Here is a 72,089-nt window from a genome sequence, read left to right on the forward strand (position 1 = left end):
CACACTGATATCAGTCCCATGGATAACTATTAGACATGACCAGCTCTTCCACACTGGTATCATTACCACATAGATAACTATTAGACATGACAGCTCTTCCATACTGGTATCAGTTGCACATAGATAACTATTAGACATGACCAGCTCTTCCACACAGATATCAGTCCCACATAGATAACTATTAGACATGACCAGCTCTTCCACACTGGTATCAGTCCCAAAGATAACTATTAGACATGACCAGCTCTTCCACACTGGTATCAGTCCCAAAGATATAGCATAGGAGATTAGCTAGCGCCGTTAGCATTAGCTTGCTAGCAGAGCTAGAGATCAGACTATCTAGCAAGAATGTTGAGGTCAAAAACGAAAGAAACTATGTTAAGCCATGCTGATTTAGTCAAATAAGTCCAATAGGACTGAAATAATTAACAGGCTAAACACAAATGTATGAACAGTTTGGGTTTTTGACGGATATTCGCGATTTCACAGACTCCAAATATCTGTCATGATGTTGGAAAAATTGCACACAACATTGCACAGGACATTAATTCCCTTTCCAATTGTACGGACCAAGGCGATGTACGAGTTTACGTGAGTTTACGTTAGTCTGTGGACATTCTGAACCTTGTTTGAGTCAAGTGGTCACATGACCAAGGAGCTATTGAAATTCGAATGTAAAAAAAGTTTGTACTTTGTTTACGCTCCCTAACTAATTAAACTCGTAACACAAAATGCTGCTCCATTTCAACAATGTTGTATTCCTAGTTGAATTAGTTAGGAATCAATAACATGAGAATCAACATAATCAATAACATGAGCTCCACGCTGCCCGTTTCTGCATAATTCAAGCAGGCAATGAGCCCTTTTTGAAAAATGGCGGATGGGGAAGCGAAACTAATGCGTGATAGTGAGAAGGAGAGATGTCATGTGGTAAAATAGCTTTTTTTCACTCTATCTGTCCAACTTATCACCTTATCGCCTCTAAAATGTAAATACAACACTATAAAGAGTTTATATAATATGTAATTACATACCTATATGAAGGTTTGTGTCGAATTTGAATCGGGTTTTTAGGGCGGTGCTAAAGTGATCTTAGAAGTAAACAGCGGCTTTGAGAATGATGATAGCATGCAATGATGACGCAAAAAATGACTAGGTATCCCCCTTACCCCGTCACTGTCCATTTCTTGTTTTTAACCAGAAGGGGACTAGGGTTCCAATTTTGGAACACCCCCCACGTTCAGCTGGAAGGTGGCGCATGGAACGCAAAAATATTCCTAAAAATATTTAACCTCCACACATTAACAAGTCCAATGGCTCAAATGAAAGATAGACACCTTGTTTATCTACCCAGCAAGTCAGATTTCCAAAATGTTTTACGGCGAAAACATAGCACATATTTATGTCAAACCACCACCGAAGACACGGCTAATTTGCATAGCCAAGTTGAAAAAAATATGCAATCAACAAACGCAGGATTAAAAGAAAAATAATGCACTAACCTTTTGAAATCTTCATCAGATGACAGTAATATAACATGTTACACAGTACATTTATGTTTTTTTCAATAATATGCTATATATATCCATAAATCTCTGTTTACAATGATGCATCGTTCAAAAAATGCTACTCGAATGTCCTGAGAAATGACGATAGCTCCGGCAGATAACATCAGCTAACAAGGAATACACATCATAAACTTTGACTAAATATGCATGTTCTACATATATATAGTTAGATACACTTCTTCTGAATGCAATCGCTGTGTTACATTTATTTTTAACGTTACAGGTTTCGTTCACTAGGCTATACTATGAGTCGGCGCTCAAAAAGTAGCATTATGGCTCCTCTATCTTGGAGTCCACATAAACCCAAATTTACCACATAAATATTCCCTTACCTTTGCTGTTCTTCCATCAGAAGACCTGGAAGGAATTATACTTACCAAAAACAGCATTTAGTTTTGCAGTCTGTGTCTTTCGGTTCTCAAACACGACACATTTCGGTTTAAATGTAGCCAAAAGTCAAGTGGATGCGCACCAAAACGTCGAACTTACATATTATATGTCGATTAAACTTGTCAAACTAACTTCATAATCAAGCTTTAACATGTTATAAAGGTGTACAGCAATCGTGAGGACGAACAGAAACGCATGCATTGTATAATCGATCTTGGAAAAAAGACAGGACCTGAGCAGAGCGCGCATAAAAGTGACCTGTTTTTTCGCGTGACCGAAAGGTTTCGGCCCGCCAAAACTCTAGTGAGCACGCGATTCTCACAATGAGAAGCCCCATTGAAAGCTGAGATCGCGCTGAAGACAGAGAGAGACTGTTCCCAGACCTGTAACTGCTTGGGAAGGGTGGGGGCGATGACGTCAAAGTTGGGCCAACTTTTCTGATGACAAGAGAGAGTTTGGGAGAATGACTGCCCTGAGAGTTCTGCTTTACATACAGACATAATTTAAACGGTTTTAGAAGCTTTAGAGTGTTTTCTATTCAATAATATTTTTTATTTGCATATATTAGCAACTTTTGACAAAAATAAATTATGTTTACTATGGGCACGCAATTACTCCAGCGGGGGCAGTACACAGCCCTATCCCCAAGAGGTTTTAAAGGATGAGAGAAGTGCTACACCTGGTGGAGAGAGATTGTGAGACAGAAATAGTTGCTTCATGCTGTACGTTATGACACGCCACGATGCAATGAAGGGTCCGTTTTTTCAACTTTTAACCTCCAATACTATAGAGCCATTACCATGTCGATCAACGCTTGAATAGAAACCTAGTTCACACCCCTGATTTTGAAGTCAACACAGTCGTTACAGTCCCATTAGTTTTCTTTGTAGCCTCGTTTGAATGTTGCGGTTGCGCATATTTGTACAAAATGGGGTGAGTTTACGTTTACCCTTCTATATTGCACACTCTTGTTTGTGTACTGTAAAATCACGCAGTGTAAGATACATTTTTCATAGTTGGTCATGTCAATTACACACCTAAGAAGCATACAGTGGATATACACCCATATGGCATAACCTATAGTCATGTATCTTCTATATTGTTGTACATTATTATTATTAGTTTGACAATTAGGGGGTTCAGTCCAGTGTTGTGTTAACCCTTTTCTTTGATATTTATCGATAATAATTGGTAGTTCTAAGTACTTATTTTCCCTGTTTTTTTTATTTTGCCACAGTATTTGACAGCGGTACACAATAGTAGAGAGACAGATAATATCTAATTTCGTTGTTAATATCAACCATAAAGGGAAATGGTACGAGAGTCATGCTATTAATTGTCCAAAGCAGGGATGGAGAGTGAGCTGGTGAGGTAGGCTGCAGTGGGTTTGATGGACAATACATATACTGAACATGGATGGAGAGTGAGCTAGTGAGGTAGGCTGGACAATACATATACTGAACATGGATGGAGAGTGAGCTAGTGAGGTAGGCTGCAGTGGGTTTGATGGACAATACAAATACTGAACATGGATGGAGAGTGAGCTAGTGAGGTAGGCTGCAGTAGGTTTGATGGACAATACAAATACTGAACATGGATGGAGAGTGAGCTAGTGAGGTAGGCTGCAGTAGGTTTGATGGACAATACATATACTGAACATGGATGGAGAGTGAGCTAGTGAGGTAGGCTGGACAATACATATACTGAACATGGATGGAGAGTGAGCTAGTGAGGTAGGCTGCAGTAGGTTTGATGGACAATACAAATACTGAACATGGATGGAGAGTGAGCTAGTGAGGTAGACTGCAGTAGGTTTGATGGACAATACAAATACTGAACATGGATGGAGAGTGAGCTGGTGAGGTAGGCTGCAGTGGGTTTGCTGGACAATACATATACTGAACATGTAACCAAAGTAATGGTGGCCAGTAAATCAATTAATTAAAATTGAATATTGACAAATTAAACAAATTGTAGACCTTTAATCTTTTCCAACATGTCAACAGACACTTCAAATAAGTACAAAACATTTCACAGTGTTAACTTTCTCTTTATCCCTGGTTGATGTACATTTCAGAGCCTCTTCAGTGTGGATGGAGTATAGCATACATTTTCAACAACAAAGACAGCACTTCCAGTTTGTGTTCTTTACTCTGTTGAACTCTATTGTTTTCATTCCTAGGCACAGCACATGGAACCACCGTTGGCATGCAAAACATTCAATCAAACCAAAGCCTAACATGTTAGAAATAATAGCAAATATCAATGCAGTATTACAAATTAGCCATCCATTGTGTTATATCATAAATTGTCTGACATGCCGTCTCTGTTGTCAAAAGATTATAAACAGGTTAAATAAAGTTACTAACCCAGTCAGTCTTTGGGCTGCATTAAGGTTCTTTATCAGTGGCACACATGAAGCAGTTGTTGAACTCTGAACTCATAGGCATGAACTGAACATATGGCTGTCCCACACAACTGCATAAAAATAATGATTTGACATTTACTTTGAATTAAATGTCATTACATGCCAGACATTTTTTGTAAATCCTCAGCCATTTCTTTTTGCCGTTGCTGCATGTGTTTTTGTGAAGGTTCTATATCCATTTGGGATGGGACGTTGGGCAACTTCCTTCCTTGTCCATCTGCACCAAAAAATAAAATGGAGTTTTTGACCTAATTGTCACATTGTCACCATTCATTATTGAAAATATAACTATCAAACCTGCATTAAAAAGACCCCACAGCTGAAGGTGTCCTGCTGCATGGTGGGAGTTATTTCCCCTCCTTTACACTTGATGTCCAACCAGTCGTCTTTTCCATGGCAGGATCTTCTCATTTTGAAGTATTCTCTTTTTAATGGAAACATAATGGAATTCTGATTAATTATAGGCAAATGAATACAAGCCAAATTTGTATGCTGTTTTCCTTATAACTATAATCTGGTAGTAATTTAGTAGTAGAGGTAATTTCCTTTATTCATTCTACACACAGCCTAAATTATTGGCACTGAACCATTTACAGGAGAATAATAAAAGTAGCATATAGGATCAAATTCAATCAAATTTTATTTATATAGCCCTTCGCACATCAGCTGATATCTCAAAGTGCTGTACAGAAACCCAGCCTAAAACCCCAAACAGCAAGCAATAGAGGTGTAGAAGCACGGTGGCTAGGAAAAACTCCCTATAAAGGCCAAAACCTAGGAAGAAACCTAGAGAGGAACCAGGCTATGTGGGGTGGCCAGTCCTCTTCTGGCTGTGCCGGGTGGAGATTATAACAGAACATGGCCAAGATGTTCAAATGTTCATAAATGACCAGCATGGTCGAATAATAACAAGGCAGAACAGTTGAAACTGGAGCAGCAGCACAGTCAGGTGGACTGGGGACAGCAAGGAGTCATCATGTCAGGTCGTCCTGGGGCATGGTCCTAGGGCTCAGGTCAGTTGAAACTGGAGCAGCAGCATGGCCAGGTGGACTGGGGACAGCAAGGAGCCATCATGTCAGGTAGTCCTGGGGCATGGTCCTAGGGCTCAGGTCAGTTGAAACTGGAGCAGCAGCATGGCCAGGTGGACTGGGGACAGCAAGGAGCCATCATGTCAGGTAGTCCTGGGGCATGGTCCTAGGGCTCAGGTCCTCCGAGAGAGAGAAAGAAAGGAGAGAATTAGAGAACGCACACTTAGATTCACACAGGACACCGAATAGGACAGGAGAATTACTCCAGATATAACAAACTGACCCTAGCCCCCCGACACAAACTACTGCAGCATAAATACTGGAGGCAGAGACAGGAGGGGTCAGGAGACACTGTGGCCCCATCCGATGACAACCCGGACAAGGCCAAACAGGAAGGATATAACCCCACCCACTGCCAAAGCACAGCCCCCACACCACTAGAGGGATATCTTCAACCACCAACTTACCATCCTGAGACAAGGCCGAGTATAGCCCACAAAGATCTATGCCACAGCACAACCCAAGGGGGGGCAACCCAGACAGGAAGATCAGGTCAGTGACTCAACCCACTCAAGTGACGCACCCCTCCTAGGGACGGCATGAAAGAGTCTCTGGATGTCCTTGAGTGGCCGAGCCAGAGCCCAGACTTGAACCCGATCGAACATCTCTGAAGAAAGACCTGAAAATATCTGTGCAGCAACTCTCCCATCCAACCTGACAGAGCTTGAGAGGATCTGCAGAGAAGAATGGGAGAAACTCCTCAAATACATGTCTGCCAAAATTGTAGCGTCATACACAAGAAGACTCAATGCTGTAATTGCTACCAAAGGTGCTTTAACAAAGTACTGAGAAAAGAGTCTGAGCACTTAGTGGGGAAAACAAGTATTTGATACACTGGCGATTTTGCAGGTTTTCCTACTTACAAAGCATGAAGAGGTCTGTAATTTTTTTTTTTTTTATCATAGGTACACTTCAACTGTGAGAGACGGAATCTAAAGCAAAAATCCAGAAAATCACATTGTATGATTTTTAAGTAATTCATTTGCATTTTATTCCATGACATTAGTATTTGATACATCAGAAAAGCAGAACTTAATATTTGGTACAGAAACCTTTGTTTGCAATTACAGAGATCATACGTTTTCTGTAGTTCTTGACCAGGTTTGCACACACTGCAGCAGGGATTTTGGCCCACTCCTCCATACAGACCTTCTCCAGATCCTTCAGGTTTCGGGGCTGTCGCTGGGCAATACGGACTTTCAGCTACCTCCAAAGATTTTCTATTGGGTTCAGGTCTGGAGACTGACTAGGCCACTCCAGGACCATGAGATGCTTCTTACGGAGCCACTCCTTAGTTGCCCTGGCTGTGTGTTTCGGGTCGTTATCATGCTGTAAGACCCAGCTACGACCCATCTTCAATGCTCTTACTGAGGGAAGGAGGTTGTTGGCCAAGATCTCGTGATACATGGCCCCATCCATCCTCCCCTCAATACTGTGCAGTCGTCCTGTCCCCTTTGCAGAAAAGCATCCCCAAAGAATGATGTTTCCACCTCCATGCTTCACGGTTGGGATGGTGTTCTTGGGGTTGTACTCATCCTTCTTCTTCCTCCAAAGACGGTAAGTGTAGTTTAGACCAAAAAGCTCTATTTTTGTCTCATCAGACCACATGACCTTCTCCCATTCCTCCTCTGGATCATCCAGATGGTCATTGGCAAACTTCAGATGGGCCTCGACATGCGCTGGCTTGAGCAGAGGGACCTTGCGTGCGCTTTTAATCCATGAGTGTGTTACTAATGGTTTTCTTTGAGACGGTGGTCCCAGCTCTCTTCAGGTCATTGACCAGGTCCTGCCGTGTAGTTCTGAGCTGATTCCTCACCTTCCTCATTGATGCCACACGAGGTGAGATCTCGCATGGAGCCCCAGACCGAGGGTGATTGACTGTCATCTTGAACTTCTTGCATTTTCTAATAATTGCGCCAAAAGTTGTTGCCTTCTCACCAAGCTGCTTGCCTATTGGTCCTGTCGCCCATCCCAGCCTTGTGCAGGTCTACAATTTTATCCCTGATGTCCTTACACAGCTCTCTGGTCTTGGCCATTGTGGAGAGGATTGAGTGTGTGGACAGGTGTCTTTTATACAGGTAATGAGTTCAAACAGGTGCAGTTAATACAGGCAATGAGTGGAGAACAGGAGGGATTCTTAAATAAAAACTAACAGGTCTGTGAGAGCCGGAATTCTTACTGGTTGGTAGGTTATCAAATACTTATGTCATGCAATAAAATTAAATAATTACTTAAAAATCATACAATGTGATTTTCTGGATTTTTGTTTTAGATTATGTCTCTCACAGTTGAGGTGTACCTATGATAACAATTACAGACCTCTACATGCTTTGTATGTAGGAAAACCTGCAAAATAGGCAGTGTATCAAATACTTGTTCAAATACACTGTACATATTCTCATTTACCCCTTTAGATTTGTGTGTATTAGGTACTTGTTGGGGAATTTTTAGATGACTTGTTAGATATTAAGCACAAGCATTTCGCTACACACAAGCTAATCCAAGTTGATCATTTTAAAAGGCTAATTGATCATTATAACACCATTTTGCAGTTATGTTAGCACAGATGAAAACTGTAGTTCTGATTAAAGAAGCAATACAACTGGCCTTCTTTAGACTAGTTGAGTATCTGGAGCATCAGCATTTGTGGGTTCGATTACAGGCTCAAAATGGCCAAAAACAAAGAACTTTCTTCTGAAACTCACCAGTCTATTCTTGTTCTGAGAAATGAAGGCTATTTCATGCGAGAAATTTCCTAAATTTTAAATCGCAAACTGGCGCTAACCAGAATAGCAAAAGGGGTGGGAGACCCCGGTGCACAACTGAGCAAGAGGACAAGTACAGTTGAAGTCACAAGATTACATACACCTTAGCTAAATACAATTCCTGACATTTAATCCGAGTAAAAAGTCCCTGTTTTAGGTCAGTTAGGATCACCACTTTATTTTAAGAATGTGAAATGTCAGAATAACGGTAGAGAGAATAATTTATTTCAGCTTGTATTTCTTTCATCACATTCCCAGTGGGTCAGAAGTTTACATACACTCAATCAGTATTCGGTAGCATTGCCTTTAAATTGTTTAACTTGGGTCAAATGTTTCGGTTGGCCTTCCACAAGCTTCCCACAATAAGTTGGGTGAATTTTGGTCCATTCCTCCTGACAGAGCTGGTGTCATTGAGTCAGGTTTGTAGACCTCCTTGCTCGCACACACTTTTTCAGTTCTGCCCACAAATTTTCTGTAGGATTGAGGTCAGGGCTTTGTGATGGCCACTCCAATACCTTGACTTTGTTGTCCTTAAGGCATTTTGCCACAACTTTGGAAGTATTCTTGGGGTCATTGTCCATTTAGAAGACCCATTTGTGACCAAGCTTTAACTTCCTGACTGATGACTTGAGATGTCTTGAGATGTTGCTTCAATATATCCACATAATTGGCCTCATGATGCCATCTATTTTGTGAAGTGCACCAGTCCCTCCTGCAGCAAATCACCCCCACAACTTGATGCTGCCACCCCCGTGCTTCACGGTTGGGAAGGTGTTCTTCGGCTTGAAATCCTCCACCTTTTCCCTTCAAACATATTAATGGTCATCATGGCCAAACAGTTCTATTTTTGTTTCATCAGACCAGAGGACATTTTTCTAAAAAGTATGATATTTTTTCCCATGTGCAGTTGCAAACCGTAGTCTGGCTTTTTTATGGCGGTTTTGGAGCAGTGGCTTCTTCCTTGCAGAGCGGCCTTTCAGGTTTTGTCGATATAGGACTCGTTTTACGGTGGAAATAAGATACTTTTGTACCTGTTTCCTCCAGCATCTTCACGAGGTATTTTGCTGTTCTGGGATTGATTTACACTTTTTGCACCAAAATACGTTAATCTCTAGGAGACAGAACGCGTCTCCTTCTTGAGCGGTATGATGGCTGCGTGGTCCCGTGGTGTTTATACTTGCGTACTATTGTTTGTACAGATGAACGTGATACCTTCAGGCGTTTGGAAATTGCTCCCAAGGATGAACCAGACTTGTGGAGGTCTACACTTTTTTCCTGAGGTCTTGGCTGATTTCTTTGGATTTTCCCATGATGTCAAGCAAAGAGGCACTGAGTTTGAAGGTAGGACTTGAAATACATCCACAGGTACACCTCCAATTGACTCAAATGATGTCAGTTAGCCTATCAGAAGCTTCTAAAGCATGACATTTTATGTAAATTTCCGAGCTGTTTAAAGGTACTTAGTAAACTTCTGACACCACTGGAAATGTGATATTATACTTCAGTAATCCACAATGACCTGGTGATGTAACAGTCTAATAATGACATTGTCTTCCATATTCCTACAGATACCTTGTAACTGGAGATCCCTTCAAAACGATTGCCTACAATTACCGTGTAGGGAGCACTGCAAGGTTGGGTGACCAGGGCCATCTAGCACTGCCTCCCTTGGGGAATTCAGGCATGTGAAGGCTACTTGTGTCCTGATTAACTTCATGAGGATGGACACGAGGACCAGGAGGGGATCTGCACCTCTCCTTCGTGTGCCAGAGGAGAAGTCTGCTGCTCTTGCAGGATGTTTCCAAGGATGGGGTCTGTTTTTTGGAACAATTAGACACCCTATAACCCACACCCGTGTATCAATTTGATTGATGGATTGTGTTGTGCCATGAGCAGGCTCATGTTTATAACTGTGGCTCCCTCCACCTACAAAAATTAAGCAAGAGGGTCAACCATAGAGAAGAGTAAGACACTTCATTATTTCTATAACTACGCTATATTGTTTGTCCTCGCGTGTCCGTTCAGATCCCTGTTGAACACAGTCTCTTTAACTACCTTATTTTCTCACTAACAGTCTCTCTCCTTCATTTCATCCCTCTCTCCCCTTCTCCCTAAATCCTCTAGGTTATATCAGCTGTGTCGGTGAACCTCTCCCGCATCTGAAATGACTACATAGAGGGCACAGCATGATCAGAGGTGAGAGGTCACCTGGTCAGGTCACCAGGAAGTATTATTAAAGAGATGCTTTACATTGAAGTACAGATACAGATGTAGTAGTCCCAGAGTTAATGATCCAAAGTCAGTTTTGCATTTCACCTCCTGATGATTGAGTGTTAGAATAGAAAAAAACAACAACACTTAAACATGCTCTCTCTCGTCTGCAGGTATGTTTTGTTGAGAGAGGATGCCAAACCCCAGTCCTGTCATCGCCACCTCACCCGCTCTTAAGATAACCTTCAGGCCGACTGGGAGTCCAAGGCTGGCTAGGAGACACCATTATGTAATTGTGATGAACAGAGAGAGTATTCATCAATCATATGCTGTATTCCCTGCTCCTCTGTTCTTACCTCTTTCCCTTTTATAAGTCTCTCGTCACCTCTTTATTCCTGTTTTTATAAGGCACACCAGATGTGCATTGAAGTACAGATTGAACTTGTACAGTGGGGCAAAAAAGTATTTAGTCAGCCACCAATTGTGCAAGTTCTCCCACTTAAAAAGATGAGAGGCCTGTAATTTTCATCATAGGTACACTTCAACTATGACAGACAAAATGAGGAGAAAAAAATCCAGAAAATCACATTGCAAATAAATTCATTAAAATCCTACAAATGATGGTGGAAAATAAGTATTTGGTCAACAACAAAAGTTTATCGCAATACTTTGTTATATACCCTTTGTTGGCAATGACAGAGGTCAAACGTTTTCTGTAAGTCTTCACAAGGTTTTCACACACGGTTGCTGGTATTTTGGCCCATTCCTCCATGCAGATCTCCTCTAGAGCAGTGATGTTTTGGGCTTTCAACTCCCTCCAAAGATTTTCTATGGGGTTGAGATCTGGAGACTGGCTAGGCCACTCCAGGACCTTGAAATGCTTCTTACGAAGCCACTCCTTCATTGCCTGGGCGGTGTGTTTGGGATCATTGTCATGCTGAAAGACCCAGCCACGTTTCATCTTCAATGCCCTTGCTGATGGAAGGAGGCTTTCACTCAAAATCTCACGATACATGGCCCCATTCATTCTTTTCTTTACACGGATCAGTCGTCCTGGTCCCTTTGCAGAAAAACAGCCCCAAAGCATGATGTTTCCACCCCCATGCTTCACAGTAGGTATGGTGTTCTTTGGATGCAACTCGGCATTCTTTGTCCTCCAAACACGACGAGTTGAGGTTTTACCAAAAAGTTATATTTTGGTTTCATCTGACCATATGACATTCTCCCAATCTTCTTCTGGATAATCCAAATGCTCTCTAGCAAACTTCAGACGGGCCTGGACATGTACTGGCTTAAGCAGGGGGACACGTCTGGCACTGCAGGATTTGAGTCCCTAGTGTGTTACCGATGGTAGGCTTTGTTACTTTGGTCCCAGCTCTCTGCAGGTCATTCACTAGGTCCCCCCATGTGGTTTTGGGATTTTTGCTCACCGTTCTTGTGATCATTTTGACTCCACGGGGTGAGATCTTGCGTGGAGTCCCAGATCGAGGGAGATTATCAGTGTTCTGGTATGTCTTCCATTTCCTAATAATTGCTCCCACAGTTGACTTCTTCAAACCAAGCTGCTTACCTATTGCAGATTCAGTCTTCCCAGCCTGGTGCAGGTCTACAATTTTGTTTCTGGTGTCCTTTGACAGCTCTTTGGTCTTGGCCATAGTGGAGTTTGGAGTGTGACTGTTTGAATTTGTGGACAGGTGTCTTTTATACTGATATCAAGTTCAAACAGGTGCCATTAATATAGGTAACGAGTGGAGAACAGAGGAGCCTCTTAAAAAAGAAGTTACAGGTCTGTGAGAGCCAGAAATCTTGCTTTTTGTACGTGACCAAATACTTATTTTCCACCATAATTTGCAAATAAATTAATTAAAAATCATACAAATGTGATTTTCTGGATTTTTTTCTCTCATTTTGTCTGTCATAGTTAGTGCACCTATGATGAAAATTACAGGCCTTTCATCTTGTTAAGTGGGAGAACTTGCACAAATGGTGGCTGGCTAAATACTTTTTTGCCCCATTGTATGTATTATGTATTTATAACTCTTAGATAATGAATTTCTCAATAAAGCGTTTCACATTATCTACTGGTTGAAATTAAGTCTCATTTGATGAAATACTACACCTGTCGGGTGGGCATTACATATTGAGATGAACCGGTTTCAGAGTATTTACATGATGCATAGGAAGTGTAGTGTACTGTTTAATTCTATTTCTGTATATATGAATTACAGGTCAGCCTTTAACTAGTTAAATCATGTTTCTAGTCTATTGCATAGTTACAAGGGTTAATCATTGATGTCACCGTAGCAGTAAGCACTGTTGAAGTGTATAATTGTAATACCTACATGCAGACACAGCATCATTCAAATAATGGAGTTTGATACATCTGGAATTGGAAATGACTGAAAAAGAATGTCTCAGAGATTCATACCTGAACCACACCTTTATTTGCCAAGGAAGAGTACATGATCAGTGAATATATTCAATGTACAGGCTCTCATTCGTGGTAATAACTACATGTATATGCCCTAGTAGGAAGACCACTTTGTGCAGCTTACCCTGCACTATCGAGTCTACTTCTGATAAGCTTCCCAGTAAAACAACCAAGCCACCCAGAAAAGTGGCAAAAAAAATTGACCATATTAGCAGCATGAGAAACAAGGTTCATGAAGTCAATAACTTCCTTGTAACAGACGACATTCATATTCTGAAACTCACTTAGTGGTAGAAATACATGGTTATAACATTTACAGAAAAGATTAATGCCAACGGGGGAGGTGTTGCGGTCTATATTCAGAACCACATTCCAGCAAAGCATAGAGAAGATCTAATGCTGAAGTAATATGGCTTAAGGTTCATCTGCCTCACCTAAAGCCCATTCTGGTGGGAAGCTGCTATAGACCACCAAGTGCTAACAGTCAGTATCTGGATAATGTGTGAAATTCTCTGTAATGTACGTGATATCAGAGAAGTACATTTTCTGTGTAATTTAAATAATGACTAGCTCTCATCAAGCTGCCCACTCAAGAAAATGCTTCAAACTGTAACCAGTGCCTGCAACCTGGTTCAGGTTGTCAGTCAACCTAGCAGGGTATTTACAAACAACACAGGAATGAAATCATCAACATGTATTGATCACATCATTACTAATGCTGCAGAAATTGGCTTTAATGCAGTATCCAAATCCATATATATATATAATATAATAATAATAAATAAATAATATACCATTTAGCAGACGCTTTTATCCAAAGCGACTTACAGTCATGTGTGCATACATTCTACGTATGGGTGGTCCCGGGAATCGAACCCACTACCCTGGCGTTACAAGCGCCATGCTCTACCAACTGAGCTACAGAAGGACCACTAATATAATAGCCATATCTAGGAAAGCCGAAATTAAAGAGGTGGAAGAGGTGGCAATATTGTCTATCATACCCCGGTGGCTTGTCATTGTTGATAATCTGGATGGAAAATCACTGAGAATAATAGTGGATGATATTGCCACATCTTCAATTTAAGCCTACTAAAGTGTGCACCCTCAGGCCTAGAGGGAAGCAAAAGTCATTCCGCTACCAAAGAATAGTAAAGTCCCCTTTACTGGCTAAAATAGCAGACTAATCAGCCTGTTACCAACCATTAGTACATTTCTTAATAAAATTGTGTTTGACCAGAAACAATGCCATTTCACAGAAAACAAATTGACAGACTTCCAGCAAGCATATAGGGAAGGACACTCAACAAGCACGGACAGCACTTACACAAATGACTGATTGGCTGAGAGAAATTGATGATACAATTATTGTGGGGGCTGTCTAATTAGACTTCAGTGCAGCTTCAATCATAGTCTGCTGCTGGAAAAACATATAATGTGGACAAAGAGTTAGACAAGTAATAGAACACACAGGGTCTTCTTAAATAGAAGCATTTCAAACATAATCCAGGTAGAAGCAGGAATTCCCCATAGTAGCTGTTTAGGCCCCTTGCTTTTTTCAATCTTCACTAAAGACATGCCACTAGCTTATGTAGAATGGCGCCGGATAGGATGACTGATGTTTTACATACTCCAAACAAATTGTTTTTCGTTCCTTTTTTTGAGTTGTTTGTAATGTTGCTGCTACTGTCTCTTATGACAGAAAATAACTTCTGGACATCAGAACAGCGATTACTCACCACGAACTGGAAGAAGATGTTTCCTTTAACGAGTCCGACGTGAAGGATATACTGCTTTCCGGGAACGTCATTTGAGTGAAGAGAAGGCGGAGAAAAAGGGGGCGGAATTTAGGCTGCCTTCTGAGAATTCGTAGGCGAAAGATTAAACCCCCACTGCAATCTGTTCTATTGGCCAACAAAATCGATGACCTACGAGCAAGATTAAACTAACAACAGGACATTAAAAACGAATATCTTATGTTCCACCAAGTCGTGGCTGAATGACAACATCAATATCATACAACTGGTGGGTTATACACTGTTTCGGCAGGATAGAACAGCAGCCTCTGTTGAGTTGTATACCGCCATAAGAAAACAGGAAAACGCTCATCCAGGGGCAGCGCTCCTAATGGCCTGAGACTTTAATGCAGGGAAACAAATCCGTTTTTACCAGCATGTTAAAATGTGCAACCCGAGGGGTGAGAAAAAAAAAGGAAAAAAGACCAGCTTTACTCCACACACACAGACGCTTACAAAGCGCTCCCTCACCCTCCATTTGCCCCCCCCCCAAATCTGACCATAAGTCTATCCTCCTGATTCTTGCTTACAAGCTAAAATTAAAGCTGGAAGCACCGGTGATTCGGCCAATAAAAAAAAGTGGTCAGATGAATCAGATTCTAAGATACAGGACTGTTTTGCTAACACAGATTGGAATATTATTCCGATGGCATTGAGGAGTACACTAGAGGTCGACCGATTATGATTTTCAACGCCGATACCGATTATTGGAGGACCAAAAAATCCGCTAACGATTTTTAAAATGTATTTGTAATGACAATAATACTGAATGAACACTTATTTTATCTTAATATAATACATCAATAAAATCAATTTAGCCTCAAATAAATAATTAAACATGTTCAATTTGGTTTAAACAATGCAAAAACAGTGTTGGAGAAGAAAGTAAAAGTGCAATATGTGCCATGTAAGAAAGCTAACGTTTAAGTTCCTTGCTCAGAAAATGAGAACATATGAAAGCTGGTGGTTCCTTTTAACATGAGTCTTCAATATTCCCAGGTAAGAAGTTTTAGGTTGTAGTTATTATAAGAATTGTAGGAACTATACCATTTGTATTTCATTACCCTTTGACTATTGGATGTTCTTATAGGCACTTTAGTGTTGCCAGTGTAACAGCATAGCTTCCGTCCCTCTCCTCGCTCCTACCTGGGCTCGAAGCAGCGTTACCCATGCAGAGCAAGGGGAACAATCACTCAAAGTCTCAGAGCGAGTGACGTTTAAAACGCTATTAGCACGCACCCCGCTAACTAGCTAGCCATTTCACATCAGTTACACCAGCCTAATCTCGGGAGTTGATAGGCTTGAAGTCATAAACAGCCGCTGGCAGACGCACGGAAGTGCTATTTGAATGAATGCTTACGAGCCTGCTGGTGCCTACCACCGCTCAGTCAGAATGCTCTATCAAATCATAGACTTAGTTATATGATAACACACAGAAATACGAGCCTTCGGTCATATGGTCGAAAACAAGACGTTTATTATTTGAGTGAAATACTGGAACCATTCCATATTTTATCTAACGGGTGGCATCCATAAGTCTAAATATTGCAGTTACATTGCACAACCTTCAATGTCATGTCATAATTACGCAAAATTCTGGCAAATTAGGCGGCCCAAACTGTTGCATATACACTGACTCTGCGTGCAATGAACGCAAGAGAAGTGACACAATTTCACCTGGTTAATATTGCCTGCTAGCCTGGATTTCTTTTAGCTAAATAGCAGGTTTAAAAATATGTACTTCTATGTATTGATTTTAAGAAGGGCATTGATGTTTATGGTTGGGTACACATTGGAGCAACGATACGCGTCAATTATATGCAACGCAGGACACGCTAGATAAACTAGTAATATCATCAACCATGTGTAGTTAACTAGTGATTATGATTGATTGATTGTTTTTTATAAGATAAGTTTAATGCTAGCTAGCAACTTAACTTGGCTTACTGCATTCGCTTAACAAGCAGGCTCCTCGTGGAGTGCAATGAGAGGCAGGTGGTTAGAGCGTGGACTAATTAACTGTAAGGTTGCAAGATTGAATCCCTGAGCTGACAAGATAAAAATCTGTCGTTCTGCCCCTGAACAAGGCAGTTAACCCACCGTTCCTAGGCCATCATTGAAAATAAGAATGTGTTCTTAACTGACTTGACTAGTTAAATAAAGATTAAATAAAGGTGTAAAAAAAAAAAGATTAAAAAAATAATAATTGGCCAAATCGTTCTCCAAAAATACCGATTGAAAACTTGAAATCAGCCCTAATTAATCGGCCATTCCGATTAATCGGTCGATCTCTAGAGTACACCACATCAGTCACTGGCTTCATCAATAAGTGCATCAATGACTTTGTCCCCAATGACTGTATGCACATACCCCAACCAGAAGCCATAGATTACAGGCAACATCCGCACTGAGCTAAAGGGTAGAGCTGCCGCTTTCAATGAGCGGGACTAACCCGGAAGCTAATAAAAAAATCCCGCTATGCCCTCCGACGAATCATCAAACAGGCAAAGCGTCAATACAGGACTATGATCTAATCATACTACACCGGCTGTGGCAGGGCTTGCAAACTATTACAGACTACAAAGGGAAGCTGCAGCCCATGTGAGTAAGACCCTTAAACAGGTCAACATACACAAGGCCAGACAGATTACCAGGATGTGTACTCCGAGCGTGCGCTGACCAACTGGCAAGTGTCTTCACTGACATTTTTTACCTCTCCCTGTCGGACATGTTTCAAGCAGACCACCATAGTCCCTGTGCCCAAGAACACTAATGTAACCTGCCTAAATGACTACCAACCCATGAAATGCTTTGAAAGGCTGGTCATGGCTCACAACACCATTATCCCAGAAACCCTAGACCCACCCTAATTTGCATACTGCCCCAACAGATCCAATCGCTATTGCACTCCACACTGTCCTTTCCCACCTGGAAAAAAGGAACACCTATGTGAGAATGCTATTCATTGACTACAGCTCAGCGTTCAACACCATAGTGCCCTCAAAGCTCATCACTAAGCTAAGGACCCTGGGACTAAACACCTCCCTCTGCAACTGGATCCTGGACTTCCTAATGGCCGACCCCAGGTGATAAGGGTAGGTAACACTTCTGCCACGCAGACAGGTGCCCCGCAGGGGTGTGTGCTCAGTCCCCTCCTGTACTCCCCGTTCAGTCATGACTGCACGGCCAGGCACGACTCCATCACCATCATTAAGTTTGCCAATGACACAACAGTGCTAGGCCTGATCACCGACAACGATCAGACAGCCTATAGGAAGGAGGTTAGAGATCTGACCGCGTGGTGCAAGGACAACAACCCCTCCCTCAATGCGATCCAGACAAAGGGGATGATTGGGGACTACAGGAGAAGGAGGACCCGAGCACGCCCCCATTCTCATCGACGGGGCTGTAGTGGAGCAGGTTGAGAGCTTCAAGTTCCTTGGCGTCCACATCACTAACAAACTAACATGGTCCAAGTACACCAAGACCATCGTGAAGAGGGCACGACAAAACCTATGTCCCCTCAGGAGACTGAAAAGATTTGGCATGGGTCCTCAGATCCTCAAAAGGTTCTACAGCTGCACCATCGAGAGCATCCTGACTGGTTGCATCACTGCCTGGTATGGCAACTGCTCAGCCTCCGACTGCAAGGCACTACAGAGGGTAGTGTGTATGGCCCAGAACATCACCGGGGCAAAGCTTCCTGCCATCCAGGACTAAAATAACTACCTACATGTACATAATTACCTCCACACACTGGTACCCCCTGTATAGCCCCGATATTGTTATTTATTGAATCTCTTTAATTATTTGTTATTCTTATCTTTACTTTTTGGGGGTATTTTCTTAAAACTGCATTGTTGGTTAAGGGCTTGTAAGTAAGCATTTCGCTGTAAGTTCTACACCTGTTGTGTTCGGTGCATGTGAAAAATACAATTTGATATGATTTGAACAAGGGCACTGAATCCAAGCCATAGGTATAACTATATTGCATATTAAGTTGTTCCATAGCGACTGAAAAATCAAAAAGGTATGCACAAACTAATACTTTGTTTTTTTAATATTAAGCATATACCTTACTGTACCCTTGGTAAACTGTGATAGACACACTGTTCTACAGATAAGTTACTCTTGTTCTTCGAATCACTGGTGTTCAACAAACAAATTACTATCGACAGTGTTCCAACTACACTAGGTTTCCTTGATAACGGTTTCCAACATGATTGGCAGAACCTCATTGAAGAGCAAGAACATTTCTGTATTATTATTTTTGCAGAACATCTTATTGAACGTGCTGTAATTTTAACTCTACACTTCAAGCAGTTCAGGGACAAGCCCGCCTTCCTCATCAGTACAGCTAGAAATCAAGGAATATCATCCTCAATGATACCATTTCTATCCGTTCTGGAGACGGTTCATCAGCCAGGAGCGCAAATTATGCAAAAAGGTTAGCATGGATGGAAACCTAAAACACAGATCATCAATGTACAATACATGTTAAGTGCACTCGTCACAATTCAATTTACATATCCTTCTGTTATCGTTCACGATAACTATGCTCTGATTTAGTGCATGTTGTCATAACCAATACTTCCTTCACTCAATTTATCCAAGTGTGGTCTTATTGAGTAGTTATAGCACAAGTAGGGATGACAATGTTCACTGTTTCCCATTAGGCAAGAAAGAGGGTACACTGAACAAGACTAACAAATTCATTGCTGTTTAGTCCATGAAAGGGGAGGGGGGGTTAGGAGATCAGGGCATCAAGGCATCTTTCAGCCATTTTGGTGCCCCTCCAGCTCTTCCAATATATACAAAGCTTTAGACAAATGCAGTGGAGGTTATTTTACCAACTTAGAAAACCCTTTAGGCAGCCATTAGAGTGAAAGTCATAATAACATTTAAAAAAAAAAAAAGGTATTTAGGCATACCTAAAAACCTGTTGAGTGTAGGGGGCAGTATTTTGATGTTTGGATGAAAAACATACCCAAATGAAACTGCCTATTTCTCAGGCCCAGAAGCTAGAATATGCATATAATTGTCAGATTAGGATAGAAAACACTCTAAAGTTTCCAAAACGGTCAAAATATTGTCTGTGAGTAGAACAGAACTGATATTGCAGGCGAAAACCTGAGGAAAATCCAACTAGGAAGTGCCTGTTATTTTGAAACCTCCCTGTTCCATTGCATGCCTTCCCTCCATTTAAAGGGATATCAACCAGATTCCTTTCCCTGTGGCTTCCACATGGTGTGAAGTCTTTAGACATAGTTTCAGCCTTTTATTCTGAAAAATGACCGAGAACGATCGCGTCAGTGGATGGCTGGGTGCCAGCAGAGTTTTGAATGCGCAACAGCTTGGAGCAGACATTTTCTCTCTCTCTCCTATTGAAAAAGCAACGGTCCAGTTGAAATGTTATCGATTATTTATTGTTGATTTATTGATCGATTATAAAAAAACGTTTGACATGTTTCTACGAACTTTACGGATACTATTTGGAATTTGTGTCTGCCCTGTCGTGACCGCTCGAGCCTGGGAATTACTGAACATAACGAGCCAACCAAATGGAGGTATTTCGGATATAAAAATAATCTTTATGGAACAAAAGGAAGATTTGTGTAACTGGGAGTCTCGTGAGTGCAAACATCTAAAGATCAAAAAGTAAGCAATTCATTTTTATTGCTTTTGACTTGTGTGACCAATCTACTTTGCTGCTAGCTGTTTGAAATGTCTGCTGAGAGAGATGTCCTTACATAAACGCTTGGTTTGCTTTTGCTGTAAAGCTTTTTTTTTATGTCATTTTTTAAAATCTGACACGCCAGGTGGAATAACAACAAGCTAAGCTGTGTTTTGCTATATTGCACTTGTGATTATGAAAATGAAATAATTTTTAGTAATTTAATATGACGCCCTCAATTCAGCGGATGTTGACGAAAATAATCCCGCTAACGGGATGGGTGCGCCAAGAAGTTAAATCATAATACCAGTAGTGATAGAATAATTTGGTTGTAAGCCTGTTAAAACAATTCCTGGGCAGCTAAATTTAGACTATCAAATGTACCCATTACATAAAATAAACACCGCCTTTAGCATGATTCTCAGTTTGGCAATTGGGTTTTTGTGGACATCGGCCAAAATGGAAATTAAATCAGCAACTTGGAATCAACCATGGGCAATTATAGTAATAACCCATGTGTCAGTTAATGCTTTTTGAAATTATTTATCCTACATATTTAACAACTTTTGAGACATATTTCAATATGATTGATGCATGTTCAAAAGTTCTTAAAAATCTATGAAATTAATTAACACATGAAGTCGTGCCCCTAGGGCCTTATATTCTATCAGGGTCTTCTATTATGATTTGCCACCCCCTGGAGGTTAAAATGTTATGTTGGCTGCATGAAAGAAGTTATTGGGTACGAGGCTGTGAGCCGGTTAATAAGCAAGTTGCTCCCAATCTAAAAGGAGAGAATTGGAGTGTGACAGCAAGGCTAAGGATTCAAGCACGATTGACATGTAAAGGTAATTTCCGATTGAGATGATTTATGCAGTGTTTTACCATGAACGCAGTCGCTGCGAACGCGAGAACATTGCCTTTAAATTGCAATCGCACTTAACTTCCACGATATGGATTGAGTCGAGCCTAAATCCAAATTCAACAAATTGCAAAGTTGATCTATAAAAGATGTTGATCTAATATTGGCATAAGTTTGCCACACTGACTCAACATAAAATGTAAACATGGCAACAGTAATTTCTGACCAGACACTAAATATGGTGCTGGCTGCTGATAAACTTTTAAAGCTTGTCTAAATGGACAAATACAACAAATGATTCTGAATGTTAAACTTTATTTTACATTTTAGAGAACTAAAAATAAAGAGGTCAATATCAGTACACAAGTGATATGATTCCCGCTGGCGAGTTCAATCATAAATTATCCAAAACCCCGTAGAATTGACTCAAGTCAAACAACTCATTCCCCTTTACGGCGTTAAAATAATTCAGGAATATCCTGTCAATCAGACTGAAATTTTACATTTTAAAGCAAATCAAAAAGAAATCTACAGAATACTTGAAATATAAGCATTTACTTAAATCTTTGCACTTTCATTTACCATAACCAATGGCTGTATCGAGACAAAGCCTAATTTGACCAAATTAATCTTTCAAAAGCCAGATTTAATTATTATTTTAAAAATATAAAAATCAGGCCATGTCTTCAAAAAACAGACTGAAATAAAACAAAAACATGATTGTCACTTAATTGCAGGCAATTAGTTAAATAGATTACATTTTAGCACTGCTTTTAAGATTGACTAATTTGACGGTATAAACCGTCTGCCCAATTGATCATGGTCAGTTTTAAATTTCAATGGGGTGGTCCAAAGGGTCTTGTTAGTGGGGCGAAGAAGTCCCTTTTCAAACATAAGGCATTCTGTAGCATCTCCACTATTGGCTTGTTGCCTGCCCCCAACCAACAGTGCATCAAACTCCTGTCTTCAGCTTCCTGAAAATTGACTTCACTCTGGGGTTTTGATGTAAACCCGAGCCGGCAGTGTCCAAGGTTCCTATACATGCAAATTAAAGTGTTCGCAGTTCAATTAATGTTAACAGTCCAAAATGTTTAAACTAAATTACTGTCAGGTAGGCAACATACCTGGTCAAATTTTGTTTTATTTGAGAATTCCCTTTGATTCACAAAACATATAAAATGCATTCAAAAACACTATAACACAAAATGTCAATAGCTCGTCAAACGCTTGCCACTTCACCCTCTTAAGACACACCGAGTTCACAATCCTCCAAGCTCCCCCAGTGCTCTCAACACAGACAATCACCAACAGCAGGTCACATTTTCACACGGAAAGGGGTAGGAACAAGAAGAAAATGAAGCACACACACCATACAGCATCCACGTCAAATCAGACAGCAAGAAAGGATACAAATATTCATAGCGCTAAACATTCCATTGTGTTCAAGATTAAGCTTGATAGAAATAGAGAAAGGAGACCGTCGGGATCTCAAGATACGATGAATGTCCTTTTGATGGTCATATGGAACACACTCGCACAAAGCCACAGGTTCTTCTCAACTCTCGCAGACATCTGGCTCTTCAGCATCGCACAACCAGTCCTTTACACACTGCTTTTCCCACTCAGTCTCTCACTCTTGCCACTACCAATCGCTTTGTTCTCAAGTGATAAAGCAGACAAGATGTTTTGATCCATAAAAAGGGGAGATAAAGACAACACCCACAGTCTAACACAGTATATGCAGAGTGAAGCTGTGTCTTTTGATGGCAAAGCATTTACACATGGGAAGAGGGGTACTGATACTGAGTTTGGTCAAACATTGCTGCCAATGAGGGGCTTCTTTCCAGGAAATTCAACAACAACAAAAAAAAGAAGAAGAGTTAACTTGTTGAAGAGACTTTCCATAAAACAGCAAACAAAAAAAGACAATCAACTGCATACAGAGATTAAACCTCAAGCCCAATTCAAGACCATATACAGGTGGTTTAGGGGGCTTTCGTGATTACTCGTGCATCTCAGAAATATCTACTTAGCATGCAGAGTCATCATGTCACGTCTTAAACTAAAGAACTTTTTCTCAAGAAAAAAAAAAGACATGTAGTGTAGCAGTTTACCCCTAAAGAACTATACACTTCAACCACTCTGTGCACTCATTTCCTACAGAATTAGTCACACACACAAACATATGAATAGTCAAATGTCTTCTTTAACAAAATGAAAGGCAATATAGTTTTAAATAGCAGGGACATAAGATATGACTAACTCTTTCTTGCCCCTCAAAATACTTAACAGATTAATCTAGAAATAGGACTTTAAATCAAAGTTTTTTACATTCCCCAACCTGATGATTTTGACTCCATAGAGGTGCCAAATCCGGAGCTGAAGCCACTGCCGGAGGCAGAGTTGGTGCCTGCAGCCCACCCTAGGCTAGCGGAGCTGGGGCTGCTGTAACTGGTGCTATTAGAACTATAGGCCTGGCTCTGATCCCGGGTGGCATTGGTCTGCCCGGCTGCGGCAGTACCTGCCGAATTGGTCTGACCCTGCTGGTTAGCAAGCATACCCATCATGCCCCAGCTGCTCTGCAGAGCGGCGGCCATCATGGCTGGGTTAAGGCTAAGCCCCCCAAAATTCACCCCGCTACTGCCACTGCTCCCTATCCCTCCACGACCACCGCCATAGCCCTGGCCCCCGAACGCACCAGCCCCACGATCCATCATTTGCCTACTATTATTGTGCTTAGGCTCAGCGTTAGAGATGTGCACGCTGACACCCTTGATGATCAGGTCCTCTCCGCACAGGGCTGAAGCAACCTAGACAGAGAGGGGGGTGGGTGTAGGAGATGATTCAACAAGCAAACCAACCAGAATATAATCTGCGCACCACAGGTTGAGCAACAGCCATCGAAAAACATACCTGGTCATCTGCGAAAGTCACAAAGGCGAAAGCCCGGAAGGGTTTGGGAATGAAGACATCAGTGACCTCTCCATACTGCATGAAGAACTGCCGGAGCTCATCAGTGGTTATGTCCTCTGTGCAGCGGCCAACAAAGATTTTACGGCTGCGCATGGGCTCATCGGGACCTGCCTACCATGACAATAAAAGAGTGAAAGCACTTAAATATTTTACCTGAACTGGGAATAGAACACAATTGAGACTTTAGAGGAAAGGATTCAAATAAGCAGGTACTCCTAAACATTGATTAAATACCTTAGAGTTGGGTAGTTTGCAGTCACACCATCTTCCGTCAATCATGTGTCGCTGAGAAATCACTTTGGATTGAGTCTCGTACTCGGTGAACCGAACAAAACCAAAACCCTTTGAGTTCCCAGTCTTAACATCTCTTTTGACCTGCAGAGAGAGACAGAGAGAGGTATGATTATTGACATGCATGCTACCTCCATGAAGTACATCAACCATTCAACAAAATGTTGATTAGGTTGTGTTACCTGCACCATGATGACTTCTCCAAAAGTGGCGAAGTAGTCTTTCAAATCTTGCTCAGACGTTTTCCAAGGCAAACCAAGGATAATGAGGTCTGATGTTTTCTCGATACTCCTCTTCATTTTAACCGCAGAGGCAGCATCCATTTCATCCATTTTCCTTTTGTTATCTGACACAGGAATGCAAAATGTTGTATGACATTATGATACAGTGATAAAACAAAATCAGGAGGAAGAACAATGTTAAAATACTTGGTCATTGGCCTAAACAAACTAACTAGCTAAGAAATAGAAATGTTAGGTAGATCTAGCTAGTATACCCTATGGAGACAAACCCTACGGAGCTACGCCTAACGCGTAGCAATGTCGCTGGAGTGCGCTCCGACATTCTACGTACTCACATACCACATGAAAAAGGTAAAATCTCATTCCTTGCGTAGCCATGGCAGCATTGTGTAGGCAATGAAGCTCACTTGGTTCCTTGATCTGACCTATAGGCTATGCATCAGAGTAAACTATTTTGCGTTTATAAATACAATTTATCTCAGTGACTGTTCAAACAATAAACCAAACATTGTAGCCTTATTTAGAATCGCTCCAAAAGTAATAACTATAGATTCCAGGCTATTGGTAAAAACAGCTTGCGCTTTCTCTGCATCCAAATAATGAGAGTATTCTATTTTAGCTGATGGGGGGGATATATTGAAGCAGCTTATCAAATTGGGATAATGTTGTAGATTACACCGGCAAGTATATGAATATTTGCCAGGGCATATTATTTCATTATAAATCTGAATATTTCAAATGGCGATGTGGGAAGCTAATCAACTTCAAGTTTGCTGTCTCGGTTTAGCTTGGCATTAAATAATATTTAATACTTTTTGGCATTGCTATAATATATAAAATCGCAGTGACTGTTCAAACAAACCAAACATTATAACCTTATTTTTGGCTGTCTTTAACCCTTTTTCTCCCCAATTTCGTGATATCCAAAAAGGTAGTTACAGTCATGTCCCATTGCTGCAACTCCCGTATGGACTCGGGAGAGGCGAAGGTCGAGAGCCATGCGTCCTCCGAAACAACTCTGCCAAGGTGCACTGCTTGCTTAACACGGAAGCCAGCCGTTGATGACCGAACTCAGCTTGCAGGCGCCCAAGCCTGCCACAAGGAGCCATTCAAGGGAGATGGGACAAGAAAATCCGGCTGGCCAAACCCTCCCCTAACCCAGACGAAGCTGGGCCAATTGTGCGCTGCCTCATGGGATTGAATCTGGCTCTATAGCGACGCCACAAGCTCCGCATTAGACCGCTGCGCCACCCGGGAGGCCCCAAAAACATTTTGACCGATATGTTTAGATACTCCAAGAAAATCAGTGGTTCAAATCTAATTTTTACCCATGTAGGATGGCCACAATTAGGGCGACTAAATCAACGGGAGGCCAATAAAAGAAAAATCAGGAAAATAGCATTGCGTCAGCTAGGCTGAAAGCTGTGCGAGAATTAAGGCGAAACTAACAGAAATCACAGTTGAACTCATCCTTCTTCGAGGCCATAAAACAGAGGTAAGATAGACATGTTCATATTTTAGTATACACTTCATATAGTGCAAAATTCCTATTATTTTTTAGAAGATCTCCCATAAACAAGCATATCTCTGAAATGTCAACAGAGCACACTGCAAGCTTTTTTTATTTTCAAAGCCTTTTACATTTAATTCAGCTCGTTTCGTGTGAATGTAGCTTTTTGAGACCCGCTTTAACAACTTTTCTGATGACCACCATAACATGTCAAATCCTCAAAAGTGTGAGAAAGCAGCACCGCTGTCAAGAGAGCTTGTTGCTTATTATCAGATGCATTAGGTTACGAAATCTAAACTTTTTGATATGGGGCGGCAGGGTAGCCTAGTGGTTAGTGTTTGACTAGTAACCGAAAGGTTGCAAGTTCAAATCCCCGAGCTGACATGGTACAAATCTGTCGTTCTGCCCCTGAACAGGCAGTTAACCCACTGTTCCTAGGCCGTCATTGAAAATAAGAATTTGTTCTTGACCAGGTGAAATTGTGTCACTTCTCTTGCGTTCATTTCACGCAGAGTCAGGGTATATGCAACAGTTTTGGCCGCCTAATTTGCCAGAATTTTACGTAATTATAACATAACATTGAAGGTTGTGCAACATAACATTCACTCAAACAGCACTTTCATGCATTTTGCCAGCAGCTCTACACTGTGCTTCAAACATTGCGCTGTTTATGACTTCAAGCCTATCAACTCCCAAGATTAGGCTGGTGTAACCAATGTGAAATGGGTAGCTAGTTAGCGGGGTGCGCGCTAATAGTGTTTCAAACAATTTTTGCTCTAAGACTTGAGTAGTTGTTCCCCTTGCTCTGCAAGGGTAACGCAGATTCGAGGGTGGCTGTTGTCGATGTGTTCCTGGTTCGAGCCCAGGTAGCGGCGAGGAAAGGGATGGAAGCTATACTGTTACACTGGCAACACTAAAGTGCCTATAAGAACATCCAATAGTCAAAGGTATATGAAATACAAATCGTATAGAGAGAAATAGTCCTATACCTCCTATAATAATTACAACCTAAAACTTCTTACCTGGGAATATTGAAGACTCATGTTAAAAGGAACCAGCAGCTTTCATATGTTCTCATGTTCTGAACAAGGAACTTAAACGTTAGCTTTCTTACATGGCACATTTGCACTTTTACTTTGTTCTCCAACACTTTGTTTTTGCATTATTTAAAACATGTTTCATTATTTATTTGAGGCTAAATTGATTTTATTGATGTATTATATTAAGTTAAAATAAGTGTTCATTCAGTATTGTTGTAATTGTAATTATTACTAATATATATATATATATATATATATATATATATAGAAAAATACACTTTAAAAAAAAAAAATAAACGGCCGATTAACTGGTATCGGCTTTTTTTGGTCCTCCAATAATTGGTATCGACGTTGAAAAAAAATCATAATTGGTCGACCTCTATTCTCTACCATAAGCCGCCTCCAATGTAATTTGATAGAATTCGGCATTACGTCCAACCCGCTTCACAACCGCAGACATGTATGGCATTGTGTGGACGAGCAGCTTGCCGACGTCAACGTTGTGAAAAGAGTGCCCTACGGTGGCGGTGGGATTATGGTATAAACTAGCGGTGGGATTATGGCAGGCATAAACTAGACAACACACAATTGCACTTTATTGATGGCAATTTGAATGCAGAGATACCGTGACGGGATCCTGAGGCCTATTCATCTGCCATCATCACCTCATGTTTCAGCATGATAATGCCCGGCCCAATGTCACAAGGATCTGAACACAATTTCTGGAAGCTGAAAATATCCCAGTTCTTCCATGGCCTGCATACACACCAGACATGTCACCCATTGAGCATGTTTGGGATGTTCTGGATCGATGCATACGGCAGCGTGTTCCAATTCCCGGAAATATCCCAAAAATTTGCATAGCCATTGAAGGAGTGGGACAACGTTCCACAATCAACAGTCTGATCAACTCTATGCGAAGGAGATTTGTCACACTGCATGAGGAAAATGGTGTTCACACCAGACACTGACAGGTTTTCTGATCCACGCGCCTACATTTTTTAAAGGTATCTGTGACCAACAGATCCATGTGTGTAATCCCAGTCAAGTGAAATCTATAGATTAGGGACTAATTCATTTACTTCAATTGACTGACTTCCTTATATGAACTGTGACTGAAATTGTTATGCTTCCCCCCCCTCCGTGGCTAAAAATGGACACTATCTGATATGCGAAAACATTGCAGCATATCAAATCGGGATAACAGTTACACAGGCCAAGCATAAAAAATTGGCAGGGCATATTATTTCATTATAAATCAGATTATTTCACATGGTAATGTGGGAAGCTAATAGACTGTTTAGCCAACTTTCTAGCAAGGGAAGACTTGACTAGACTTACTTTCACAATTAAAAGTCAAGAATAAATATTGCTATTTGTGAGTCTGCATTTGTAACATGTTACTAGAAGGTGCATGTTGCTCCCCAAAAAAACAGACTTCACCCAGCGCAAACAAAGATCTGACGCATGCACTGAGACACGGGGTTACTGTACCTGTCACAGAAAGAACAATGAGACAGATATTTCAGATGTACAGTGCGCAATCTGAAAGCATTCACATCCCTTGACTTTCCCTTGAAATTATTTTGAAGTATTCAGACCCTCGCTAAGACTCAAAACTGAGCTCAGGTGGATCCTGTTTCCATTGATCATCCTTGATTTGTTTCTACAACTTGCTGCAGCATTGAAGGACCCCAAAAACACAGTGGCCTCCAACATTCTTAAATTAAGAGGTTTGGAATCACCAAGACTCATCCTAGAGGTAGCCGCCCAGCCAAACTGCGCAATCGGAGGAAAAAGGCCTTGGTCAGGGAACTGACCAAGAACCCGACGGTCACTCTGACAGAGCTCCGGAGTTCCTTTGCGGAGATTGGAGGACCTTTCAGAAGGACAACCATTTTGGCAGCACTCCACCAATCAGGCCTTTAAAGGACATTATCTTTCATTATTACAGAAGTGATTTTCAAAACGTTAAATTGATACACCTTTATAGGGTTAGCGTTACATGTTGACCATACCAGACACGTTGCAAAATACATTTACATAAACTAAAAAAAAAAAAAAAAGAAACATCCTCTCACTGTCAACTGCATTTATTTCCAGCTAATTTAACGTGTAAATATTTGTATTAACATAACATTCAACAACTGAGACAAACTGAACAATTTCCACAGACATGTGACTAACAAAAATTGAATAATTATGTCCCTGAACAAAGGTGGTGGCATTGTAATGCTGAAGGGTCATGTCAGGATGAGCCTGCAGGAAGGGTACCACATGAGGGAGGATGTCTTCCCTGTAACGCACAGCGTTGAGATCGACTGCAATGACAACAAGCTCAGTAAAGATGATGCTGTGACACACCGCCCCAGACAATGACGGACCCTCCACCTTGATCCTACTCCAGAGTACAGGCCTCGGTGTAACGCTCATTCCATCGGCGATAAACGCGAATACGACCATCACACCTGGTGAGACAAAACCGCGACTCGTCAGTGAAGAGCACTTTTTGCCAGTCCTGTCTGGTCCGGTGACGGTGTGTTTGTGCCCATAGGTGACGTTGTTGCCGGTGATGTCTGGTGAGGACCTGCCTTACAACAGGCCTACAAGCCACCAGTCCAGCCTCTCTCAGCCTACTGCGGACAGTCCACTGATGGGAGGGATTGTGCGTTCCCGGTGTAACTCAGGCAGTTGTTGCCTTCCTGTACCTGTCCCGCAGGTGTGATGTTCAGATGTACCGATTCTGTGCAGGTGTTGTTACACGTGGTCTGCCACTGAGAGGACGATGAGCTGTCCATCCTGTCTCAGGTGTCTCACAGTATGGACATTGCAATTTATTGCCCTGACCACATCTGCAGTCCTCATGCCTCCTTGGAGCATTCCTAAGGCACGTTCAGGAAGATGAGCAGGGACCCTGGGCATCTTTCTTTTGGTGTTTTCCAGAGTCAGTAGAATGGCCTCTTTAGTGTCTTAAGTTTTCATAACTGTGACCTTAATTGCCTACTGTCTGTAAGCTGTTAGTGTCTTAACGACTTTCCACAGGTGCATGTTCATTAATTGTTTATGGTTCCTTCCCTTCTTTGGACACTTAACAACCCTCCAGACGAGCTTCAATACCATTACAACTCTCCTTCCGTGGCCTCCAACTGGTCTTAAACACAAGTAAAACCAAATACATGCTCTTCAACCGATCGCTGCATGCACCTGCCTGCATCACTACTCTGGACGGTTCTGACCTAGAATATGTGGACAACTACAAATACCTAGGTGTCTGGTTAGCCTGTAAACTCTCCTTCAAGACTAACATCAAACATCTCCAAACCAAAATGACATCTAGAATTGGCTTCCTATTTGGCAACAAAATATCCTTCCCTCATGCTGCCAAATATATCCTCAAAAAACTGACCATCCTACCGATTCTCGACTACGGCGATGTCATTTAGAAAAGAGCCTCCAATACCCTACTCAATAGATTGGATGCAGTCTATCACAGTAACATCTGTTTTGTCACCAAAGCCCTATATACTACCCACCACTGCGACCTGTATGCTTTCGCTGGCTGGCCCTTGCTTCATACTTGTCGCCAAACCCACTGGCTTCAGGTCATCTGCAAGACCCTGCTAGGTAAGTACCCCCTTATCTCAGTTCGCTGGTCACCATAGCAGCACCCACCTGTGGCACTCATTCCAGCAGGTATAGGTCTCTGGTCACCCCCAAAACCAATTCTTCCAGTGGCCGCCTCTCCTTCCAGTTCTCTGCTGCCAATGACTGGAACGAACTACAAAAATCTCAAACTGGAAACACATCTCCCTCACTAGCTTTAAGCACCAGCTGTCAGAGCAGCTCACAGATTACTGCACCTGTACAAAGCCCATCTATAATTTAGCCCAAACAACTACCTCTTCCCCTACTGTATTTATTTATTTTGCTCCATTATTTCTATTTCTACTTCACACATTGTTCCACTGCAAATCAACCGTTCCAGTGTTTTACTTGTTATATTGTATTTACTTCACCACCATGGCCTTTTTTTTTGCCTTCACCTCCCTTATCTCACCTCATTTGCTCACATTGTATATAGACTTATTTTTCTACTGTATTATTGACTGTATGTTTATTTTACGCCATGTGTAACTGTGTTGTTGTATGTGTCGAACTGCTTTGCTGTATCTTGGCCAGGTCTTAATTGTAAATGAGAACTCGTTCTCAACTTGCCTACCTGGTTAAATAAAGGTGAAATAAAAAATACAAATAAATTGAACAAGCATGGGAAACAGTGTTTAAACCCTTTACAATGAAGATCTGTGAAGTTATTTGGATTTTTACAAAGTATATTTTAAAGACAGGGTCCAGAAAAAGGGAGTCTCTTTTTTTACACTCCAGTCAGTTGTGGCATTTCAGGCAAAATAACAACCCAATATTTTTTTATCCCAGGACAAATTAGCCACCAACAGCAAGCTAAATTGCCATAAATGTTTCATGCTTTTCGACCTGGCGAAAATAGAATTGATTCAAATCAACATGCGAGTGTTCCAACATGGCCATGTTCCATTACAGCGCGTGTAATGGACCGAACATAGCGGGACCACCTGTGCCAATTGGCTACCTAGCGTTCCAAATACCTGCGTGTCAAGGAAGGACGACGCCATAAACGTGTTGTCACTGAAAAATACTGTCGGGTACAATTGTGATAAATCCAGTTATGAGTGTGTATTTTGCTTTTGTAAAATTAAAGGGCTTTGTATTTCTAGAACCGTATCACAATTGAGAATCGACTCATGTAGATGTATTTGGCTGCCAGATCGAGTCTACCTCTGAAAATAACAAGGTCAGTGGACCAAGGGGGTAAAGTTAGACTCCTTACGAGTACATATTGGTCTAGTTGCTAGCTAACATTAGCAAGTAACGTTAACTAACTAGATAGTACGGGTACCAGCAACCATGCAGCTACATTTGGCGAGCTAACGTTAACTACCAACGTAGCCTCTAAACGAAAACACACCTTACCTTTTGGGTAGTTGACGACGTACACCAGACTACCCCAGTCATTCTCAGGTGCATGTAAGATACCCTCAACTAGACGGACGCCTCGCATGCACTGAGACACAGGGTTCCTGTAACGTAGGCCGCACGCTCCGGGAAACTGGGCTGCAACCGTTGACAGCAAAACAGTCCCATCATCCTCCGATGGGATCTCCATTGGCTCTTCGTTTTCGTCCTCTGCCACGCGAATGTACAACTCTGCCATGGTCTCGAAGTTAGATTAGGAAGTAGTTAGCTAATTGCTAATTCACAGCTAATGGCGCACGCGGGGTTCTGTCGATTAGCTAGCAAAACCAGCTAGCAAAGCGATATTCAAGGAGTCTAATCTAATTTGGGTAATACAAATTGGGTGAAAGATAAAAGTTTTGATAATTTGTGCGTTCACGGGGCAGACAGCTGTTTAAAAAAATCGATAGATGGTGGCCATGAGAGCTGAAAAGGCCCTGTGTTCCTGGCTAATAAACACCGCACACGCTTGCAACATGAATGGTTAGCAGGATCTCGCACGAATATGATACACAAAATATTGTCCTAACTTCTTTACGGTTTTAAAAACGAGGTCGACCCTGTTCGCAAAATAAATTATACTTGATCAATTATAAGAACCAGTGTAATTACACCTCCAATTTGTGAGGGTAAGGTAAAAAAAAAAACAATACGAAAGGCGTCAGCTAATCTCCCTAGCCGTCAAACGTCTAACAAAATGGCCGCTTCTTCGGTGGGGTTCATCGGTGGTTGGCGTCCAACGGTATGGTGCATTACCGCACCCTCCTGTACTGGAGTGTGGGCCAGAGACCGGGATGAACTAAATCCTGTCTGCCAGCGCCGTTTCTCTTTAAAAAACATTACATATTTTAGCCTGTATCTAATTACGTTCTACTTAATATACTCTTTAAACGAATATCCTGTATCTCCCCAACAACGAGGAATCGGCCAGGAATCAAAATGAATGACTGACCAGAATCGGCCCAAGTACCTCAGACCGTTTCAGTCTACCGGAATTCAGCAGGCTTTGCCGGCATTTTACCAGAATCACCCCATAAGCGCCCGATGCATTTTTAAATAAAAGTATACAAAGTTACATACACTTTTGTATACATTAATTTACATTTTGTATACATTTTATTACATACAAATTATACCAATCCACATTTTTTTTTAAATAATTGAATTTATTTTTTTGACACCCTTTTTGTCATATCCCAATTGTCTTGTCCCATCGCTGCAACTCCCGGGTGCGGTCCAAACACTTAAAAGACACACCCTTGTCCACTTACCCTCGCCTTATGCCCTTGGGGGAATCCCCGTCGCCATCATGGAGGGTGGTCCAAATGATTAGCTAAGCAAGGGAAGTTTGCAAAGTAAGCCCCTCAGCCCTTGTTTTTAGTTGAGTTTGCGAGTGTACAATAATGTCCACTCCGGGTCCTGAAACTCTCCATAATTCAATTTGTGACGATTGTAACATCCGCCAAGAAAAGTCTGCGAAAACCTTAAAACAACTTTAAAACCTCAACTTCAATATTTTTATATTTTACATTTTTAAATTTCACCTTTATTTATCCAGGTAGGCTAGTTGAGAACAAGTTCCCATTTACAACTGCGACCTGGCCAAGATAAAGCAAAGCAGTACAACACAAACAACAACACAGAGTTACACATGGAATAAACAAACATACAGTCAATAATAAAAAATAATAAAAACATTTTTTACAGTCTATATACAGTGTGTGCAAATGAGGTAGGATAAGGAAGAGAAGGCAATAAATAGGCCATAGTGGCGAAATAATTACAATTTAGCAATTAAACACTGGAGTGATAGATGCAGAAGATGAACGTGCAAATAGAAATACTGGGGTACAAAGGAGCAAAATAAATAACAGTATGGTGATAATGTAGTTAGCTGGGCTATTTACAGATGGGTTATGTACAAGTGCAGTGATCTGTGAGCTGCTCTGACAGCTGGTGCTTAAAGTTAGTGAGAGAGAGTCTCCAGCTTCAGTGATTTTTGCAGTTTGTTCCAGTCATTGTAGTCAACAAACAAGAGCAAGTAAAAACGAATGTAAATAAGTTAGAAATTGTGCTACTAATGCACAGACACATCTCATAAAAATAATGATGTTTTTGTTTGTTTAGCTTTTGGAAATTGTAGAAATAAAAATGTTTCCTTCTTCAGAAGTAGCTAGGCAGGCTGATGTTAGTTAGGGAATTAATTTGCTACCTATCATACAGTATGTGTATATGAATAATTATATAGTTAATATAAGTAAACATGCAATCATGATTGACTGTAGCGCACATAAAGCACCCGGTGGCTGAAAACACAATTGTCTTCCGAGTGATGAATTTCCGGGCAAGGGCAGTCCATTTAAAATTCATTCCTTCCTCCCTCACCCTGCAAGTGTAAACTTGTCAGATGTCATGATACATCATCAGAAGTATCCACTTAATTTGAGGGCTGAAGGTGTGTCCTTCAAGTGTCTGGAATGCAGCCTTAGTGACCGTGTGCCTGGCCCACCACAGGAGCTGCTCCGGCAGCGTGATGGGACAGGGACATCATGCCCGGCAGGACTCTCCCCTAACCCGTACAATGCTGGGCCAATGCTGGGCCTCATGGGTTTACTGGTCACGGCTGGCACAGGTATCGAACCAGCATCTGTAGCAACTCAGTTTGCGCCACTCGGGAGGCCCTATTTTTAATGCTTATCAATATGCACAAAGTATAAAAATACTAAAATACTACTTAAACAGGACTCTTAAATAAAGAAATATCACAGAAACAATGAGAAAATATGGGAAAATAAATAAATAAATGTTAATTATATCAAGCAACCCATGTAATCATCTGCCAGAGACTAGCCACAATCAGCCCGAGCCCCAAGTAATACATTTGGGCCAGATAACTCACAACAGAATCGTCCCGAGCCCCAAGTAATACATTTGGGCCAGATAACTCACAACAGAATCGTCCCGAGCCCCAAGTAATACATTTGGGCCAGATAACTCACAACAGAATCGTCCCGAGCCCCAAGTAATACATTGGGCCAGATAACTCACAACAGAATCGTCCCAAGCTCAATCCCCACATCCTAGCCATAAGTAATACTGCTGAAGGCAGCCCAGACTCGGGCTACATGAAGTTGACCGAGTCTGACTCTCAGCTGAGTGCCCTGACTCTCAGCCGGAATCGGCCCAGATCCACTGTGCTAGCTGTGTCCTTCTCCCTCATGATCTCAGCCTCACTATTGGGAAAATAATTAGATGACATCTTGTGGTCTTAATGTGAATTACAGGGGAGGCAGGGGCTATTTACCCCTTGTATCCTACAACAACTGCCTCGTTCTCCTCCACCGCCACAAATCTTATCTGTATACCCATCTGTCTAATCCTGCCATGGGTTTGTAGTACATCATAAATCAGGTAAAATGTCAATTTTGCTTGCCTTCTTCTTCTTCCAAAGCTGCCATTGGTAGACTACACCCAAAAAGGTGTATTGCCGCCACCTATTGAGCGGGATGAAAACAAAAATATCCCCAAAAGGAACATTGTGGGTGGGGGTAAAAATATCCATACAGACTGCCAGTGAGTGGTTTAGTGCATTTTTTTTGTAGGTGAGGGAGTTCAAAAAACAATGTTTCCTCAATTAAAGTTTGTACCGTAAATTGAATTCAGCCCACAGTGGATGAGTATTAATACCCATCAAACCCAGTAGTCAAACACAGAAATGGTTCAAATGTTTTTTTCAACTTTAATTTTTCCCATAGGGGAAGATCTGTGTTTATGTAGGCGTGACGTCTTGATAACCGTGTAAATCTCTCTCGGTCAAAATGACTTTTATTCCTGTATTTGGCTTAATTTACTCTCATATTCGAAAAGTAGATATCATGCAAGACTACAACATCCCTGCAAAATCCTGCACGTCATCTCTACCCAGGTAGCACAAACGTCTGGCCCACATCTGGCCTGATTCTAGCATGCCAGGTCTAAAACTGCTGACCCAGGTCTGGCAGCCTGATCCGACCCAAATCCAAAATGAATGACAGTATAGACTAGGCCCGAGTCATTTGGCCCTGATCAGGCAGCCTGAACTGAGCCAAAGCTGCCATTTTGGGGCCATAATCATCCCAGCAATGGCCCAAATCCACTTGATTCTACTTTTTCATGGGAAGTTAAGCCTGGAAATTTGGGGAATTTAGCTTAAATTCATCAAAAAAGTTAGCTTATAACAGTGAACCTTTTTTATGGGATACACATAAGGCAATACTAGGTCTTGTGGCATATTTTGGTTAAACTATCCTGAATTCAATGGAATTGCAACCTTCTGCATGCACAGTGCATTCTTCCATCACATGTACAGCTGATTCTCAAGATCTTGCACACTAATGAGATGCTATTGAGCCCACACTACTACACTGTCTGAGCCAAGGACTACATGATTCCTGGTAAGTTTTGATTACAATACTGGGTGGGGGAAACATATTTTATACGACATTAATTATTTTTTGTTAACTAGTAAATAGTAGCCTACAGCAAAGTGTGTTGAAATAATTTCTAACTTGTTAACAATTCCTGTTAGTTTGTTTTTGCTACCATGTGGGTTTTATTTTGCTTGAGCCTGCTAACCCAGGAGTGTTTATTCACCTGTTTCATTTTAAAACATGTATCTTACAAAGGAGTTGTTTAATCTAACTGTTGAACTATTTATATGTACATGGAATTGTATTTGGGTTTTTATAATCTCTACAGGAAAATGCCACGGGCAATATCTGATGTGTGGAGACATTTCACTGCAGCAAATGTAGAAGGAAAAGTTTATTTGTGTCTATTTGCAAATACTGTGCCAAATCATATGTGAAGAATGCTACAAAGATGCAGAATAATCTGGCCAAGTACACAAAGTTCCCTCAGAGCTCACAACAAGCAACCTCTGACAAAAGTCCCTCTACTTCTATTTCGAGGTGAAAATGACGCATCAAACACCTTATCGATTGCAACAGCTCATGGTCCTCTTGGAATCAGAAGTTTTTTTGACTCGATGGAGGAACGTAGTCAGAGAAATGCTGATGAATGTCTTGCTCAAGCTGTGTATGCAACTGGTTCACCTCTGACGCTCACAGGCAATGTGTATTGGAAGAGATTTCTGAATGTTCTTCGCCCAGCATACACCCCTCCAACCAGACATGCTTTATCTACTCATTTGCTGGATGCAGAGTTCAACAGAGTTCTAGTGAAGGTCAAGCAAATCATAGAGAAAGCAGACTGTATTGCAATCATCTCTGATGGGTGGTTGAATGTTTGTGGGCAAGGAATAATTAACTACATCATCTCCACCCCTCAACCAGTATTCTACAAGAGCACAGACACAAAGGACAACAGACACACCAGTCTCTACATTGCAGATGAGCTGAAGGCAGTCAATGACCTCGGACCACAGAAGGTCTATGCACTGGTGACAGACAATGCTGTGAACATGAAGGCTGCTTGGTCGAAAGTGGAGGAGTCCTACCCTCACATCACACCCATTGGCTGTGCTGCTCATGCATTGAATCTGCTCATCAAGGACATCATGGCACTGAAAACAATGGATACACTCTACAAGAGAGCCAAGGAAATGGTTAGGTATGTGAAGGGTCATCAAGTTATAGCAACAATCTACCTCACCAAGCAAAGCGAGAAGAATAAGAGCACCACATTTAAGCTGCCCAGCAACACCTGTTGGTTTGGTGTTGTCATCATGTTTGACAGTCTCCTGGAGGGGAAGGAGTCTCTCCAAGAAATGTCCATATAACAGTCTGCCGATATGGACAGCCCCATCAAGAGGATCCTCCTGGATGATGTATTTTGGGGGAGAGTGGTGTGGTACCTTGGGAGGTCTTCCCCAGGGGGTGGTAATAGAGGGGAGGTACGTACTGCAACATTGGCTCCCTCTACTGGGAGTACATGAGCTGGGCACCCCGACACGGATGGCTCCAAGTGGAGGTAATTAGGGGAAAGTGCCACGTCAAAGGAGCACTGTGGCACACCGTGGGAGAGAACCGGGCGAGAACAACACAGAGCTAATGCTGAGAAGAACGACTGAGTCAAACCTACGTGATTTTCTTTGTAATGTTTATTTTATGGCCAAGTAAAGTCGTGTTTGCTGACTAAAACCTCCCAGTGTCTGTATTAATCTCTGCACGCTCAACCCAGCACCCCACGGTTTACCACAGTGGTACGCAGCCTGAAACTCATGAAACCTATAGCAGTAGCCATTGCACGGATTGAGGGAGACCATGTCACCCTGTCTGATGTTCAGACTCTGCTTGCAGATGTAAGAAAAGAAACCCGTACTGCCCTGCCCACTTCACTGTTGCTCCAAGCAACTGCTTTTTGTTCTATGTTGCTCTGTCTGTATGCTACGTCTTGCTTGTCCTATGTTGCTCTGTCTGTATGCTATGTCTTGCTTGTCCTATGTTGCTATGTCTTGCTTGTTCTATGTTGCTATTGTCTATATTGTAATTGTTTTTAATAACCTGCCCAGGAACTGCGGTTGAAAATTATCCGGCTGGCTAAAACCGGCACTTTTACTGAAACGTTGATTAATGTGCACTGTCCCTGTAAAAATAAAAAATAAAATAAATAAATAAAATAAATAAATATACTGCAGTTCTGAAATACATCAAAAAGCGTGAAGACTTCTGCCTGAAGCCCATACACACCACAGCGTACATGTTGGACCCCAAGTATGTTGGCAAGAGCATCCTGTCTGGTGCAGAGATCAACAAGACCCATGGTGTCATCACTACCGTGTCTCGCCACCTTGGCCTGGATGAGGGCAAGGTTCTTGGCAGTCTGGCAAAGTACACTTCCAAGCAAGGGCTTTGGGATGGAAATGCAATATGGCAGGGTGCCAACATATCTCATCAGCCACCTGGTGGAAGGGACTTTGTGGATCTGAGGCTCTTTCCTTGTTGCCTCCATCATCCTCCAAATCCCACCAACATCAGCCACCTCAGAGCGCAACTGGTCCTTGTTTGGAAACACACACACCAAAGCACACAACAGACTGACCAAGGGTTGAAAAATTGGTGGCCATCCGGGCAAATTTGAGGCTTTTTGAGCCTGACAACGAGCCATCCTCAGCAAGTGAAAATGAGGGCTCAGAGTCTGATGTTCAAGAGCTGCACATTGAGGAGGTCCAGGGAGAAGACATGGAAGCTTGAGAGGAAAACAATCAAAGCTTTAGTTTCTAGACTATAATTTTACAGATGTATGTTGAAAATGTTTTTGGGAGATGTGATGGCTCATTGGGGATTATTCAATGTTCCCTTTCTTTTGTTGTTCAGCGAAATCATCCCATGTGAAGAGTCAGCTCATTTAATTAAAGTTACATTCTTAACTACATTTTGATTTCTATTGGAAGGATTTAATCAATCATTTGCAATTACGTCTACTTAAAAGGTAAAAGGTTTGTTTCTGTCTCCATATGACATGGTAAATATATCCAATGCAACAAACATCTACATTTACATTTCCCATATGTTCCCATTAATTCCTATGGAAAGTTTCCACCTGAATATTCCCCAAACTGTGCAACCCTAACAAGAAAATTGCCAGCCTGCATTGCATTGCAATCAAACAAATAGAATGAACAACAAGTCTGCTTCTCTAGAAACCTAACTGATGGAATTAACAACCAGGTTTAGTGGAAGGATGAAATAGTATGAATTTACATATCAAAATAAACATCTCAATGACAACTTCATTTTTACCAGTTAATGTGTGCTTGTTTTCTTCAAGAAGCAATGGGTATACAGTGCCTAGTTAAAATCTACACACCCTTGAACAGTTTTCACATTTGAGATTGACTCCTTTACTGTCCAGCCACACCAGCTCAGGCTCAGGGTGCCAGCCTAATAAATTCACATTTTGGTTATTGGGCGCACACGGTGGTGGACGGTGGAGACAGTCCATCAGAGAGGTTGAGAGTGGAAAGACATAATCTGCTGGCAGGAAGACAAACAAGATGTACTGTCGAACACATCGCTTTACATGGGGTTCAAGTGAAGAATGGGATCAGCTGGAAACACTAATCATTCAACCTGTAGAATGTTGTTTAACATCATTTTAGTTCATTCTTTTTTTTTTTTATTAAAAACGTTTTATTAAGTTTTCTTGTTTTTCAATCAACCAACAAAACACATTCCACATTCCCAGATGTGACAGACTTAAAAACATATTTTTAAATAACTAACAATAATAATAAAAATGAAAAAAACATAGAAAATCATTTTTACAAAATTAAAAATAAAATATATATCTAAAAACTTGCAGCAGCACTATAAAGGTTCTTATTAACTATTTCCAGCCTTAGCTGAGATGACGAGCAAATAATTAGTGTTTACAGCACCTTACACAACATGTATCTGCTCATTTCCCTAATCACCCCATTCACTCTGTCCAGTTTGAAATATAGTTGAGTAGTGGAGACCAGAGTCTATCAAACTTGGGCTGTCTCTTGCGGAGGTCATGAGTGAGCTTTTCAAGAGGGAGAAAGTCAACAATCTGGTCAATCCACATTTTAAATGTAGGAGAAGTATTAGAGGCCCACAATAGAAGAATACATTTCTTAACAAAGTATGTAATAGTCATAAACAAATTTACTCTGTCAGGATCAAGAACAAAGTCCTGCCGGGCATTAAGAAGATAGATACACGGGGTCATATCAAACTGTACATCTAGTATTTTCTGTGCACCAGTATGTATAGATCTCTCTACAGCTCCAAAATACATGCATATAGGTTCCACTTTCAGAGGTACATATTTTACAGTTAGGAGACATGTCTGTTTTCATTCTATGGAGTCTCATTGGAGTGTCATAACATTTGTACAAAAATGTGTAATTAGATTCTTTCATTTTTACATTAGTAGAGGTGCAGTATACCCTGTTGCAAACCTCCACCCATAACTCATCACTGATAGTCAGACCAAGGTCCTTTTCCCAGATTATTTTCAAATGAGTAAAGGAGGAGCCTCCTTTCTCAGAAAGGAGTCTATAGATATAGGAGATTTTGCCTTTAATGGATTGTGTTGTAGCAAGAAGGGTTCCAACTTCATTCAGCTGAGCTCTAAACCTCCTCTTGGAACTAAATGAGGAAATGACATGTCTAATTGGAAGATTAAAAAAATGGCACATTGAATTCACTGCAGTGCTCTTGAAAGGATTTCAGAGTAGTGGTGTTCTGATGAAATAGGTCTGAAAAGGTCCTGATTAAAGTTGCTTTTGGCAAGTCTGGGTTGCATACTATAGGCGAGTGAGAACATATTTGGGAGGAAATGCCCAGGTATTTCTTACAGTCCCTCCACGCTAGTAGGGTGTTGTAAATCACAAAGGTTTTGGCTATGTTGCCCACTTCACTAAAGTTATTAATGAATATAATTGAGCTATGGGGCAATGAAACACAGGATTGGGCTTCTATCTGAATCCACGTTGACTCTTGTCTGTTTGTGGATTTGGGCAGACCAGTAATACAATTGAAGGGAGGGAAGGGCAAGACCACCCTTAGATTTAGGTTTCGATAGAGTGGAGAACTTGATCCAAGGTTTTTTTATTGCCCCATATAAATTTGGTGACGTTTTGGTTAGTTTTTTTGCAAAAGGAAACTGGGAGATAGCATGGGAACATCTGAAATAAATAGTTCAATCTAGGGAGGATGTTCATACGGGTGACATTAATTCTTCCTACTGTTACGAAGATCCCAAGGTATTGAAACCCCTGTGTCTTCCATTGGAACAGACATAGTGTCTTCATAGAGCTGGTGAGTGATTGAGAGGGCAAACAGTGGATTTGTTAACATTTATCTTATATCCTGAAAACTTGCCATACTAAGCAATTGTGTCTAAAATGGGAGAGATTTCTCAGGGTTGGATATGTAGAGCAAGACATCATCCGCGTAGTGCGAAATCTTGTGCTGCAGGCCGCCTGCAGAAACACCCATAATACTTGGATTGCTCCTTATCAACTCTGCCAGAGGCTCCACCCCCAACAAGTAGAACAGGGGGGACAGCGAGCACCCTTGTCTTGTGCCCCGTCCCAAAGGGAATCTATCAGAGTTCAGTCCGTTAGTAGTCACCATGGCATTTGGATGAGAGTATAGGGACGTAATCCTTTTAATAAAGTTTGGGCCCATATTGAACTTTTCTAAGACTGAGAACAGAAATCTCCACTCCATCCTGTTGAATGCATTTTCAGCATCCAGTGAAGCCAGCATGATAGGGGTCTTCTGTGCGTTTACTTAATCAATAATATCAAAAAGCCGGTGAATGTTATCAGAAGAGTACCTGTCCCTAATAAATCCAGTTTGGTCCGCTTTTATTATTTTGGGAAGAAGAGTGTTTAGTCTTTTAGCAAGCAATTTGGTAATTATTTTGTAGTCGAAATGCAACAAGCTTATGGGCCGGAAGGACGAGCAGGATAGAGGGTCCTTGTCTTTTTTGAGCAACACTGAGCTGTGTGCATAGAGTCTGGGAGAGCTCCGTTTTTGCTCAAATCCTCCAGCATTGGCATGAAAATAGGGATAAGCTGTGGCCAAAAAGCTTTGTAGAACTCTCTGAATCCATCTGGGCCTGGGGACTTACTATGTGGCATGGAGGTATTTGCCTCCAGGATCTTCTCAGGAGTGAAGGGGAGTTGAGATCTTCTTGGTGGGTTTCTGATAGTTTAGGTAGTGAGAGTCCCTCTAGGAAAGAGTAGAGTTCTGCCTCCGTGTGTTTTCTCTCAGAGGTATATAGTTTGCAGTAAAAATCATGAAAAGTTAAATGGATCTTTCTTGGGTCATATGTGACCTCGTCCTCTGCTGTTTGGATAGCCATGATTGTACGCTCTGACTGCTCTTTTTTAAATTGGTAAGCAAGCAATCTACTGGGCCTATTGCTATACTCATGGTATTTCTGTTTAGTAAAGAAAACTTTTTTTTAATCTCCCGAGTGTAGTCCAAATTCAGTTGGGCTTTGGCTGCTTTAAGATCACTCCAGGAGGTGCTGTCAGGGATTGTTTATGTACTCTTTCACAGCATTCCAGCTCCCTCTCAAGATCTAGCCTGGGTGCTTCCATTGCTTTTTTCTTAGAGGAAGCATATGCAATTAGATGACCTCTTAGTGTGGCTTTAGCAGCGTCCCACATTGTGGCCGGAGAAACAGGAGAATCTTTGTTGTCTTGTGTGTAGTTGTCTGTCCATGTAGTTACCAATGTATGGAACGCTTCGTTTGATAGCATGGAGGTGTTGAATTTCCAGCTCTTTGACCTAGGGATGTTTTTGCAGAGGTCAAAGCGGAGGTGGATAAAGGCGTGATCTGAAAGTGCTATGGGTCCGATTGTACATGTGGCTGAATTTATGAAAATCTTTGTGATAAAAATGTAATCTATACGAGAGTAGGTGTTATGGACATTAGAGTAGTATGTATAGTTCATAGATTAACTATTAGTCTCTCTCCAGATATCTATCAGTCCCATGTCTTTAGTAAGAGAGTTCAACATCTTTGCAGATCTAGGATTTGTGGTGGGGACTTGAGATGATTTGTCTAGGGTTGGGTTGAGTGTACAATTAAAATCTCCAGCCAGTACTCCAAAGGAAACATAATGCTCATTGAACAGGGTTATAATTTTTGACATGAAAGCAGGAGTATCTGTGTTAGGGGTGTATATGTTAAAGATAGTAATTGGTTTCCCATACAGTGACCCAGTTATCAAAATAAATCTCCCCTCCAGATCAGATATGTTTTTGTCAATTATGAATGGAACATGCTTATGGATAAGTATGGCTGTACATCTACTGTTTGATTTGAAAGATGAGAAATACATCTGTCCCACCCAAGCTCTGGGGAGTCTGGCATGTTTGGCATCACAGAGGTGTGTCTTGTTCCTTCAAAAAAAAAATGTTTTAAACTTTTTTTCACAAAAAAGTGATTTTTTCAAAAAAAAAATCACAAAAAAATATTTTTAACTTTTTTCACAAAAAAACGTAAAAAAAAAAAATTTTTTGCGATTTTTTTTTTTTTAAGTTTTTTTTTTTTTTTAAAAACGTAAAAAAAAATTTTTGCGATTTTTTTTTTTTGAAAAAGTTTTTTTTTCAAAAAAAACGTAAAAAAATTTTTTTTGCGATTTTTTTTTTTGAAAAAATGTTTTTTTGCGATTTTTTTGAAAAAGTTTTTTTTTCCAAAAAAGTAAAAAAAATTTTTTTGCGATTTTAAAAAAAAAAAAAAAGTTTTTTTCAAAAAAAACGTAAAAAAAAAAAATTTTTTTGCGATTTTTTTTTTGAAAAAAAAGTTTTTTCATAACAAAAACGTAAAAAATTTTTTTGCGATTTTTTTTTTTTGAAAAAATTTTTTTGCAATTTTTTTTTGAAAAAATGTTTTTTTGCGATTTTTTTTGAAAAAGTTTTTTTCCAAAAAAACGTAAAAAATAAAAAAAATGTGCGATTTTTTTTTTGAAAAAAAAGTTTTGTTTTCCAAAAAAAAACGTAAAAATTTTTTTTTGCGATTTTTTTTTTTGAAAAAACATTTTTTTGCGTTTTTTTTTGAAAAAAGTTTTTGCAATTTTTTTTTGAAAAAATTTTTTTTTGCGATGTTTTTTTTTGAAAAAGTTTTTTTCCCAAAAAAACGTTAAAAAATTTTTTTGCGATTTTTTTTTGAAAAAGTTTTTCGGCATGTCCGGGGTCACAGTTTTTAAGTTCAAAAAAAAAAAAAAAAAAACTTTTTTGTGAAAATGGTTAAAAATTATTTTCGGGGTCCTTTCCAGAATTGCGCAAATTCGGCATGTCCGGGGTCACAGTTTTTAAGTCCCGAAACAAAAATAAAATAAAAATCACTTTTTGTGAAAATGGTTAAAAATTATTTTCGGGGTCCTTTCCAGAATGGCGCAAATTCGGCATGTCCGGGGTCACAGTTTTTAAGTCCCGAAACAAAAATAAAATAAAAATCACTTTTTGTGAAAATGGTTAAAAATTATTTTCGGGGTCCTTTCCAGAATGGCGCAAATTCGGCATGTCCGGGGTCACAGTTTTAAGTCCCGAAAAAAAAAAAAAAAAAAAAAAAAAAAACTTTTTGTGAAAATGGTTAAAAATTATTTTCGGGGTCCTTTCCAGAATGTCGCAAATTCGGCATGTCCGGGGTCACCGTTTTTAAGTCCCGAAAAAAAAAAGAAAAAAAAATCACTTTTTTGTGAAAATGGTTAAAAATTATTTTCGGGGTCCTTTCCAGAATGGCGCAAATTCGGCATGTCCGGGGTCACCGTTTTTAAGTCCCGAGAAAAAAAAAAAAAAAATCACTTTTTTGTGAAAATGGTTAAAAATTATTTTCGGGGTCCTTTCCAGAATGGCGCAAATTCGGCATGTCCGGGGTCACAGTTTTTAAGTCCCGAAACAAAAAATAAAAAAAAAAATCACTTTTTTGTGAAAATGGTTAAAAATTATTTTCGGGGTCCTTTCCAGAATGGCGCAAATTCGGCATGTCCGGGGTCACCGTTTTTAAGTCCCGAAAAAAAAAAAAAAATCACTTTTTTGTGAAAATGGTTAAAAATTATTTTCGGGGTCCTTTCCAGAATGGCGCAAATTCGGCATGTCCGGGGTCACAGTTTTTAAGTCCCGAAACAAAAATAAAAAAAAAAATCACTTTTTGTGAAAATGGTTAAAAATTATTTTCGGGGTCCTTTCCAGAATGGCGCAAATTCGGCATGTCCGGGGTCACAGTTTTTAAGTCCCGAAAAAAAAAAAAAAAAAAAAACTTTTTGTGAAAATGGTTAAAAATTATTTTTGGGGTCCTTTCCAGAATGGCGCAAATTCGGCATGTCCGGGGTCACAGTTTTTAAGTCCCGAAACAAAAAAAAAAAAAAAATCACTTTTTGTGAAAATGGTTAAAAATTATTTTCGGGTCCTTTCCAGAATGTCGCAAATTCGGCATGTCCGGGGTCACCGTTTTAAGTCCCGAAAAAAAAAAGAAAAAAAAATCACTTTTTGTGAAAATGGTTAAAAATTATTTTCGGGGTCCTTTCCAGAATGGCGCAAATTCGGCATGTCCGGGGTCACCGTTTTAAGTCCCGAGAAAAAAAAAAAAAAAAAATCACTTTTTGTGAAAATGGTTAAAAATTATTTTCGGGGTCCTTTCCAGAATGGCGCAAATTCGGCATGTCCGGGGTCACAGTTTTTAAGTCCCGAAACAAAAAATAAAATAAAAAATCACTTTTTGTGAAAATGGTTAAAAATTATTTTCGGGGTCCTTTCCAGAATGGCGCAAATTCGGCATGTCCGGGGTCACAGTTTTTAAGTCCCGAAAAAAAAAAAAAAAAAAAAACTTTTTGTGAAAATGGTTAAAAATTATTTTCGGGGTCCTTTCCAGAATGGCGCAAATTCGGCATGTCCGGGGTCACCGTTTTTAAGTCCCGAGAAAAAAAAAAAAAAACTTTTTGTGAAAATTGTTAAAAATTATTTTTGGGGTCCTTTCCAGAATGTCGCAAATTCGGCATGTCCGGGGTCACAGTTTTTAAGTCCCGAAATAAAAATTAAATAAAAATCACTTTTTTGAAAATGGTTAAAAATTATTTTCGGGGTCCTTTCCAGAATGGCGCAAATTCGGCATGTCCGGGGTCACAGTTTTTAAGTCCCGAAAAAAAAAAAAAAAAAAAAAAACTTTTTGTGAAAATGGTTAAAAATTATTTTCGGGGTCCTTTCCAGAATGTCGCAAATTCGGCATGTCCGGGGTCACCGTTTTAAGTCCCTAAAAAAAAAAAAAAAAAAAAAAAAAAAAAAAAAAATCACTTTTTTGTGAAAATGGTTAAAAATTATTTTCGGGTCCTTTCCAGAATGGCGCAAATTCGGCATGTCCGGGGGTCACCGTTTTTAAGTCCCGAAAAAAAAAAAAAAAAAACTTTTTGTGAAAATTGTTAAAAATTATTTTTGGGGTCCTTTCAGAATGTCGCAAATTCGGCATGTCCGGGGTCACAGTTTTTAAGTCCCGAAACAAAATAAAATAAAAAATCACTTTTTTGTGAAAATGGTTAAAAATTATTTTCGGGGTCCTTTCCAGAATGGCGCAAATTCGGCATGTCCGGGGTCACAGTTTTTAAGTCCCGAAAAAAAAAAAAAAAAAAAAAAAAACTTTTTGTGAAAATGGTTAAAAATTATTTTCGGGGTCCTTTCCAGAATGTCGCAAATTGGCATGTCCGGGGTCACCGTTTTAAGTCCCGAAAAAAAAGAAAAAAAAATCACTTTTTTGTGAAAATGGTTAAAAATTATTTTCGGGTCCTTTCCAGAATGTCGCAAATTCGGCATATCCGGGGTCACCGTTTTTAAGTCCCGAAAAAAATAAAAAATCACTTTTTGTGAAAATGGTTAAAAATTATTTTCGGGTCCTTTCCAGAATGGCGCAAATTCGGCATGTCCGGGGTCACAGTTTTTAAGTCCCGAAACAAAAAATAAAATAAAAATCACTTTTTGTGAAAATGGTTAAAAATTATTTTCGGGGTCCTTTCCAGAATGGCGCAAATTCGGCATGTCCGGGGTCACAGTTTTTAAGTCCCGAAAAAAAAAAAAAAAAAAAAAAATTTGTGAAAATGGTTAAAAATTATTTTCGGGGTCCTTTCCAGAATGTCGCAAATTCGGCATGTCCGGGGTCACCGTTTTTAAGTCCCGAAAAAAAAAAAAAAAAAACACTTTTTTGTGAAAATGGTTAAAAATTATTTTCGGGGTCCTTTCCAGAATGGCGCAAATTCGGCATGTCCGGGGTCACAGTTTTTAAGTCCCGAAACAAAAAATAAAAAAAAAATCACTTTTTTGTGAAAATGGTTAAAAATTATTTTCGGGGTCCTTTCCAGAATGGCGCAAATTCGGCATGTCCGGGGTCACAGTTTTTAAGTCCCGAAACAAAAAAAAAATAAAAATCACTTTTTTGTGAAAATGGTTAAAAATTATTTTCGGGGTCCTTTCCAGAATGGCGCAAATTCGGCATGTCCGGGGTCACAGTTTTTAAGTCCCGAAAAAAAAAAAAAAAAAAAAAAAAATTTGTGAAAATGGTTAAAAATTATTTTCGGGGTCCTTTCCAGAATGTCGCAAATTCGGCATGTCCGGGGTCACCGTTTTTAAGTCCCGAAAAAAAAAAAAAAAAAAACTTTTTGTGAAAATGGTTAAAAATTATTTTCGGGGTCCTTTCCAGAATGGCGCAAATTCGGCATGTCCGGGGGTCACCGTTTTTAAGTCCCGAGAAAAAAAAAAAAAAAAAAACTTTTTTGTGAAAATGGTTAAAAATTATTTTCGGGGTCCTTTCCAGAATGTCGCAAATTCGGCATGTCCGGGGTCACCGTTTTTAAGTCCTAAAAAAAAAAAAAAAATCACTTTTTTGTGAAAATGGTTAAAATTATTTTCGGGGTCCTTTCCAGAATGGCGCAAATTCGGCATGTCCGGGGTCACAGTTTTTAAGTCCCGAAACAAAAATAAAATAAAAAATCACTTTTTGTGAAAATGGTTAAAAATTATTTTCGGGGTCCTTTCCAGAATGGCGCAAATTCGGCATGTCCGGGGTCACAGTTTTTAAGTCCCGAAAAAAAAAAAATAAAATAAAAATCACTTTTTGTGAAAATGGTTAAAAATTATTTTCGGGGTCCTTTCCAGAATGGCGCAAATTCGGCATGTCCGGGGTCACAGTTTTTAAGTCCCGAAAAAAAAAAAAAAAAAAAAAAAAAAATTTGTGAAAATGGTTAAAAATTATTTTCGGGGTCCTTTCCAGAATGTCGCAAATTCGGCATGTCCGGGGTCACCGTTTTTAAGTCCCGAAAAAAAAAAAAAAAACTTTTGTGAAAATGGTTAAAAATTATTTTCGGGGTCCTTTCCAGAATGGCGCAAATTCGGCATGTCCGGGGGTCACCGTTTTTAAGTCCCGAGAAAAAAAAAAAAAAAAAAACTTTTTTGTGAAAATGGTTAAAAATTATTTTCGGGGTCCTTTCCAGAATGTCGCAAATTCGGCATGTCCGGGGTCACCGTTTTTAAGTCCCGAAAAAAAAAAAAAAATCACTTTTTTGTGAAAATGGTTAAAAATTATTTTCGGGGTCCTTTCCAGAATGGCGCAAATTCGGCATGTCCGGGGTCACAGTTTTTAAGTCCCGAAACAAAAAATAAAATAAAAAATCACTTTTTTGTGAAAATGGTTAAAAATTATTTTCGGGGTCCTTTCCAGAATGGCGCAAATTCGGCATGTCCGGGGTCACAGTTTTTAAGTCCCGAAAAAAAAAAAAAAAAAAAACTTTTTGTGAAAATGGTTAAAAATTATTTTCGGGGTCCTTTCCAGAATGTCGCAAATTCGGCATGTCCGGGGTCACCGTTTTTAAGTCCCGAAAAAAAAAAAAAAAAAAAAACACTTTTTTGTGAAAATGGTTAAAAATTATTTTCGGGGTCCTTTCCAGAATGGCGCAAATTCGGCATGTCCGGGGTCACAGTTTTTAAGTCCCGAAACAAAAAAAAAATAAAAATCACTTTTTTGTGAAAATGGTTAAAAATTATTTTCGGGGTCCTTTCCAGAATGGCGCAAATTCGGCATGTCCGGGGTCACAGTTTTTAAGTCCCGAAAAAAAAAAAAAAAAAAAAAAATTTTTTGAAAATGGTTAAAAAATATTTTCGGGGTCCTTTCCAGAATGGCGCAAATTCGGCATGTCCGGGGTCACCGTTTTTAAGTCCCGAAAAAAAAAAAAATCACTTTTTTGTGAAAATGGTTAAAAATTATTTTCGGGGTCCTTTCCAGAATGGCGCAAATTCGGCATGTCCGGGGTCACCGTTTTTAAGTCCCGGAAAAAAAAAAAAAAAAATCACTTTTTTGTGAAAATGGTTAAAAATTATTTTCGGGGTCCTTTCCAGAATGGCGCAAATTCGGCATGTCCGGGGTCACCGTTTTTAAGTCCCGGAAAAAAAAAAAAAAAAAAAAATAACTTTTTTGTGAAAATGGTTCAAAATTATTTTCGGGGTCCTTTCCAGAATGGCGCAAATTCGGCATGTCCGGGGTCACCGTTTTTAAGTCCCGAAAAAAAAAAGAAAAAAACATTTTTTTTTGAAAATGGTTAAAAATTATTTTCGGGTCCTTTCCAGAATGGCGCAAATTCGGCATGTCCAGGGTCACCGTTTTTAAGTCCAGAAAAAAAAATACACTTTTTTTTGAAAATGGTTAAAAAATATTTTCGGGGTCCTTTCCAGAATGTCGCAAATTCGGCATGTCCGGGGTCACCGTTTTAAGTCCCTAAAAAAAAAAAAAAAAAAAAAACTTTTTGGTGAAAATGGTTAAAAATTATTTTCGGGGTCCTTTCCAGAATGGCGCAAATTCGGCATGTCCGGGGTCACAGTTTTTAAGTCCCGAAAAAAAAAAAAAAAAAAAAAAATTTTTTTTGAAAATGGTTAAAAAATATTTTCGGGTCCTTTCCAGAATGGCGCAAATTCGGCATGTCCGGGGTCACCGTTTTAAGTCCCGAAAAAAAAAAAAAAAAAAAAACTTTTTTTTAAAATGGTTAAAAATTATTTTCGGGGTCCTTTCCAGAATGGCGCAAATTCGGCATGTCCAGGGTCACCGTTTTTAAGTCCCGAAAAAAAAAAAAAAAAAAATTTTTTTGAAAATGGTTAAAAAATATTTTCGGGGTCCTTTCCAGAATGACGCAAATTCGGCATGTCCGGGGTCACCGTTTTTAAGTCCCGAAAAAAAAAAAAAAAAAACTTTTTTAAAAAAATGGTTAAAAATTATTTTCGGGGTCCTTTCCAGAATGGCGCAAATTCGGCATGTCACCGTTTTTAAGTCCCTAAAAAAAAAAAAAAAAAAAAACTTTTTGTGAAAATGGTTAAAAATTATTTTCGGGGTCCTTTCCAGAATGTCGCAAATTCGGCATGTCCGGGGTCACAGTTTTTAAGTCCTTAAAAAAAAAAAAAAAAGCACTTTTGGTGAAAATGGTTAAAAATTATTTTCGGGGTCCTTTCCAGAATGGCGCAAATTCGGCATGTCCGGGGTCACAGTTTTTAAGTCCCGAAAAAAAAAAAAAAAAAAACTTTTTTTGAAAATGGTTAAAAAATATTTTCGGGGTCCTTTCCAGAATGGCGCAAATTGGCATGTCCGGGGTCACCGTTTTTAAGTCCCGAAAAAACAAACAAAATTTTTTTTTTTTTTGAAAATGGTTAAAAATTATTTTCGGGGTCCTTTCCAGAATGGCGCAAATTCGGCATGTCCAGGGTCACCGTTTTTAAGTCCCGAAAAAAAAAAAAAAAAAAAAACTTTTTTAAAATGGTTAAAAATTATTTTCGGGGTCCTTTCCAGAATGGCGCAAATTCGGCATGTCCAGGGTCACCGTTTTTAAGTCCCGAGAAAAAAAAAAAAAAAACACTTTTTTTTGAAAATGGTTAAAAATTATTTTCGGGGTCCTTTCCAGAATGGCGCAAATTCGGCATGTCCGGGGTCACCGTTTTTAAGTCCCGAAAAAAAAAAAAAAAACTTTTTTTTGAAAATGGTTAAAAATTATTTTCGGGGTCCTTTCCAGAATGGCGCAAATTCGGCATGTCCAGGGTCACCGTTTTTAAGTCCCGAAAAAAAAAAAAAAAACTTTTTTGAAAATGGTTAAAAATTATTTTCGGGGTCCTTTCCAGAATGGCGCAAATTCGGCATGTCCGGGGTCACCGTTTTTAAGTCCCGAAAAAAAAAAAAAAACTTTTTTGAAAATGGTTAAAAATTATTTTCGGGGTCCTTTCCAGAATGGCGCAAATTCGGCATGTCCAGGGTCACCGTTTTTAAGTCCCGAAAAAAAAAAAAAAATCACTTTTTTGAAAATGGTTAAAAATTATTTTCGGGGTCCTTTCCAGAATGGCGCAAATTCGGCATGTCCGGGGTCACAGTTTTTAAGTCCCGAAAAAAAAAACAAAAAAAACTTTTTTGAAAATGGTTAAAAATTATTTTCGGGGTCCTTTCCAGAATGGCGCAAATTCGGCATGTCCAGGGTCACCGTTTTTAAGTCCCGAAAAAAAAAAAAAAACTTTTTTGAAAATGGTTAAAAATTATTTTCGGGGTCCTTTCCAGAATGGCGCAAATTCGGCATGTCCGGGGTCACAGTTTTTAAGTCCCAAAAAAAAAAAAAAAAAAACTTTTTTTGAAAATGGTTAAAAATTATTTTCGGGTCCTTTCCAGAATGGCGCAAATTCGGCATGTCCAGGGTCACAGTTTTTAAGTCCCGAAAAAAAAAAAAAAAAAACTTTTTTTGAAAATGGTTAAAAATTATTTTCGGGGTCCTTTCCAGAATGGCGCAAATTCGCATGTCCAGGGTCACCGTTTTTAAGTCCCGAAAAAAAAAAAAAAATCACTTTTTTTGAAAATGGTTAAAAATTATTTTCGGGGTCCTTTCCAGAATGGCGCAAATTCGGCATGTCCAGGGTCACCGTTTTTAAGTCCGAAAAAAAAAAAAAAAAAAATCACTTTTTTTGAAAATGGTTAAAAATTATTTTCGGGGTCCTTTCCAGAATGGCGCAAATTCGGCATGTCCGGGGTCACAGTTTTTAAGTCCCGAAAAAAAAAAAAAAAAAAACTTTTTTTGAAAATGGTTAAAAATTATTTTCGGGGTCCTTTCCAGAATGGCGCAAATTCGGCATGTCCGGGGTCACCGTTTTTAAGTCCCGAAAAAAAAAAAAAAAAAAACACTTTTTTTTTGAAAATGGTTAAAAATTATTTTCGGGGTCCTTTCCAGAATGGCGCAAATTCGGCATGTCCGGGGTCACCGTTTTTAAGTCCCGAAAAAAAAAAAAAAAAAAAACTTTTTTGAAAATGGTTAAAAATTATTTTCGGGGTCCTTTCCAGAATGGCGCAAATTCGGCATGTCCGGGGTCACAGTTTTTAAGTCCCGAAAAAAAAAAAAAAAAAAAAATTTTTTTGAAAATGGTTAAAAATTATTTTCGGGGTCCTTTCCAGAATGGCGCAAATTCGGCATGTCCAGGGTCACCGTTTTTAAGTCCCGAAAAAAAAAAAAAAAAAAACTTTTTTGAAAATGGTTAAAAATTATTTTCGGGGTCCTTTCCAGAATGGCGCAAATTTGGCATGTCCAGGGTCACAGTTTTTAAGTCCCGAAAAAAAAAAAAAAAAAAACTTTTTTTTGAAAATGGTTAAAAATTATTTTCGGGGTCCTTTCCAGAATGGCGCAAATTCGGCATGTCCGGGGTCACAGTTTTTAAGTCCCGAAAAAAAAAAAAAAAAAAAACTTTTTTGTGAAAATGGTTAAAAATTATTTTCGGGGTCCTTTCCAGAATGGCGCAAATTCGGCATGTCCGGGGTCACAGTTTTTAAGTCCCGAAAAAAAAAAAACTTTTTTGAAAATGGTTAAAAATTATTTTCGGGGTCCTTTCCAGAATGGCGCAAATTCGGCATGTCCAGGGTCACCGTTTTTAAGTCCCGAAAAAAAAAAAAAAAAAAAAAAATCACTTTTTTTGAAAATGGTTAAAAATTATTTTCGGGGTCCTTTCCAGAATGGCGCAAATTGGCATGTCCGGGGTCACAGTTTTTAAGTCCCGAAAAAAAAAAAAAACTTTTTTGTGAAAATGGTTAAAAATTATTTTCGGGGTCCTTTCCAGAATGGCGCACCGGCATGTCCGGGTCACAGTTTTTAAGTCCCGAAAAAAAAAAAAAAAAACTTTTTTGAAAATGGTTAAAATTATTTTCGGGGTCCTTTCCAGAATGGCGCAAATTCGGCATGTCCAGGGTCACCGTTTTTAAGTCCCGAAAAAAAAAAAAAAAAAAAACTTTTTTGTGAAAATGGTTAAAAATTATTTTCGGGGTCCTTTCCAGAATGGCGCAAATTCGGCATGTCCAGGGTCACAGTTTTTAAGTCCCAAAAAAAAAAAAAAAAAAATCACTTTTTGTGAAAATGGTTAAAAATTATTTTCGGGGTCCTTTCCAGAATGGCGCAAATTCGGCATGTCCGGGGTCACAGTTTTTAAGTCCCGAAAAAAAAAAAAAAAAACATTTTTTGAAAATGGTTAAAAATTATTTTCGGGGTCCTTTCCAGAATGGCGCAAATTCGGCATGTCCAGGGTCACCGTTTTTAAGTCCAGAAAAAAAAAAAAATACACTTTTTTGAAAATGGTTAAAAATTATTTTCGGGGTCCTTTCCAGAATGGCGCAAATTGGGCATGTCCAGGGTCACCGTTTTTAAGTCCCGAAAAAAAAAAAAAAACTTTTTGGTGAAAATGGTTAAAAATTATTTTCGGGGTCCTTTCCAGAATGGCGCAAATTCGGCATGTCCGGGTCACAGTTTTTAAGTCCCGAAAAAAAAAAAAAAAAAAATTTTTTTGAAAATGGTTAAAAATTATTTTCGGGGTCCTTTCCAGAATGGCGCAAATTCGGCATGTCCGGGGTCACAGTTTTTAAGTCCCGAAAAAAAAAACAAAAAAACTTTTTTGAAAATGGTTAAAAATTATTTTCGGGGTCCTTTCCAGAATGGCGCAAATTCGGCATGTCCAGGGTCACAGTTTTTAAGTCCCGAAAAAAAAAAAAAAAATTTTTTTTTGAAAATGGTTAAAAATTATTTTCGGGGTCCTTTCCAGAATGCGCAAATTCGGCATGTCCAGGGTCACCGTTTTAAGTCCCGAAAAAACAAAAAAAAAACTTTAAAAAAAAAATGGTTAAAAATTATTTTCGGGGTCCTTTCCAGAATGGCGCAAATTCGGCATGTCACGGGGTCACAGTTTTAAGTCCCGAAAAAAAAAAAAAAAAAAAAAAACTTTTTTTTGAAAATGGTTAAAAATTATTTTCGGGGTCCTTTCCAGAATGGCGCAAATTCGGCATGTCCAGGGTCACCGTTTTTAAGTCCCGAAAAAAAAAAAAATCACTTTTTTGAAAATGGTTAAAAATTATTTTCGGGGTCCTTTCCAGAATGGCGCAAATTCGGCATGTCCGGGGTCACAGTTTTTAAGTCCCGAAAAAAAAAAAAAAAAAAAATTTTTTTTTGAAAATGGTTAAAAATTATTTTCGGGGTCCTTTCCAGAATGGCGCAAATTCGGCATGTCCGGGGTCACCGTTTTTAAGTCCCGAAAAAAAAAAAAAATTTTTTTTTTTTTTTAAAAATGGTTAAAAAGTATTTTCGGGGTCCTTTCCAGAATGGCGCAAATTCGGCATGTCCAGGGTCACGTTTTTAAGTCCCGAAAAAAAAAAAAAAAAAATCACTTTTTGTGAAAATGGTTAAAAATTATTTTCGGGGTCCTTTCCAGAATGACGCAAATTCGGCATGTCCGGGGTCACCGTTTTTAAGTCCCGAAAAAAAAAAAAACACTTTTTTGTGAAAATGGTTAAAAATTATTTTCGGGGTCCTTTCCAGAATGGCGCAAATTCGGCATGTCCGGGGTCACCGTTTTTAAGTCCCAAAAAAAACAAAAAAACTTTTTTGAAAATGGTTAAAAATTATTTTCGGGGTCCTTTCCAGAATGGCGCAAATTGGCATGTCCAGGGTCACCGTTTTTAAGTCCCGAAAAAAAAAAAAAAAAAAAACTTTTTTTGAAAATGGTTAAAAATTATTTTCGGGGTCCTTTCCAGAAATGGCGCAAATTCGGCATGTCCAGGGTCACCGTTTTAAGTCCCGAAAAAAAAAAAAAAAAAAAAAACTTTTTTGAAAATGGTTAAAAATTATTTTCGGGGTCCTTTCCAGAAATGGCGCAAATTCGGCATGTCCAGGGTCACCGTTTTTAAGTCCCGAAAAAAAAAAAAAAAAAAAAAATCACTTTTTGGTGAAAATGGTTAAAAATTATTTTCGGGGTCCTTTCCAGAATGACGCAAATTCGGCATGTCCGCGGTCACCGTTTTTAAGTCCCGAGAAAAACAACACTTTTTTGTGAAAATGGTTAAAAATTATTTTCGGGGTCCTTTCCAGAATGGCGCAAATTGGCATGTCCGGGGTCACCGTTTTAAGTCCCGAAAAAAACAAAAAAAACTTTTTGAAAATGGTTTAAAATTATTTTCGGGGTCCTTTCCAGAAATGGCGCAAATTCGGCATGTCCAGGGTCACCGTTTTTAAGTCCCGAAAAAAAAAAAAAAAAAAAATCACTTTTTTGTGAAAATGGTTAAAAATTATTTTCGGGGTCCTTTCCAGAAATGGCGCAAATTCGGCATGTCCAGGGTCACCGTTTTTAAGTCCCAAAAAAAAAAAAAATCACTTTTTTGTGAAAATGGTTAAAAATTATTTTCGGGGTCCTTTCCAGAATGGCGCAAATTCGGCATGTCCGGGGTCACCGTTTTTAAGTCCCGAAAAAAAAAAAAAAAATCACTTTTTGTGAAAATGGTTAAAAATTATTTTCGGGGTCCTTTCAGAATGGCGCACATTCGGCATGTCCGGGGTCACAGTTTTAAGTCCCGAAACAAAAATCAAAAAAAAATCACTTTTTGTGAAAATGGTTAAAAATTATTTTCAGGGTCCTTTCCAGAATGGCGCAAATTCGGCATGTCCGGGGTCACAGTTTTTAAGTCCCGAAAAAAATAAAATAAATAAAAAAATAACTTTTTTGAAAATGGTTGAAAAATATTTTCGGGGTCCTTTCCAGAATGGCGCAAATTCGGCATGTCCGGGGTCACCGTTTTTAAGTCCCGAAAAAAAAAAATAAAAAAATAACTTTTTGTGAAAATGGTTAAAATTATTTTCGGGTCCTATCCAGAATGGCGCAAATTCGGCATGTCCGGGGTCACCGTTTTTAAGTCCCGAAAAAACAAAAAAAAAAAAAAACTTTTTTGAAAATGGTTAAAAATTATTTTCGGGGTCCTTTCCAGAAATGGCGCAAATTCGGCATGTCCAGGGTCACCGTTTTTAAGTCCCTAAAAAAAAAAAAAAAAAAAATCACTTTTTTGTGAAAATGGTTAAAAATTATTTTCGGGGTCCTTTCCAGAATGGCGCACATTCGGCATGTCCGGGGTCACAGTTTTTAAGTCCCGAAAAAAAAAAATAAAAAATCACTTTTTTGTGAAAATGGTTAAAAAGTATTTTCGGGTCCTTTCCAGAATGGCGCAAATTCGGCATGTCCAGGGTCACCGTTTTTAAGTCCCGAAAAAAAAAAAAAAAAAAATCACTTTTTTTGAAAATGGTTAAAAATTATTTTCGGGGTCCTTTCCAGAATGACGCAAATTCGGCATGTCCGGGGTCACCGTTTTTAAGTCCCGAGAAAAAAAAAAAACACTTTTTGTGAAAATGGTTAAAAATTATTTTCGGGGTCCTTTCCAGAATGGCGCAAATTCGGCATGTCCGGGGTCACAGTTTTAAGTCCCGAAAAAAAAAAAAAAACTTTTTTGAAAATGGTTAAAAATTATTTTCAGGGTCCTTTCCAGAAATGGCGCAAATTCGGCATGTCCAGGGTCACCGTTTTTAAGTCCCGAAAAAAAAAAAAAAAAAAAACTTTTTTGAAAATGGTTAAAAATTATTTTCGGGGTCCTTTCCAGAATGGCGCAAATTCGGCATGTCCAGGGTCACCGTTTTTAAGTCCCGAAAAAAAAAAAAAAAAACTTTTTTGAAAATGGTTAAAAATTATTTTCGGGGTCCTTTCCAGAATGGCGCAAATTCGGCATGTCCGGGGTCACAGTTTTTAAGTCCCGAAAAAAAAAAAAAAAAAAAACTTTTTTTTGAAAATGGTTAAAAATTATTTTCGGGGTCCTTTCCAGAATGGCGCAAATTCGGCATGTCCAGGGTCACCGTTTTTAAGTCCCGAAAAAAAAAAAAAAAATCACTTTTTTGTGAAAATGGTTAAAAATTATTTTCGGGGTCCTTTCCAGAATGGCGCAAATTCGGCATGTCCGGGGTCACAGTTTTTAAGTCCCGAAAAAAAACAAAAAAACTTTTTTGAAAATGGTTAAAAATTATTTTCGGGGTCCTTTCCAGAATGGCGCAAATTCGGCATGTCCAGGGTCACCGTTTTTAAGTCCCGAAAAAAAAAAAAAAAAAAAAAATCACTTTTTTGTGAAAATGGTTAAAAATTATTTTCGGGGTCCTTTCCAGAATGGCGCAAATTCGGCATGTCCGGGGTCACCGTTTTTAAGTCCCGAAAAAAAAAAAAACACTTTTTTTTTTGAAAATGGTTAAAAATTATTTTCGGGGTCCTTTCCAGAATGGCGCAAATTCGGCATGTCCGGGTCACCGTTTTTAAGTCCCGAAAAAAAAAAAAAAACTTTTTTTTGAAAATGGTTAAAAATTATTTTCGGGGTCCTTTCCAGAATGGCGCAAATTCGGCATGTCCAGGGTCACCGTTTTTAAGTCCCGAAAAAAAAAAAAAAAAAAACTTTTTTGAAAATGGTTAAAAATTATTTTCGGGGTCCTTTCCAGAATGGCGCAAATTGGCATGTCCAGGGTCACCGTTTTTAAGTCCCGAAAAAAAAAAAAAAAAAAAAAAAATCACTTTTTTGTGAAAATGGTTAAAAATTATTTTCGGGGTCCTTTCCAGAATGGCGCAAATTCGGCATGTCCGGGGTCACCGTTTTTAAGTCCCGAAAAAAAAAAAAAAAAATCACTTTTTTGTGAAAATGGTTAAAAATTATTTTCGGGGTCCTTTCCAGAATGGCGCAAATTCGGCATGTCCGGGTCACAGTTTTTAAGTCCCAAAACAAAAATCAAAAAAATCACTTTTTGTGAAAATGGTTAAAAATTATTTTCGGGTCCTTTCCAGAATGGCGCAAATTCGGCATGTCCGGGGTCACAGTTTTTAAGTCCTGAAAAATAAATAAATAAAAATAACTTTTTTGAAAATGGTTGAAAAATATTTTCGGGTCCTTTCCAGAATGGCGCAAATTCGGCATGTCCGGGGTCACCGTTTTAAGTCCCGAAAAAAAAAAATAAAAAAATAACTTTTTGTGAAAATGGTTAAAAATTATTTTCGGGTCCTATCCAGAATGGCGCAAATTCGGCATGTCCGGGGTCACCGTTTTTAAGTCCCGAAAAAACAAACAAAAAAACTTTTTTGAAAATGGTTAAAATTATTTTCGGGTCCTTTCCAGAAATGGCGCAAATTCGGCATGTCCAGGGTCACCGTTTTTAAGTCCGAAAAAAAAAAAAAAAAAAAAATCACTTTTTTGTGAAAATGGTTAAAAATTATTTTCGGGGTCCTTTCCAGAATGGGCAAACCCGGCATGTCCGGGGTCACCGTTTTAAGTCCCGAAAAAAAAAAAAAAAAAATCACTTTTTTGTGAAAATGGTTAAAAATTATTTTCGGGGTCCTTTCCAGAATGGCGCAAATTCGGCATGTCCGGGGTCACAGTTTTTAAGTCCCGAAACAAAAAATAAAAAAAAAATCACTTTTTTGTGAAAATGGTTAAAAATTATTTTCGGGGTCCTTTCCAGAATGGCGCAAATTCGGCATGTCCGGGGTCACAGTTTTTAAGTCCCGAAAAAATAAATAAAAAAATAACTTTTTTTTGAAAATGGTTAAAAAATATTTTCGGGGTCCTTTCCAGAATGGCGCAAATTCGGCATGTCCGGGGTCACCGTTTTTAAGTCCCGAATAAATAAATAAAAAAAATCACTTTTTGTGAAAATGGTTAAAAATTATTTTCGGGGTCCTTTCCAGAATGGCGCAAATTCGGCATGTCCGGGTCACCGTTTTAAGTCGAAAAAAAAAAAAAAACTTTTTTTTTAAATGGTTAAAATTATTTTCAGGGTCCTTTCCAGAATGGCGCAAATTGCATGTCCGGGGTCACCGTTTTTAAGTCCCGAAAAAAAAAAAAATCACTTTTTGTGAAAATGGTTAAAAATTATTTTCGGGGTCCTTTCAGAATGGCGCAAATTCGGCATGTCCGGGGTCACCGTTTTAAGTCCCGAAAAAAAAAAAAAAAAAAACTTTTGTGAAAATGGTTAAAAAATATTTTCGGGGTCCTTTCCAGAATGTCGCAAATTCGGCATGTCCGGGTCACCGTTTTAAGTCCCGAAAAAAAAAAAAAAAATCACTTTTTTTTTTAAATGGTTAAAAATATTTTCGGGGTCCTTTCCAGAATGGCGCAAATTCGGCATGTCCAGGGTCACCGTTTTAAGTCCCGAAAAAAAAAAAAAAAAACTTTTTTGTGAAAATGGTTAAAAATTATTTTCGGGGTCCTTTCCAGAATGGCGCAAATTCGGCATATCCGGGTCACCGTTTTAAGTCGAAAAAAAAAAAAAAAAACTTTTTTTTTTAAATGGTTAAAAATTATTTTCGGGTCCTTTCCAGAATGGCGCAAATTCGGCATGTCCGGGTCACCGTTTTTAAGTCCCGGAAAAAAAAATCACTTTTTTGTGAAAATGGTTAAAAATTATTTTCGGGGTCCTTTCCAGAATGGCGCAAATTCGGCATGTCCGGGGTCACCGTTTTTAAGTCCCGAAAAAAAAAAAAAACTTTTTTGTGAAAATGGTTAAAAATATTTTCGGGGTCCTTTCCAGAATGTCGCAAATTCGGCATGTCCGGGGTCACCGTTTTAAGTCCCAAAAAAAAAAAAAAAAAAAAAAATCACTTTTTTTTAAATGGTTAAAAAATATTTTCGGGGTCCTTTCCAGAATGGCGCAAATTCGGCATGTCCGGGGTCACCGTTTTAAGTCCCGAAAAAAAAAAAAAAAAATAACTTTTTGTGAAAATGGTTAAAAATTATTTTCAGGGTCCTTTCCAGAATGGCGCAAATTCGGCATGTCCGGGGTCACAGTTTTTAAGTCCCGAACAAAAAAAAAATAAAAAAAATCACTTTTTGTGAAAATGGTTAAAAATATTTTCAGGGTCCTTTCCAGAATGTCGCAAATTCGGCATGTCCGGGGTCACCGTTTTTAAGTCGAAAAAAAAAAAAAAAAAAAACTTTTGTGAAAATGGTTAAAAATTATTTTCGGGGTCATTTCCAGAATGTCGCAAATTCGGCATGTCCGGGGTCACCGTTTTTAAGTCCCGAAAAAAAAAAAACACTTTTTGGTGAAAATGGTTAAAAATTATTTTCGGGGTCCTTTCCAGAATGGCGCAAATTGGCATGTCCGGGGTCACAGTTTTTAAGTCCCGAAAAAAAAAAAAAAAAAACTTTTTTTTGAAAATGGTTAAAAAATATTTTCGGGTCCTTTCCAGAATGGCGCAAATTCGGCATGTCCGGGGGTCACCGTTTTTAAGTCCTGAAAAACAAACAAAAAAACTTTTTTTTTTAAATGGTTAAAAATTATTTTCGGGGTCCTTTCCAGAATGGCGCAAATTCGGCATGTCCAGGGTCACCGTTTTTAAGTCCCGAAAAAAAAAAAAAAAAAAAAAAAAATCACTTTTTTGTGAAAATGGTTAAAAATTATTTTCGGGGTCCTTTCCAGAATGACGCAAATTCGGCATGTCCGGGGTCACCGTTTTTAAGTCCCGAGAAAAAAAAAAACACTTTTTTGTGAAAATGGTTAAAAATTATTTTCGGGGTCCTTTCCAGAATGGCGCAAATTCGGCATGTCCGGGGTCACCGTTTTTAAGTCCCGAAAAAACAAACAAAAAAAAAACTTTTTTTTGAAAATGGTTAAAAATTATTTTCGGGGTCCTTTCCAGAAATGGCGCAAATTCGGCATGTCCAGGGTCACCGTTTTTAAGTCCCGAAAAAAAAAAAAAAACACTTTTTTGTGAAAATGGTTAAAAATTATTTTCGGGGTCCTTTCCAGAAATGGCGCAAATTCGGCATGTCCAGGGTCACCGTTTTTAAGTCCCGAAAAAAAAAAAAACTTTTTGTGAAAATGGTTAAAAATTATTTTCGGGGTCCTTTCCAGAATGGCGCAAATTCGGCATGTCCGGGGTCACCGTTTTTAAGTCCCGAAAAAAAAAAAAAAAATCACTTTTTTGTGAAAATGGTTAAAAATTATTTTCGGGGTCCTTTCCAGAATGGCGCAAATTCGGCATGTCCGGGGTCACCGTTTTTAAGTCCCGAAAAAAAAAAAAAATCACTTTTTTGTGAAAATGGTTAAAAATTATTTTCGGGGTCCTTTCCAGAATGGCGCAAATTCGGCATGTCCGGGGTCACAGTTTTTAAGTCCCGAAAAAAAAAAAAATCACTTTTTTGAAAATGGTTAAAAATTATTTTCGGGGTCCTTTCCAGAATGGCGCAAATTCGGCATGTCCGGGTCACCGTTTTAAGTCCCGAAAAAAAAAAAAAAAATCACTTTTTTGAAAATGGTTAAAAATTATTTTCGGGTCCTTTCCAGAATGGCGCAAATTCGGCATGTCCGGGTCACCGTTTTTAAGTCCCGAAAAAAAAAAAAAAAAAAAAAAATCACTTTTTTGTGAAAATGGTTAAAAATATTTTCGGGTCCTTTCCAGAATGTCGCAAATTCGGCATGTCCGGGTCACCGTTTTTAAGTCCCGAAAAAAAAAAAAAACACTTTTTTTGAAAATGGTTAAAAATATTTTCGGGGTCCTTTCCAGAATGGCGCAAATTCGGCATGTCCGGGGTCACCGTTTTTAAGTCCCGAAAAAAAAAAAAAAAAAATCACTTTTTGTGAAAATGGTTAAAAATTATTTTCGGGGTCCTTTCCAGAATGGCGCAAATTCGGCATGTCCGGGGTCACAGTTTTTAAGTCCCTAAACAAAAAAAAAAAAAATCACTTTTTGTGAAAATGGTTAAAAATTATTTTCGGGTCCTTTCCAGAATGGCGCAAATTCGGCATGTCCAGGGTCACCGTTTTTAAGTCGAAAAAAAAAAAAAAAAAAATCACTTTTTTTGAAAATGGTTAAAAATTATTTTCGGGGTCCTTTCCAGAATGGCGCAAATTGGCATGTCCGGGGTCACAGTTTTTAAGTCCCGAAAAAAAAAAAAAAAAAAAAAACTTTTTTGAAAATGGTTAAAAATTATTTTCGGGGTCCTTTCCAGAATGGCGCAAATTCGGCATGTCCGGGGTCACAGTTTTTAAGTCCCGAAAAAAAAAAAAAAAACTTTTTTGAAAATGGTTAAAAATTATTTTCGGGTCCTTTCCAGAATGGCGCAAATTGGCATGTCCGGGGTCACAGTTTTTAAGTCCCGAAAAAAAAAAAAATAACTTTTTTTGAAAATGGTTAAAAATTATTTTCGGGGTCCTTTCCAGAATGGCGCAAATTCGGCATGTCCGGGGTCACAGTTTTTAAGTCCGAAAAAAAAAAAAAAAAAAAATCACTTTTTTTGAAAATGGTTAAAAATTATTTTCGGGGTCCTTTCCAGAATGGCGCAAATTGGCATGTCCGGGGTCACAGTTTTTAAGTCCCGAAAAATAAAAAAAAAAAAAATCACTTTTTTTGAAAATGGTTAAAAATTATTTTCGGGGTCCTTTCCAGAATGGCGCAAATTCGGCATGTCCGGGGTCACAGTTTTTAAGTCCCGAAAAAAAAAAAAAAAACTTTTTTGTGAAAATGGTTAAAAATTATTTTCGGGGTCCTTTCCAGAATGGCGCAAATTCGGCATGTCCGGGGTCACCGTTTTTAAGTCCCGAAAAAAAAAAAAAAAAATCACTTTTTGTGAAAATGGTTAAAAATTATTTTCGGGGTCCTTTCCAGAATGGCGCAAATTCGGCATGTCCGGGGTCACAGTTTTTAAGTCCCGAAAAAAAAAAAAAAAACTTTTTTTGAAAATGGTTAAAAATTATTTTCGGGGTCCTTTCCAGAATGGCGCAAATTCGGCATGTCCGGGGTCACAGTTTTTAAGTCCCGAAAAAAAAAAAAAAAAAAAAACTTTTTTGAAAATGGTTAAAAATTATTTTCGGGTCCTTTCCAGAATGGCGCAAATTGGCATGTCCGGGTCACAGTTTTTAAGTCCCGAAAAAAAAAAAAAAAACTTTTTTTGAAAATGGTTAAAAATTATTTTCGGGTCCTTTCCAGAATGGTGCAAATTGGCATGTCCGGGTCACAGTTTTTAAGTCCCGAAAAAAAAAAAAAAAAAAATCACTTTTTTGTGAAAATGGTTAAAAATTATTTTCGGGGTCCTTTCCAGAATGGCGCAAATTCGGCATGTCCGGGGTCACAGTTTTTAAGTCCCGAAAAAAAAAAAATCACTTTTTGTGAAAATGGTTAAAAATTATTTTCGGGGTCCTTTCCATGGCGCAAATTCGGCATGTCCGGGGTCACAGTTTTTAAGTCCCGAAAAAACAAAAAAAAAAACTTTTTTGAAAATGGTTAAAAATTATTTTCGGGGTCCTTTCCAGAAATGGCGCAAATTCGGCATGTCCAGGGTCACCGTTTTTAAGTCCCGAAAAAAAAAAAAAACACTTTTTGTGAAAATGGTTAAAAATTATTTTCGGGGTCCTTTCCAGAATGGCGCAAATTCGGCATGTCCGGGGTCACCGTTTTTAAGTCCCGAAAAAAAAAAAAAAAAAAATCACTTTTTTGTGAAAATGGTTAAAAATTATTTTCGGGGTCCTTTCCAGAATGGCGCAAATTCGGCATGTCCGGGGTCACCGTTTTTAAGTCCCGAAAAAAAAAAAAAAAAATCACTTTTTTGTGAAAATGGTTAAAAATTATTTTCGGGGTCCTTTCCAGAATGGCGCAAATTCGGCATGTCCGGGGTCACAGTTTTTAAGTCCCGAAAAAAAAAAAAAAAAAAATTTTTTTGAAAATGGTTAAAAATTATTTTCGGGGTCCTTTCCAGAATGGCGCAAATTCGGCATGTCCGGGGTCACCGTTTTTAAGTCCCGAAAAAAAAAAAAAAAATTTTTTTTTTTTTGAAAATGGTTAAAAATTATTTTCGGGGTCCTTTCCAGAATGGCGCAAATTCGGCATGTCCAGGGTCACCGTTTTTAAGTCCCGAAAAAAAAAAAAAAAAAAAACTTTTTGTGAAAATGGTTAAAAATTATTTTCGGGGTCCTTTCCAGAATGGCGCAAATTCGGCATGTCCGGGGTCACCGTTTTTAAGTCCCGAAAAAAAAAAAACACTTTTTGTGAAAATGGTTAAAAATTATTTCGGGGTCCTTTCCAGAATGGCGCAAATTCGGCATGTCCGGGGTCACAGTTTTTAAGTCGAAAAAAAAAAAAAAAAAACTTTTTTGAAAATGGTTAAAAATTATTTTCGGGGTCCTTTCCAGAATGGCGCAAATTCGGCATGTCCAGGGTCACCGTTTTTAAGTCCCGAAAAAAAAAATCACTTTTTTGAAAATGGTTAAAAATTATTTTCGGGGTCCTTTCCAGAATGGCGCAAATTCGGCATGTCCGGGGTCACCGTTTTTAAGTCCCGAAAAAAAAAAAAAAAAACTTTTTTGTGAAAATGGTTAAAAATTATTTTCGGGGTCCTTTCCAGAATGGCGCAAATTCGGCATGTCCGGGGTCACAGTTTTTAAGTCCCGAAAAAAAAAAAAAAAAAATTTTTTTTTTTGAAAATGGTTAAAAATTATTTTCGGGGTCCTTTCCAGAATGGCGCAAATTCGGCATGTCCAGGGTCACCGTTTTTAAGTCCCGAAAAAAAAAAAAAAAAAAATCACTTTTTTGTGAAAATGGTTAAAAATTATTTTCGGGGTCCTTTCCAGAATGGCGCAAATTCGGCATGTCCGGGGTCACCGTTTTTAAGTCCCGAAAAAAAAAAAAACACTTTTTTTGAAAATGGTTAAAAATTATTTTCGGGGTCCTTTCCAGAATGGCGCAAATTCGGCATGTCCGGGGTCACAGTTTTTAAGTCCCGAAAAAAAAAAAAAAAAAAACTTTTTTTGAAAATGGTTAAAAATTATTTTCGGGGTCCTTTCCAGAATGGCGCAAATTCGGCATGTCCAGGGTCACAGTTTTTAAGTCCCAAAAAAAAAAAAAATCACTTTTTTGTGAAAATGGTTAAAAATTATTTTCGGGGTCCTTTCCAGAATGGCGCAAATTCGGCATGTCCGGGGTCACAGTTTTTAAGTCCCGGAAAAAAAAAAAAAAAAAAAAAATCACTTTTTGTGAAAATGGTTAAAAATTATTTTCGGGGTCCTTTCCAGAATGGCGCAAATTCGGCATGTCCGGGGTCACCGTTTTTAAGTCCCGAAAAAAAAAAAAAAACTTTTTGTGAAAATGGTTAAAAATTATTTTCGGGGTCCTTTCCAGAATGGCGCAAATTCGGCATGTCCGGGGTCACCGTTTTTAAGTCCCGAAAAAAAAAAAAAAAAAACTTTTTTGAAAATGGTTAAAAATTATTTTCGGGTCCTTTCCAGAAATGGCGCAAATTCGGCATGTCCAGGGTCACAGTTTTTAAGTCCCGAAAAAAAAAAAAAAAAAACACTTTTTGTGAAAATGGTTAAAAATTATTTTCGGGGTCCTTTCCAGAATGGCGCAAATTCGGCATGTCCGGGGTCACCGTTTTTAAGTCCCGAAAAAAAAAAAAAAAAATCACTTTTTTGTGAAAATGGTTAAAAATTATTTTCGGGGTCCTTTCCAGAATGGCGCAAATTCGGCATGTCCGGGTCACCGTTTTTAAGTCCCGAAAAAAAAAAAAAAATCACTTTTTTGTGAAAATGGTTAAAAATTATTTTCGGGGTCCTTTCCAGAATGGCGCAAATTCGGCATGTCCGGGGTCACCGTTTTTAAGTCCCGAAAAAAAAAAAAAAAAAATCACTTTTTGTGAAAATGGTTAAAAATTATTTTCGGGGTCCTTTCCAGAATGGCGCAAATTCGGCATGTCCGGGGTCACCGTTTTTAAGTCCCGAAAAAAAAAAAAAAAATCACTTTTTGTGAAAATGGTTAAAAATATTTTCGGGGTCCTTTCCAGAATGCGCAAATTCGGCATGTCCGGGGTCACCGTTTTTAAGTCCAAAAAAAAAAAAAAAAAAAAACTTTTTTTAAAAATGGTTAAAAATTATTTTCTGGGTCCTTTCCAGAATGGCGCAAATTCGGCATGTCCGGGGTCACCGTTTTTAAGTCCCGAAAAAAAAAAAAAAAAAAAAAATCTTTTTTGTGAAAATGGTTAAAAATTATTTTCGGGGTCCTTTCCAGAATGGCGCAAATTCGGCATGTCCGGGGTCACAGTTTTTAAGTCGAAAAAAAAAAAAAAAAAATCACTTTTTGTGAAAATGGTTAAAAATTATTTTCGGGGTCCTTTCCAGAATGGCGCAAATTCGGCATGTCCGGGGTCACCGTTTTTAAGTCCCAAAAAAAAAAAAAAAAAAATCACTTTTTTTGAAAATGGTTAAAAATTATTTTCGGGGTCCTTTCCAGAATGGCGCAAATTCGGCATGTCCGGGGTCACCGTTTTTAAGTCCCGAAAAAAAAAAAAAAAAAAACTTTTTTTGAAAATGGTTAAAAAATATTTTCGGGGTCCTTTCCAGAATGGCGCAAATTCGGCATGTCCGGGGTCACCGTTTTTAAGTCGAAAAAAAAAAAAAAAAAAAACACTTTTTTAAAAATGGTTAAAAAATATTTTCGGGGTCCTTTCCAGAATGGCGCAAATTCGGCATGTCCGGGGTCACCGTTTTTAAGTCCCAAAAAAAAAAAAAAAAAAATCACTTTTTGTGAAAATGGTTAAAAATTATTTTCGGGGTCCTTTCCAGAATGGCGCAAATTCGGCATGTCCGGGGTCACAGTTTTTAAGTCCCGAAACAAAAAATAAATAAAAAAATCACTTTTTTGTGAAAATGGTTAAAAATTATTTTCGGGGTCCTTTCCAGAATGGCGCAAATTCGGCATGTCCGGGGTCACCGTTTTTAAGTCCCGAAAAAAAAAAAAAAAATCACTTTTTTGTGAAAATGGTTAAAAATTATTTTCGGGGTCCTTTCCAGAATGGCGCAAATTCGGCATGTCCGGGGTCACAGTTTTTAAGTCCCGAAAAAATAAATAAATAAAAAAATAACTTTTTTTTGAAAATGGTTAAAAAATATTTTCGGGGTCCTTTCCAGAATGGCGCAAATTCGGCATGTCCGGGGTCACCGTTTTTAAGTCCCGAAAAAAAAAAAAAAAAACTTTTTTGTGAAAATGGTTAAAAATTATTTTCGGGGTCCTTTCCAGAATGGCGCAAATTCGGCATGTCCGGGGTCACCGTTTTTAAGTCCCGAAAAAAAAAAAAAAAAATAACTTTTGTGAAAATGGTTAAAAATTATTTTCGGGGTCCTTTCCAGAATGGCGCAAATTCGGCATGTCCGGGGTCACCGTTTTTAAGTCCCGAAAAAAAAAAAAAAAAAATCACTTTTTTGTGAAAATGGTTAAAAATTATTTTCGGGGTCCTTTCCAGAATGGCGCAAATTCGGCATGTCCGGGGTCACAGTTTTTAAGTCCCGAAAAAAAAAAAAAAAAAATAACTTTTTTTGAAAATGGTTAAAAATTATTTTCGGGGTCCTTTCCAGAATGGCGCAAATTCTGGCATGTCCGGGGTCACAGTTTTTAAGTCCCGAAAAAAAAAAAAAAAAAAATCACTTTTTTGAAAATGGTTAAAAATTATTTTCGGGGTCCTTTCCAGAATGGCGCAAATTCGGCATGTCCGGGGTCACAGTTTTTAAGTCCCAAAAAAAAAAAAAAAAATCACTTTTTTGTGAAAATGGTTAAAAATTATTTTCGGGGTCCTTTCCAGAATGGCGCAAATTCGGCATGTCCGGGGTCACCGTTTTTAAGTCCCGAAAAAAAAAAAAAATCACTTTTTTGTGAAAATGGTTAAAAATTATTTTCGGGGTCCTTTCCAGAATGGCGCAAATTCGGCATGTCCGGGGTCACCGTTTTTAAGTCCCGAAAAAAAAAAAAAAAAAAAACTTTTTTTTAAATGGTTAAAAATTATTTTCGGGGTCCTTTCCAGAATGGCGCAAATTCGGCATGTCCGGGGTCACCGTTTTTAAGTCCCGAAAAAAAAAAAAATCACTTTTTGTGAAAATGGTTAAAAATTATTTTCGGGTCCTTTCCAGAATGGCGCAAATTCGGCATGTCCGGGGTCACCGTTTTTAAGTCCCGAAAAAAAAAAAAAAAAAAAAATCACTTTTTTGTGAAAATGGTTAAAAAATATTTTCGGGGTCCTTTCCAGAATGTCGCAAATTCGGCATGTCCGGGGTCACCGTTTTTAAGTCCCGAAAAAAAAAAAAAAAAAAAAAAAAATCACTTTTTTTGAAAATGGTTAAAAATTATTTTCGGGGTCCTTTCCAGAATGGCGCAAATTCGGCATGTCCGGGGTCACCGTTTTTAAGTCCCGAAAAAAAAAAAAAAAAAATCACTTTTTGTGAAAATGGTTAAAAATTATTTTCGGGGTCCTTTCCAGAATGGCGCAAATTCGGCATGTCCGGGGTCACAGTTTTTAAGTCCCGAAAAAAAATAAAAAAAATCACTTTTTTTGAAAATGGTTAAAAATTATTTTCGGGGTCCTTTCCAGAATGGCGCAAATTCGGCATGTCCGGGGTCACCGTTTTTAAGTCCCGAAAAAAAAAAAAAAAAAATCACTTTTTTGTGAAAATGGTTAAAAATTATTTTCGGGGTCCTTTCCAGAATGGCGCAAATTCGGCATGTCCGGGGTCACAGTTTTTAAGTCCCGAAAAAAAAAAAAAAAAATAACTTTTTGTGAAAATGGTTAAAAATATTTTCGGGGTCCTTTCCAGAATGGCGCAAATTCGGCATGTCCGGGGTCACAGTTTTTAAGTCCCGAAAAAAAAAAAAAAAAAATAACTTTTTTGAAAATGGTTAAAAATTATTTTCGGGGTCCTTTCCAGAATGGCGCAAATTCGGCATGTCCGGGGTCACCGTTTTTAAGTCCCGAAAAAAAAAAACAAAAAAAAAAACACTTTTTTTTAACCTGTTAGAACTCTAGGGGCAGTATTTCATTTTTGGATAAAAAGACGTGCCCGTTTTTAGCGCGATATTTTGTCACGAAAAGATGCTCGACTATGCTTGGAATTGATAGTTTTGGAAAGAAGACACTCTGACGTTTCCAGAACTGCAAAGATTTTCACTGTGAGTGCCATAGAACAAAATCTACAGGCAAAACCAAGATGTTTGAGTGACCAGGAAATCAACAGGATTTTTGAAGGCACGTTTTCCATGATCTCCTTATATGGCTGTGAATGGCACAGGAATCAACGGACACTTCCTATCGTTTCCCCCAGGTGTCTGCAGCATTGTGACGTATTTGTAGGCATATCATTGGAAGATTGGCCATAAGAGCCTACAATTACCAAGTGTCCCGCATGGTGTCTGCGTGGAAATTGGTGCGCAAAAGTCAGGTCCCAGTATTTTTCCATCCGAATCAGAGAAGAATGCACGTGTCTAGGACTGGCATTTCAATGAAGAGATATATGACCAAACACCTTGAGGATTGATTCAAACAACGTTTTCCATGTTTCAGTCGATATTATGGAGTTAATTCGGAAAAAAGTTCGACGTTTAGGTGACTGAATTTTCGGTTAGTTTCGGTAGCCAAATGCATAGTAACAAAACGGAACGTTGTGTCCTACACAAGCATCTTTCAGGAAAAACTGGACATCTGCTATGTAACTGAGAGTCTCCTCATTGAAACATCTGAAGTTCTTCAAAGGTAAATTATTTTATTTGATCCCTTTGCTGGTTTTTGTGAATGTTGCGTGCTAAATGCTAACGCTAAATGCTACGCTAGCTATCACCACTCTTACACAAATTATTGATTTTCTCTGGTTCTAAAGCATATTTTGAAAATCTGAGACGACAGGATTGTTAAGAAAAGGATAAGCTTGAGGACAGGCATATTTATTTCATTTATTTTGCAATTTTCAGAAATCGCTAATGTTGCGTTATGGTAATGAGCTTGAGGCTGTAGTCACAATCCCGGATCCGGGATGGGGGCAGGTTTTAAGTCGAAAAAAAAAAAAAAAAAAATCACTGTGAAAATGGTTAAAAATTATTTTCGGGGTCCTTTCCAGAATGGCGCAAATTCGGCATGTCCGGGGTCACCGTTTTAAGTCCCGAAAAAAAAAAAAAAAAAAAAAAATCACTTTTTTTGAAAATGGTTAAAAATTATTTTCGGGGTCCTTTCCAGAATGGCGCAAATTCGGCATGTCCGGGGTCACAGTTTTTAAGTCCCGAAAAAAAAAATAAAAAAAAAATCACTTTTTTTGAAAATGGTTAAAAATTATTTTCGGGGTCCTTTCCAGAATGGCGCAAATTCGGCATGTCCGGGGTCACCGTTTTAAGTCCCGAAAAAAAAAAAAAAAATCACTTTTTTGTGAAAATGGTTAAAAATTATTTTCGGGGTCCTTTCCAGAATGGCGCAAATTCGGCATGTCCGGGGTCACCGTTTTTAAGTCCCGAAAAAAAAAAAAAAAAAAAAAATCATTTTTTGTGAAAATGGTTAAAAATTATTTTCGGGGTCCTTTCCAGAATGGCGCAAATTCGGCATGTCCGGGGTCACCGTTTTTAAGTCCCGAAAAAAAAAAAAAAAAAATCACTTTTTTTGAAAATGGTTAAAAATTATTTTCGGGGTCCTTTCCAGAATGGCGCAAATTCGGCATGTCCGGGGTCACCGTTTTAAGTCCCGAGAAAAAAAAAAAAAAAAAAAAATCACTTTTTTGTGAAAATGGTTAAAAATTATTTTCGGGGTCCTTTCCAGAATGGCGCAAATTCGGCATGTCCGGGTCACAGTTTTTAAGTCCCGAAACAAAAAAAAAAAAAAAAATCACGTTTTTTTTTGAAAATGGTTAAAAATTATTTTCGGGTCCTTTCCAGAATGGCGCAAATTCGGCATGTCCGGGGTCACCGTTTTTAAGTCCCGAAAAAAAAAAAAAAAAAAATCACTTTTTGTGAAAATGGTTAAAAATTATTTTCGGGGTCCTTTCCAGAATGGCGCAAATTCGGCATGTCCGGGGTCACAGTTTTTAAGTCCCGAAAAAAAAAAAAAAAAAAAAAACTTTTTTGAAAATGGTTAAAAATATTTTCGGGGTCCTTTCCAGAATGGCGCAAATTCGGCATG

At 38.9% G+C, this 72,089-nt stretch overlaps 1 protein-coding gene and 1 long non-coding RNA gene across 2 annotated transcripts; both read right to left on the bottom strand.

Annotated features, from left to right (window-relative positions):
- Positions 1–3,920: 3,920 nt before the first annotated feature.
- LOC118359512 (uncharacterized) lies at positions 3,921–5,438 on the bottom strand. Its single transcript, XR_004820688.2, has 2 exons — positions 4,684–5,438; positions 3,921–4,603 (listed from the first exon to the last, which is right to left on the bottom strand). It is a non-coding gene; the product is annotated as an uncharacterized LOC118359512 (long non-coding RNA).
- A 16,070-nt stretch (positions 5,439–21,508) lies between these two features.
- Positions 21,509–33,292, bottom strand: LOC118360241 (TAR DNA-binding protein 43-like). Its single transcript, XM_035739538.2, has 5 exons — positions 32,277–33,292; positions 24,660–24,823; positions 24,421–24,561; positions 24,127–24,297; positions 21,509–24,023 (listed from the first exon to the last, which is right to left on the bottom strand). Exons 1-5 carry the CDS (start codon positions 32,515–32,517, stop codon positions 23,541–23,543), a joined length of 1,200 nt encoding a protein of 399 aa, XP_035595431.1. The 5' UTR covers positions 32,518–33,292; the 3' UTR covers positions 21,509–23,540.
- Positions 33,293–72,089: the final 38,797 nt, after the last annotated feature.

The sequence above is a fragment of the Oncorhynchus keta genome, unplaced genomic scaffold (assembly GCF_023373465.1).
Source record: "Oncorhynchus keta strain PuntledgeMale-10-30-2019 unplaced genomic scaffold, Oket_V2 Un_contig_12920_pilon_pilon, whole genome shotgun sequence".
NCBI lineage: Eukaryota > Metazoa > Chordata > Actinopteri > Salmoniformes > Salmonidae > Oncorhynchus > Oncorhynchus keta.

Coding starts and splice junctions, on each gene's coding strand:
- LOC118360241 (XM_035739538.2), bottom strand. CDS start 32,517: ATGGCAGAGTTGTACATTCGCGTGGCAGAGGACGAAAACGAAGAGCCA. Junction 24,562..24,659: donor GAGAAGTCATCATGGTGCAG/GTAACACAACCT, acceptor CTCTCTCTGCAG/GTCAAAAGAGATGTTAAGAC. Junction 24,298..24,420: donor GCAAACTACCCAACTCTAAG/GTATTTAATCAA, acceptor TTGTCATGGTAG/GCAGGTCCCGATGAGCCCAT.